This window comes from Oryctolagus cuniculus, chromosome 13 (genome assembly GCF_964237555.1).
Source record: "Oryctolagus cuniculus chromosome 13, mOryCun1.1, whole genome shotgun sequence".
Classification (NCBI taxonomy): Eukaryota; Metazoa; Chordata; class Mammalia; order Lagomorpha; family Leporidae; genus Oryctolagus; species Oryctolagus cuniculus.
In genome coordinates this window covers 48,523,086-48,584,034 of record NC_091444.1, presented here as the reverse complement: position 1 = coordinate 48,584,034, position 60,949 = coordinate 48,523,086, and the positions used below count along the sequence as shown (strand labels likewise).

The following is a 60,949-nucleotide window of genomic DNA, read 5'->3' as shown; positions in this document are numbered from 1 at the left end:
GGAAGTACATGATGGAAATGACGTGGTTGTCAGACCCAATTGCTTGGTTTTTGAGTCCTCAAGGAAGAAATTCTACAAAAGCAGTGGCATTCCCGGTTTCAGTTTAAATAAAACAATGAAATCCATCATTATTCAAGTCAATAGCGATAATTCACATGAATATGAATGCACTTTGATCTTATCCTTCGCTTCATTGAAAGACACAGTTGTAATGAAAAAGGGAGATAATCTCTTTAACTTGGTCCAAAGCAAGTTGGAGCTTTTCTTTCTTGAAAGACCATAGAAAGGAACTTTTCACTAAAGCCTTGCTTTCCTATTTTTAAGGTGATGTGAAGGTGGGGGGTTGTTGGGCAAGCTACAGGTTCTTATATTGCCTCTAGGGACCAAGTAGTGCTAACTTTCTTCTTAGATGAACTGTCTCATTTAATGAACCTGACATTTTGGGAAGCTAAAGGTGAGCCTCTTTTATAACATACCAAAGACTCCTTTTAGGAGGCATTGTTAACTTGGGTTTATCATCACTTATGAGTAAGCCATATTAACTCTTTTCAGTGTGCTTCAAAATGATTTTAAATTCAATCTTTCAAGGTACATTGTATTAGGAGTCCTAAAATAACCAATACTATCTCTAAGGCACTCCTGCAGAACATAAAGACAGCTAATGCTATATCTGTGCTGTGTGAAAGTATCAATGCTCTTTAAATTTTTACTTACTTATAGTTACCTAACCCAATTTCTCTTGGTGAGAAATTAGCAAAATTACAAGTTCTGATGTACAATTTGTCATTCTCCTTAGAATCCTAAAAATGTGTCTAATTTTTGAAAATAGTCTGCCATATTTGAAATACAATTAGGTCAAAATGCACAAATGGGGATATCTGATTAATAGTACTAGCTTGGAAAATATGTAGCTTTTCATTGAGCTCATTAAAGATATCTAAGCATTGTGCTAGTTATTAGTAAGATTTTTTTTTCTAAGATTGTTAAGACTTCTGGAGTCCTCTGGAAATCTGACAAGCATTTGTTAAGTTAAAAGGACTCTGGAGCATACAAAAATAAATAAAAACAGGTGCCTGTCCTCAAGGAGCTTCCACTTAGAAATGTCAGCACATCTATTATATACATAAAATTGCAATCCATGGAGAACAAGCAGCTAACTGAATGACTGTTTAAACCTGGGACCTTTATTGTGAGCAAAAAGAATTAGCAGTGCTCGTACTTCTATTGCCCGTGTTACCCTAGTAGCTAATAAAAGCCTTAGCTGAATATTTTGAAGATTTTTCTTCAATAGACCTGTATAGAATATTGACAAGTATACTGTTTTTTTTTTTTTAAAGTTAAATTAGTGTCCTAGAGCTACCGAAAAGGTAGAAAGATCCCTAATGCTAATCATTTTCTTTATGCATCAGACGATTCAGTCTACATTTGCCAAGGGCAGGTCCGGTTCTTCAGATGAAGTTTGGGGGCGGGGGCAGCAGGGAGAAGGTGCTCCACCCAGTCATGAATAGCAAGCGCCTGGGTATGATTGAGCCAACGCAAGAGGTCACATTATAGATTCCATACAAATATTTATGGCAGACAAAGAAGAGGGAAGCTTGTAGGGTATATATGTGCCTATGGCTCCAACCCAGAGAAAGCCACCGGTACCAAGAGCAGCCGCTAAGCTAAGCTCTTTGTGTCGGTGTTATAGGAAGGCAGTGGGCGTCTTGACTTCTTTCCTCGGCACCATCCTTATTTCTGATGTCAAGAAAAGCTTCCTGATTGACCCCTGAAAACTAATTTTCCTGCAAGTCGGAGACGAGGGCACCTGGGAGGGGACTGGGTAAAGCGCTGCTATCTCGGGGGCTCAGGTGCCTGCTCCGCACGCGCTGGCCACAATGTGGGTTCGCAGCCGCCCCTATTGTCTGCCGTGGGGGCAGGGCCAAGTCAGGGCGCTGACTTCTCAGCTCCGCGGCGGGTACCAAAGGATGCGGACCGAGGATGGGGATGCGAGATGTCACCGAAGGCAACCCCCAGGGTTTCAGGCTCGACCCTGAGGAGTGCGCGGAGGCAGCGGTACCAGCGGCAGCGGCTGCGGCCCTGGCTGCAAATCGCCGTCGTGTGGTTGCTACTGGCAACCGAGCCTCTGCCGAGCGCGCAGCCCCGCAGCCCCTGGAACGAAGGTGGCGAGGGGAAGCGGCTGCGGCGCCCGAGCTGCGCTGCCTCTGCCGCCCGCAGAGCTCCTGCTCCCGCTCGCGCCTTGCAGGTCCTTCGGGCTCTGACAGCAGCTTCTCGGCGAGAAAGGCCAAAGGGCTCCCGGGTTTGGGGGGGGCGTCGCTGTCTCGGAAGCGTCAAATTAGTGGCGCCCTCAGTGAATGCAACATGGCAGCTCGGCTCGAAGACCAGAATCTCTTTCAGTCCTCCCGGGCAACTGGGGCTGCGGACTCCTCAGAGCGCCGGGCCGGCCGGTTTCCAGACCGGGAGTCGGCGGGACCCGCGCCCCCGCCTCCGCGCCCCACAGAGCGCAGGGAGCCGCGCGCGCGGACTTGCCTCGCCCCCACCTCCGCCCCCGCCCTTTGTTCTCCACTCGCTAGGCACCTCACGCTTCGGGGCTTCTAATGGAAACCCTCGAAGACTCAGCCACCTGGAGTGGGGACACAGAGCCCAGGCATTGCACAGAAGGGCCTGCTTTTCTCGGCTCCTGGGGGTGGGGGGTCCGGGCCGTGGGGGAAGCGCGAGGGCGGGATCCGACCCCGACATTCCCTGAGGAGCGGCTGTCGTCGGGTCACCGCCTTCTTGCCAGGCTCTCGGTTTTCCGTCCTCACATCCGCGAGGTGTGAGGCGGGAGACCAGGGGAGGGAGACGGCGGGGCCGAAAGACAATGCTCGTCAAGGAAATTAGATTCTCCGCATTGAGGAGAGGAAAACTCGGGGCTCCGCATCGCCCCTGTCTCGGGCGGAAAACGCCCCCGTAGGTCCGCGCGGGGCTCCATCACGCTTCCCACCGGCCCGAGGCCGCGGGCGTCTCGAGGAGGCATCTCCCAGCCCTCCCCAGGTCGCGGGGCCTTGGCGGCGGCGCTGCTCGAGGGGCGGGACGAGCCCCGCCGGGAGGAGGGGGTCGGTGCCCTGGAGGAGGAGGCTGAGGGGAGATTTGCGTTTTGTAAAACCGCGGTTAAAACATGGCTATGCCACGTAGACAAGCCAGTTGTGACGTGCAGCAAGCACAACGTGGTACTGAAATACCGAAATCCGCCACCAAATGGCGGCTCCTGCAGCCTGCTGCTCTGATAAAGAGGACGCGCCGGCGTCGCCCATTTTGGGCTGCTTTCGCTTCTCCGCCGTTCAGCCACCCTCTCTCGGTTTTGGACGCACGTGCGGCTTGCGGGTCGGAGAAGCGTGTATGCCCCGGGGAGCCGGCCGTGGGCTCTGCAGGAAGCCCGTGCGTTCTTGGCAGCTTTTAGAGACGACGTCGCAACCTGGCCCCGCCAGCCCGGGATGTTTAGGTGTCGTCTTTGGGTCCCAGGTTGCAGTCTGGTGCGCAGCTCTTGAGGTTCCTGCTGCTCAGCCACCCTACCCCACCTCCTCAACAGTCACCCCATCAAGGATCCCTCCCAAAGGACTGGAGCGACCTCGTCCCTTTAAACAAGGGCAGCGGGAGGAGTCTCTCCCCCTCGACCCTTCCCGTCACGAAGTCACCTTCAGAAATCTTAGGGATGGCAGCGTTGTATTTCATAAATTTTGTCTAAAATTCATCCAATAAAAACCCAAACTCCAAGGGCATCTCATTACCGAAGGAGGAAGGGAGTTGGATTTGATACAGGAGGAGGACAAGGAGGCGATCACTGAGCACGGCCCCGCGGGAGCTCGAGTCTGTGGGCCCTGTCCACGGAGTCGACCCCTCGCCGGGCGTGCGTGGGTCGCTTTGCTGCCAGTGCCGAGCCCGGGGCCTCGGGGTCCGGCGGTTGCCGCGGCCCCGCCAGCGTTCAAGGGCTCCACTGGAAGGGGACCGTCGTCGCTGCTCGCCACAGCGTCCAACTTTGGGGAACGACGTGCTCCCTTCGCCGCTCAAACGCTGCAGGGCCTGACAATCTCGCGTTCAAAATTGGCGGGATCCGAGTACGCAGAGCTAAGGGCGGCGCGAGGCGAGAGGCGCACGCGCAAGATGGCCTCCCGGTGCCCGGTAACCTGGGCTCGAGCGCTAGTCAGGGCCGACCCGCGGCGCAAAGCCGAGCCGAGGTCGCGACGGTGCCTCCCTCCACGCCTGCGGGAACTGCCAGTTGAAAATGAGAGGAAGGAGGACCATTTCCTTCTCAACACGCCCTTTCGGTCAAGGCCCCCTGACCCAGGAGGCAGCGCTGCGGCGACAGGCGAGGGTTTTCGTCCTGAGCCCTTTCCACGCGGCACGAGAACCTTAGGAACCCTTTTTTTGTGGAAAGCGGTGGCGCGTCCCACCCCTGTCACCCACGCCCTGGCGTTGTGGTCCGCGCCGGGCAGTGCGCTCCTCCCTTTGGCTTTCTTGGGACGTTCTCCACTCGGGAGGGCGTTTGGCTCTAGTACCGGCTTCTCTTCCTGTCCTCTTTGTCCACCTCTACGACGTTCTCCTTTTATCTATGCCAATTTTCGACGCATTTTCCAGGTACCCTGGCCCGCCACCTTCTCAGTCTCTCTTCCCTACTTGGCTTCCAGCTCATTTAGGAGGGAGGTCGAGCACTCCGGGTCGGCACCGACCTCGGAATCACGTTCCTTAGAAAGTTTGGGTTTCATGATGACCCGTCAGAACAAGGAGGAATATTTCCGCTGAAATGTAGGTGACTCCGGGGAGACAATTCCTGCTGTTTTTGGAAGTTACTCCTGTCAGACTGCGAGTAATTTAACACATTCATCAGGAGCTCTTATTGAGCGCTTAGTATTAGAGGGCTCCGGATGAGCTTTCCTGTTGAACTTCAGAAAACTGACAGGGATCCTAAATATGTAGCCTTAGTAGTGACAAATGACTTCTGATGTCGTCGACTTGATGAAGACAGAGTTGATGAACTTCTTCATGTGAGTCTTCTAGAAATTGCACACTAAGAAAAAGAAACTGGTGCAAATAAAGGAAATCCGTTTCAAGAACCAAAAGAAGAAAAAAAAAACGTTTTTTTTTTTAAAGTTAACTGCGGAAACAGGAAACACTTGACTGTGTAAACATTTTCAGAGACTTTCATAATCAAAACTGGGCGATCTCGAGATTTGCAGGGAGATCGGCTGTCTTAAGGTCTTCGTCGGGTGTTTCCCAAGTCGGATTTACTGGGAGGCAGGAATGTGTGAATCCTTCTCCTTGTTTTGGAAAACCCTGTCTTTGGATTCTGTGATCTTAGTTCAAGATTTGGGGCGGGGGTGAGGGGAGGCAGGGGAAGTGACTAGAAATAATCACCTGCTGCCGTGTTCGTGCATACCCTCGAGTGAAATGACGTATCTAACACAAGACCTTTATGTTAGAGCTGGGTTCTGTAATCTTTGCACCACATCAGATGTTTACAGGGTATATGTGGTTTTTGAAAAGGTATTAATTAGTATGCTGGTAGAAGATGCACAGCTCTAAAATGATAAAAGTTGGAATTTTCAATGTAATTTATCAAGACCTTGTTTTGGGTAAAATACCAGGAAGACTGTATGGAGAAATGGCCATGTATTTTAAGAATACAGTGGAGCCTCCATTTCATGTAGGTATTTAAGTACTAAATCAGGACTTCTATTACTCCTAGTGCAATGGAAAGGCAATGAGGCATTTATCAAACCTGTAAAATACAGATTAAAAAATCAACATTTCAGCCCAGGATTCTGAGACTGGGTTCCATGTGCAGATTGCTTCAAAAATTAAAATCCCATACCCTCCCTAAGATTATCATCTGTGAGTTTAAAAGAGCAAACATCTTCATTTCAAATGGGTCTTTAGGTTCCTTTTAAAGTTTGACTTTGATGGGCCTGTACAATGAACATTAATGAAAGACTTCACAAATGAATTGCAAATTCAAATGCTAGAGAAAGAGGAAAAGATGACGTTCCTAACCAGCTTACTATACCTGTTGCATTTTACCTCGAGATCCCAACTTTTGCACATTTACAGATATCGGGATATGGAAGTGAAGCAGTATGGTTGGCAAGTCAACTGAAGGGCAACTTTTTTTTTTCAACACGGTGCAATTAACGGCCGGCAATTTTAAAAGCAAAAAGTACTTGTAAAGTGGTATGCATGTGTAAAGCAAGATAGATCACTATTTACACAACACTAGTCAGCCTCTTTTTGCATGTAAGCTAAAAACCTGTGAAATCAATTCAGGAACTTTCTGTGGAATATTTTGTTAGCACTACCTTTAATATTACAGGATCTTACAATGTTTTCAAAGGCAAAAGTAGAAACCAAAGCTGACTTTTCCTGTGCCCTACTTTGACTGCTCTTAAAAAATTAAGAGCTTTGACATGGGTTTTCTAGAAGGTTACAATGTTTATTAAAGTGCTAATTCAGCAAGGTTTTAAATCTTCATCATTAAAACTGATGAGCTTTGGTTAGGAATGGTAAAACATTATAGTCTTTCCTATTTTATTCAGAGATACAATTTTAGATGAAATATCTTTGTATGCTTAACCAATCTTCAATTTGAGTAGGGGTAAAAATCCTCTTAAAAAATAAATGGAAATGTTTTCCAAGTATGGTGAAATAGTGTTAAGCCATAGACAACAATATCTGGTATTTTGGTGAGTAATTTCAAAACTAAGACCATCATGAGGGTGTATGTATGTCAAGTCTTTTGAATTGTGTTGATCTTATAACTTGGTTTTGTGTCAAAAGTCAAATGACATTCATTAACATTTAAAACTTTTTAGCCTTTGAAAAGCCTTTTATGCACATGATCATTAAAGGTAAAAAAAAATCACTTGAAACTTCTGTTAACTATTCTTTATCCTTGATAACATCATTAAAAACATAAGAAAAGCCTAGAAAAATAAGTTAAATTCACCCAAACTGGCAAACATTGGTAACTTTTACTTCAAAGATTGTAGAGTAAATAAACAGATACATCTTTCAATGAGCTTTCAAGCAATATACAACAAAGCATGTACTTTTTAGCAACATCACTTTAAGACAGCAATGTATTCTCTTTAGCTTTGACCTGTTGTAATCCACTACAGGGTTTCCAAAACTTCTGCACATTGTGCTTTTCATATCAAATTTTTTTATTAAAGATCTTAGCTATTTTCTAAATGAATATCCGTTTTATTGGATTTTTTTCCAATTACAAATGAAATTTCATTTTACATCTATAATTAGAAACAACACTTACAATGGAACTGTACAAATTTAGATCAAAATAAAAATATATGTATTTGTGGCTTCATAAAACATCATTACTGTATCTTTAAAGAAAGCAGAAGTAACAGCAATATATGTAAAAGTAATGATTTAATGACTATAAGCAAGACAAAGCAATAAATTGTGCTTCTTTTGCAGACTGGGGACAATGAAATGTTTAGCTACAATTTTCCCATACAAACATGAAACAATATTCATATAGAATAAACACCCTCACAAATAACTGATGAGTGGAACACACACCAAGTTCGACCAAAGCAAAACACAAACTGAAATTTGTTGGGGTTATCCATATTTTAAATTCAACATGCTTGATCTTTTTAAAAATACCTGGTAGAAGCTAATAAACTGCTTCTATTTCCAGACATTACAGAGAAGATATATTCCACTGTTAACTGCTAAAGCAACTCTTAAATTTGAAATTACTGCTGTATCACTTATTAAAATAATTTTAGATAAAATGTCTTCTTTTGGTAATTTGCTGGTTTATTTAAAAATTTGTTCTGGAAATTAGTGATAAGTATGCGTTTTAAAAACATTAATCCCATCATAACCAATGGAAAATGAGGACACTATTTCCGTATGCCTTAAAAGTTTTTTCTGTACTGCAACAGTTTTAAAAGTAAGCATGTATTATTGGAGAAGTCAGCATTATGACTTGCAGCTGCTTGCAATGCAGAATTTAGACTCTGATATCCACATTAAAAACATTCTATGTTGGTAAAGACGACTCAACATAGGGTATGGGTATCTGCAAAGGTCGAACCAGTTGGGAGAATTTTAACAACCACTTCTGAATGCATGAAACACAATATTTTCTTTATAGTATTTATAAATATATCATACAATACTGTCTCCTGTTATGTCATATACCAATATGGCATTGTACAACAAGCATAATGCCATTTGATTCTTACAAAAGCGAATCATTTAAACAAGTCAGTAAAATAAACGGTAGTACCCGCTTTTAGGCATACAGAGTGTAAAACTGAAGTTTACTTTTCTTTGATCGGTTTTGCGTAGCAACAGAGAAGTAAAAATCAAACAGGAATCAAAATGGCTAAATATGCAAGAAATCGTTATTCACAGTGACATGGCTACATAGAATGCATTATTCTATGCGTATTCTTTCCATTTGTTGAATTTCAAGGTAAAAAGCACTTGTTTTCTACAGATTCACAAAACAGCATAATAACAAGAACAATCAAGGAGAATGTAATGTAGGCGTTAGTTGAGATTAACAAACTATGGCCCAATGCTTACATCCACTGCAGGGTATTTCCAAGTCCAAACAATGGTTACAGAAACCATTTCACATCTTTCCTAACACATAGAAAAAAAACTTGCCTGCCTTCCCAGAAACCAATTTTTTATAATAACAATCTTTCTTTTCAATTAACGTCCATATGAACAGCACATCTAGTCCATCTTTTATAGCCAAATTTAATGTTACTACAAAAGAAAGCAACTTGGACGATATAGTCACATGTATTAGCATCTATAAAGCTGTAATGGCATGAAGAGATCTATATAAATCAGGGTTTAAAATTTTTTTCCTTAACAGTCTCAGGTATCAACCAGATGAAGTTGCTGACGACCCATTTACTGATGATTTTCGAGGTCTATTGGCAAAAGAAGATTGGTGGTTACCGCTGGGGCTGTTGCTGGTTCCATTCATAGTACTAGAAATGTGAGGAAACTGTGGATGAGGAGACTGCACTGGAGTAGTGGGGCTAGGCAAACAAGAAGAGGTGGAGGGAATACCTCCTGCTGGGCTGTTGGCCTTGTCACTCCCAGAGTCACTTTCCAGTTCTCCAGCATTTGTCAGTCCATCTCTCTGATGACTGATCTTCATCCTCTTACAAGTAGGTCGAACTCTGTATTTCAAAGGAAGTGGACCATTCTACAAAGTTAAAAGGAAAAAAAAAAAATCACTCTTAACTCTTTAATGCAGTTTACCACCATGATCTGAGAACAGACGTGCTACTCACCCTTCTCCAGGTATAAATGTAGGCAATATCCATTAGTGTATAGTAATCCTTCAAGGGCTCCTCTTCATACATGACATCAATCTATTGAAAAACATTTCAACATTAAGTAAGAAAGGAACAAAGGTTAACCTACATTTCTGTTCCATCTAAACATCTAACTGCTTTAAAAAAAAAAAACATTCTCGCTGAATATTTGGATGAAGAATTCCTCTGTAAACTTCAAATGAGGAAAAATATTTCTAGAAATGATTAAGGGATTTATTTTCACGGCATAAAAGAGAAGTAATATAAACATTTTTCTATTGCTGTTTTGGGTTCAGATTCCAAAAAGAAAAAAAAACCTAAATATCTACATAAAATGAGGACCACAGAGTAGATACCTGGAAAGTGTTAGGTATGTCCATTTTACTTCTGAGAAACTTTCTTAAGTGCATCACAGTCATTGCTGCTGGGCATCGTAAATATCTTTTATCATTCACCTGAGAACACAAGTCATAAACGTAATTTTTTTTTCAATTCCTAACTTCCAAATAAAAGTTTCCATTTAATTGCTTGAATATGATAAAAACTATGAATACAAACTGGATATGACTAAACTCTCAATTATACAGAATTCACTATTATTACAAATAACAAATGAGCAGATTCCTAATAAGTAAATTTTATACTAAAACATTAAACACGGACTATTTAAAATATTTTGAGAATAATACACAAAATAAACTCTTAATAAATATTGCATGTAGATCCCAGACTATTTCAAAGGCAGCATAACCCCTCATCAAATCTAGAAGCCAATGTTTCTTCTACATGTTTTTATAACATGGCACATACCTCCTCCTTAGATTTCTCTTTGTCTTTGCTTACTTTCCGATCCAATCTAAGAAACAAAATATATTAGTGAAACAATGTATCTAATGTTTATTAGTATAAAATACATCTCCTAAAGCATTTACCTGTTCTGGTCAAAGAATTCAATGGATAAACTTATTATTTCATCATCAGTTATAATTCTCTTATCTTCATCTGCAACTTCTCCTCTATCTTCATTAGAGCCATTGGCAGCTATAAAGACATTTTGAGATTCAATTTAAAAAAATAAACATTTAACAAAAATATTTTATATACAGCAGAATGGAAGTGGCAGTTTAGAGTAAACTCAATTTTCCTAAATTTTAATTAGTGGACAGTTCTTTCCCCAACTAAAATGTCTTTTCCCCAAAAAATATTTACCATCAGCTGAAGGATGAGCTGCATAAAAATCCCTTCTTCTCTTCATTTCATCTGAAGGGGAGGGAAAAAATGTAAACATTTGGTATAGAAGGTAAAATAATGAATAGTCTTATTAATTGCATTTTTAAATCAAGTTACTCACTTTTGAAAAGCCCTGGAACTAATTTGTATACGATATCTTGAAGAGTTTTATCTGACCTGAAAAACAATAAATTACAAAAGTACATTACCAGTCAATATAGCAAAAACTAAAAATGTCTGAAAGTTTCTATAGAGTATTTGGTTGCTTTTGGCACTACTAATGTTTTACTTGATTGTGATGTGGTCCATAACACTGACAAAACAAAAATTATGAAATTAAAAGTTTTAATGCAGTAGTACTCTTTTAAATCAGCAGAAAAGTGACTTTACATAATAACTAATAGCTTTTTCACATTCACTTGAGTCAAGAGACTTGGTACCATTCAAGTTTCTAAGTTAGCTAATATGAATAGAGTACAAAGACAGAATGGAAACCATTTAAAAATATTTAACCTTATCTGTCAAGAAGTCAATAAAGCAATGCAAAAATGGAGAACTGATTCAGTTTTAAAAGAACAGTTGAGGCAAAAAAATTCTTAGAATACTAGAATAACACTAAATTTTGTCTGAATTTGGTCACCATTAAGATGGCAGGAAATTAAAGGGCTACCCTCAACAAAGTAGATACACTCAAGAGTAAATATTTTTTGTGAAGAAAAAACAAGATTGCCTTCAGTTAATTATGAACTCCAGTAACAATTGCAAAAAAGGAATTTAAACATTTTCTTACCTTATATTCAGCAGTGGCCTGGTTTTGTGAACTTGAACATCACAAATAGGGCAATACTTGCTGGTCTCCAGGTAACGCACAATACATGTTTTACAGACTAGGGTAGAAACATGTAAAATTTTTATAAGTTTGGAATTTAGAGGTGTAAGCATTAAAATTAGCATCAGAAACTGAGAACTAGAAGATGATAAATGCCAAAAGGCATTTCCAACTAAATAAATAACTAATAACTAATAATAACTAATAACAAATAAATAACTAAATAAATCCTGAGAACATTCACACGCTACACACTTGTAGTAAAACAGGTAATAACAAAAAAGTCACTGAGTGCAAGAGAAGAAAATTACTCCACCACTTTGTACCAACACGAAGACCACAGGGATTGTCAAGGGGCTAAAACTCGGGACTTACAGGAATGTAGACATTCTATTATGGTGGTGGCATCAATGAAGTATCCTCCACAAAGCACACACATTAGGTGGGGATTTAGCTCAGTGATCTTGATTCTGGTTGTTCGATGCATTTCTGCTCGATGCAAGATCCTGCAAGAGACAGAAACATGTCTGTAATTCACAGAGAGAAAACCCAGATGATCTCCAACTCCTAGCAACTGAGCACAGAGGGCCCGAGGAGTTCATAAACTAGTTTAACACTGTACAGCTGGACTGTCCCAACGCTTACTGCACAAAGAATTTACCCATCAGACCTGAACCAATTCTAGTGAAACAGTGAAAAGGAACCAAGTGAAGCTGCTTGTGGTCTCTCAGGTCCTTCCCGGCGTGAGGGGGAGAGGCTGGGGGTGGGGGCCAGGGCTGAGCGTGCTGGGGTCTGTTTCTTCCATCCGCCCTCTAGCAGCCCGAAGCTGCTCCACACACCACAGCCCTCGCCGATATTTACCAACCACTGGGGCTTGTTCCAGGTCTCCGAATTTATAGCACAACTTCCTCACAGCGTCCAAACGAAAATCCCGAGGTTCTGGTTATTTTAGACGGTTCGAGCAATTTGAACCTGGCTTGCTTTTATGCGGTACAAAGGGAAAACAAATTCAGCTCTATCTGCATCCCTGGCATTTCCGGAGCTGGGTGCCGGGGCCGCCGGAGAAGCACCTCGAGTCGGCCTCGGGCTGGGGCCTGAGCGCGGCGGACGCCCGGGGGCCGGGATGCGAGGGGCGGATCCGGCGGCGCCGGGGGCTCAGTCTCGTTCCGGATTCGGAACTCGCCTCAGTAGGGGTTTCCATAGCAACTTACACTTACACTTGGCATCCGGCCACGGCTGCAACTCCGCGTGGAGCCCGGCCCGAGCCCCGAGCCTCTGCGGGCGTGCGGGGCGGCCCGGCGGCGGCAGCGGCAGCAGCAGCAGCGGCGGGCGCGGGGGAGGGGCCGGCGCGGCGCGGGGGCGGGGCCGGCGCGGGGGCGGGGTGGGGTCCGGGCGCTGCCGGCGCGGGGGTGGGGCGGCCCACGAGGGCCGGGCGTCACGGACGCGGGTCCCAGCGTGGGTGCCCTCGAGCCTGGCGCGGCGACTGCTAGAGGAAGAGGCAAACCACACTCCCGGCCATTTCGGTCGCTATTGGGGGCCTCTTCCCACGTCGCCTCCTTGCGAAGAGCTTCTTTCATATCGTGACTCTGTCAGTCTCTCCTGATAGCAATCATTAGGTCAAAATTTTCACGAAGGGCTCTTTTGAGAATCACCAACTGTGCACTTCACACGAAACTATCAGGGCTCAAAGTGCAGAGATGTTTATTGAACCGAACCTCTTTTAGAGCTTCTTTCTCTAATATGTTCTGTGGACTGGATGTGTGCTACAAAGTTTTGGAAAACTGAAATCTATTTTACAAGAGGAAGAGGCGGGCACAGAGCCCTGTGTTTTATTTGAAAAAACCGTGCTGAAGGTAAGAAAAGCTAATTGGTAGGACAGTGACAGTATGTATGGAACCGTCTGACCAGCCCATTCCCAACGCTGCATCAACACCTTGTCAACTCAAAGAAAGCACAGGAGAGAGAAACAAGTGTCATTTGCCGAGCCTAACTTCCATCCAAACCCCACATGATGAAATGATACCCCCCCTTCCCCGAGATACCACATAGCATAGAAACGTCACGGTGGGTAACTGTCAGCAGAGAGGTAACTGCCTCAGAGAACAGTCAGGGAAGTCCATTCCTGTGCATAGTATTCTTGAAAAATACATTTCTTAGACCCCTACTTTCCCCACTTCACTCACTCCAGAACCTGAAGAAAGACTAAACTTCAAGACTTGAGTGAGACACATTCTCAAAGTTGCTTTGAATGGAAATCTAAGAACTTGTGAGACCTGCAGTAAGATGTATCCTGAGGCTTCAATTCTTAGGGAATTGTAATGCAAAGAGAAAAATACCAAACAACATACCATAACAGCTAAAATTTAAAGAGCTGAGTACTAAAGAAAAAATAAAAAAACCACCTCTCTTTGAAAGTGATCACAGTGCCAACCTAGCGGACTCAACAGAAAACGTCCTCTGTGGCTCCTCAGTCACCTTTCTGATTACTTGTTTGGAAGGATGCTGTCACCACACTGTTCACATCAATCTAAGTGGGGTGGAAGAGGAGTGGTAGGCAGAGCAACGCCCCTGAAGAGTAGCAATATTTAAATCCAACAGTCCTGGTGAGTAAAGACTAGCCTATTTGGTGCTTAAAGAAAACTCTCCTTGTGAAACCACAGAATCTTTCCTAGAAAGACAACCAGGTGACAATTCTATTTGCCTGTGAAAGCATATTACTACTAGTATCATTGATCATTAAGTTCATGAAGGGACTCCAATAAAAATAGTTGCCCTCACTTCTCTACCTTACAGAAAACCAATGCCATACAAACACCAATGTTAACATGGAGAATAAATCTCAGTGGAGGATTATCAACTGGTTGGCTTTAAACATTGAAGCCACATGTTCTTGACAAAAATACTTTCAAATTCATCTTAAATCTTATCACATAATTCATCTACCTCAGTTCAGAAGAATTTGGCAATAATCCTATTACCATCTATTATAATGATAACAAATATCATTGCTACTTTATTAAAAATCAGGTCTTTTTAATCCTATTTGAAACTATTGGCAACCTAATGAAGACTTCCAAAACTCCACATGCTTGATAAGGTTTGAGAAGCACTATCTGGCATCTTAGATCTGAAAATCTTCTAGGTTCTAACACAGAAATTGCCGTTAAGCAACTAAAAATGCAGCAAACACACAATGATAAAAATTTGCCACTATAACGTACTCACTTGGGGCTGTCAGATTTCAGTTGGAGGCCTAAAGCTAGCAATGTCAAAATGAAGAAAAACAGAAGCAAGTTCTTATGTTAACAATCATCTTGACTACTGCAATCTAAGAAATGCAAATGAACTCCAAAACCCCACCTGGGCTCACAGCCCAATACAGGTATGGATAAAGTTGGGGTTACCCTGGCTCTAATGCAGAATTTGGCGCCTACTGGGACACTTCACATACATCCAGGAACTTAGTGGTAGAATACTAGTGGGTTTATTAAACACAATAAAATCCTCAATTTTCTTACAAAGTTTATGAATGTGTGTGTGTGTGTGTGTACACAAGCATACACTGCGACTTTTATATGGCTTTAAATATACTGTTAATAGGCATATAATTTTCACAGGTAGGTTATTTCAAACATCTCTGACTACACTTTGGGGCAGATGTATAAGAATGAACTCAAGTATTTAAAAAAAAACTTGCAATTTTGATCAAAAAATCAACTTCTGAGAGATTTCCAATCAGTCTACTTAAAACTCAAATGTTAATATGTAGTCTCATAACTTGGTATACACTGTCCACAATTTTATATCCATAAGTATCAAGTCTTTAGTATGGCTTATAATGTTCTTCCACATTATAAGTTAAGGTTCTTACAAAATATAGGCTGAGCTACTCATTACATTCTGCATACCACCAACCTACACTTGCATTTGGATAAATATGCCCGGAATTTTGCCTACTTTAAGGGACGGGGTTAATACATGCTTCGCTTTCAAATATTGAACCGTGACCACTAAGCCCACTAAATCCTTTTATTGCAATTGGGAATGATTAAAGCCTCTCTACTTGTTTACTTCCAATTATTAACTGTAAATCTCTGGGGGAAAGATCGTGCTTTATCGCTGTCAAGCCCAAACGGCTGCGTAAACACAGGCAATCAACTTTTTAGACCTCTTCCAAAGCATCCCTTTACCAAAGCATCCCTTTACCACATGACCGATGCTGACGTGCAGCAAAACCTGTAAAACGTCGTGGACTCGAGTCATGATTCTGAGTGCATCCCACAGCAGAGGTTAAGAGGAAAGCTGTGGTATCCGAGAGGAGAAAAAGGGAGGAGTGGGCGTGCAAAAGAGAGAAAGGGGGGGGAAAAGGACTCCAGCAAGACTCGGGTCCAGTCACCATCGTCACTCCAAAAAAGCTCCAAATTTGAAATGCCCACTTCCCAAAAAGTACGCCCCAAGCGATATTTACAGCACTCACCCAAGACTCCCAGCAAATACCACCTTGAAAACTTTACCCTTTTAAACACAAACGCAGGAGACCTTGGAAACTGGGAACCGCCATCTTACCAGCCATCCAGTTTCACACAAGTGTCCCTCCAACTTAAGTTAATAACATTTCTGCCGGGGCTCCCTCCTGCCTAACACCCACCGTGGCGGGATCGCTGCCCCCCACGTACCCCGTCCCTATAAAATGGGGGCGTTCCCTGGCCGCTTAAACCCCTGAAAAGCCCTTTCTTCGGGAGAGCAGGGGCGCCACTTGACCCAGGCAGCTCCCGATTTCAGGAACCCGTCCCCGTTTCATCCAAATCTACCTCTCAACAAAGGGCGCCGTGGCCAGAGGAGCCGCGGGGACTGCAAGTACAAGTGCTCTCCTCGGGGGCCATGTGCGTCTCGAGGGTGCCGAGGGGCGCTCGGCAGAGAAAGGAACTAAAACGTGGGGGCGCGCGGCGCGTCCGGCGGAGCGGGCGGCGGCGGCTGGAGCGGCGCCGAGCCCGGCTGGCGGCGGCGCGGGCTGCGGGTCGGTCCCGGCGCCGCGGGAGCCGCGGAGCCGCGGGCGCGCGGACGCGGGCGCGGGGCGGCGGCGCGGGCGGGCGGGCGCGGGGTCGGCGCCCACGCTGTCAGCGCCCTCGGCCCGGCGGGCGGGCGCGGGCGAGCGCGGGCGGGCGGCGCGGGCCGGCGGGGGGGCCGCTCCCCTTTCCACCCGCCGCCCGCCGGAGCCCCGCGCGGGCCCCGCGTCCCCCGACCCCCGTCCCGGAGGCGCCTAGCCTCCTACGTACCCGGAAAAAGCAGCCGGCGAGAGGCGGTCGAAGCGGGCGGAAAAGACAATGAAAGTTAAAAGTCGTTCAGCAGAAAATGAATGCGAGCCAAGCGGCCATCTTGAAGCGAGCTGCAGACGCCGCTGTCAATGGGCAACGAGCGCGGCCGAGAGCAGCCGCGGCCGCCGCGCTCGGCTCATGCCGCCTCCCGAGCCCGGCCTCCTCCTCCTCCTCCTGCTCGGCCTCCTCCTCCTGCTCGGCCTCCTCCTCCTCCTCGGCCTCCAACGCCTCCTCCTCCTCCGGGGCCTCCTCCTCCTCCTCCTCCTCCTCCACCTCCTCCTCCTCCTCGGCCGCCGCCGCCGCCGCCGCCTCCCGCTCGGCACTCGGGGGAGGGAGCGCGCGGAGGGGCGCGATCGGTTTTATTCTGCGGGGCCAGGAGGTGTTTCTAATCCGGATCGGGGCGCCCTCGCCAACATCCCCATTGTCTCACCCCGATCTCTGCCTTTAATACTACGATTATTATTTCATCATAGTTGCCGTGGGGGGAGGAGGGCGGGCGGGGGGCGCCGTGTGTGAGCGTGCGGAGAGGCGGGGGGGGGGATGGGAGGAAGGATGAGGAGGGGGAGGGGAGGGTGGAAAAAAAAATGCACCGCTGAAGGCAGAGTGGAAACTGACACCGGCTCCAAAATGGCTCGGAGTCCGCCCGCCCCCTCCCCCTGCCGCCCCCCCACCGGGTCACGTGCTCCCCTCATTCCTTAAGGGCGGCCTGGGAATTAGTGTCGGTGTAGTCGGGCCCGTGGCCGCCCCCTCCCCTCCGCGCCGCGCGCCCTCCTCCTCCTCCCCCTCCCCCCGCTCTGAGCCGCGGTGGCGGCGGCGGCGTTGGCGCGGCCGCCGAGCGATTCTCCACAGCGCCACTCGCGCCACCCTGCTCTCGGCGCGGGCATCGCGCCGGCCCCGCACGCAGCGCAGCCCACCCCACCCCCCGTTATTTCTTTCTTTCTGTCGCCCGCCTCAGCCGGCGGGCTCACAGGTCCGCTGGCCACCAGCCACCCGCTCGGCTCAACGGGCTGCGGCCCAGACGCCCGCGCCCGCCGCGGAACCTGCGCCGGAGTTGGACTCGCGGAAACAACGGCGCCCGCCCGGGTGCTGTCCTCGCCCGCCGGCGGCCAAGGCGGGGCGCGCGCGGGCAGCGGTCCGCTCGGGGCCGGCAGCCCGCAGTCGGCTGCGGGCGATCCCTTTAGCGCAGGTAACGGGCCGGCTCCCGCTCCCGGACCATTGGGGTCTCCAGCACACCCCGGAGATGCCACCCTCTCCCACTGCGTTTGACTTTAATCCAGAGAAACGGAGATCGTTAACAGCTGACGCTCCTCGCATCAAGTTAACGCTCATCGTAGTACACAAAGTAATAATTAACACACAAACTTCAAATCCAAACAAAATATCACCATTTTGTGGGAACAACACCTTGTTTATTCAGGATGTGATGCTGTCTGCTTCCTTTCATAGGACTTCAAAAAGATCTAAAGAGGATAAAGGTACAGTTCATCCTGAAGATGATTCAAATACGTGGGCAGAATTTCCCTCATAACCCTTTCACACATATAAAAAAAACTGTCAGAACCGATGAGTGACAGATTCGAAGGGAAGCGTTCTCCGCCGAGCGCGAGCGAGCACGGCCAGCTCCCACAGCCCGCGGTGACGTTCCTGGTTTTCCTCTGCACTTGGGCGGATCGTTCACTTCCCAAGTTATAACTGAGTTGCTCGTTCCAGGCTTTTCGAAGCATCTTTAAGTTTCCCCACCAAATCCTACAAAAAGTATATCATGTCAACGTCTTTTTAGGGTGAAACACGGAACGAAGTACCCAAGTTCAGAAAGATGCAATTAAAAAAAATCAGAGAACACTTTCTAAACGTTTAAAATTTACTAAGATTTTAACCTTTTTGCAAACCAGGACCCATCAAAGGAAAAGTTTCCTCTACAGCATCTCATGTTCAAATCGGCTATTTGTCCTCAGCTTGAAACATAATTTCTTATCGAATCCTCAACAGGCAAAGGGTATGTAAACTAATCAAGATATCTAACAAAAGTTATATTATCTCAAGTTTTAAAGTTTGACTAATGGTTATAACAAAATGACCTGCAGAGGTGCCTTTGAAAAATTCAATTTCATCTAAACTGTCAGTGACAATGTTCATTTTTCTAACTGTGAGAAGTAAATCCGTTGTCCTAGCTCTTAACCAAGGCAGTTTTGAATTTTCCCAGTCTTATATTGCTAACAGAAACAGTTTTAGAATTTTATGTTGCTTCCTTCTTCATGAAAAGCCATTTCAAACCGGTTTAAAATTCCAACTTTGAAAGTTTAATTTACTTTCTGAAAGCAAAGAAGACATTTTCAAAGCCATGCTGTTAATTTTGCTTTATCTTATCAGATCAAACTCATGAACAGAAGCAATTTACGGTAAACACTATACTGCAAGATGTTTATCAGAGGGAACAGCAAGTGCACACCAATTCTAAGTAACAAATTCAAAAGTGAACCTGTGTTACAATATTGCTTTTGAAACCCGCCTTTCCTTTAAAATCCCCAATCTATCTTCATTATCTGCTGATAGCTGTTCTGATTATTATCTTTTTGAACTTTCCATTCATATAATTCCCAGCTAAATGTCTATAAAAAGATAGTCATATTCACAGATCCTAATACTGTACCTGTAACTGTTCCATGTTGCAACTAAAACTAATCTCTGGGTAGGACCCGGAATCAGTGTTCTAGAGAAGAAAGAGAAAGGCTGTTTACTTAAATCAAGAAAATGTTAAATTTTACTACCATACACTTCACTTTTTGGTAGGGTTTATCTATAAATACCTCTACATTTAAAGTCACCAAATATGCAGGTCTGTACATCTTATGAAGTTGATTGGTCTAAAAGAAAAAAAGAACATGTTCATATTAACCTTTATTTCTTTAACATTCCCTAAACCCTCTTAGAGAACCATTTGTTCAACTTTACCTTTATCTGATATTCCAAGCGCCAAGAAACATCAGTTATATGAGGGAGAGATCTACTTATGCTGAAAGATACAGTGACAATTATGCACATAATATCTACAGAAAATGTTTAGTATTTATTACAAATGGTATCTATCTTTTGCCCCCTTCTCATTTTAATCCATTTTGAATTTAAAATATTGTGAAATGTCATTTTCAATAGTAAAAGAGCATCTTAAAATTATCTCAATAAACTTCATCTTTAAAAACATTAGCTTAACTTCAATTGTTTCACTTGCCCTCTGGCCCCTTTTCTTTGAGTCAGGATCCCAGGTTTTCCTGCCCTGTTTTGTTTGAGCCTAGCACTCTCCATTCATACCTGCAAGTGAAAAGTGCCTCAGCTGGACACCTTACACAGAACCTACCTTCCCAGTAGGATTTCTAGGGAATTCTTATTATTCTGGGGAGGGAGAAAAAAAAGAAAGAGAATACGTCTTTGCAAACAGAGCAGAAGAAAAACAGTAATCGTTAATTTAAAAGTATAAAGTAAGTAACCTGATATTCCGTGCAAAACAGGTCTATTCGCTCTCTGTCAAATTTACAGTCTTCTAGGTAAGAGCTGTGTAGCAGAAGGGAAGCCAAAGTTCAGTTTCCATTTTCAGAACTGAGATTGGAATAATAAAGGTACTATTTGAAAATAAATGGATATTTAAATAAATTCTGTACCTCAGAGTTGATTTGTCAACTCGGTGCTTTCCCGCCTCCAGTATGTAAGTTGCAGCTGCTGCATGACAATGTTTTAGAACCACTGGGTCAATATGTTTCAAATCTGGGTGATCTAAAACAAATTGCCAGTGAGGACAGTGATAATTAAGAAAAATTCTTTATTGTAGGTTCCATAAAGAGGATATTTTAATTCGGGTAAAAACCTCTTTTTAGCAAGATAACAAAGAGAATTCAAATAAAAGGAGTGCCAATTCTAAGTAAATGAGATTAGCAACAAAATCAACTTCAAAACAGTAAACATCAATAATTCTGTTATCTGGTTTCAATTATTTTTCCTTAATATTTTTATTATTTCCAAAAGACATTATCACTCCAAAGAAAAAAATAACAGTGGTCCTTCTAACACTGGATAGAATAAATTAAAAGGAACAAGGAAATAGGTATGTTACACAGTATAAATTTCAGAATGAATATTTTTGCTTTAGAAATTATCAATTTTAGGGTATCTGGCTCTGTGGACACACCAAGAAGTGGAAGAGAGGGCATGAGTTCAGAATACAAAATGCAAATTTCAAAATCCTATCAATATTTTCAGGCTTTGATAGCCACGTGATTTTTGAGATGAACCCAGGTGGCGGTTACTATTTTCGTTTAAAGAACTTCCACTTTCAGATGTTTCTGTGCAAGTGTCTAATTCATGTACTACAGAAAAAGGCAAAATCTTGAATTTTAGGGATACTGATATTTAACAAAATTATCTAAAAGCTATCTGTCTTAAAATGCTTTCACTCCGCACTGACATTCACTGACCAGGTCGCTTGAGAGGCTCGCCTCCAGGTAAGGGGTGCGGGACAAAGCACTACGCACCCCACTTTCATGTCTTAGGAGTAGAACCGGGGTACAACACACTGAACTAGAGGGCTGCAGCGATCCTAGCAGCCAGAGGTATTCTCTAGGTTGGAAGTTGTCAACACTATTCGAGCCAGTAATTACTTCGGAAACAGTCCCTTTTAAACGTTTGCCAGCCTAGCCCAAGAAGCCTGAATTGCTGGGAGCGCCCCTGATGAAGTCCAAGTGTCAAAACAGCCGCCAGCTCACACCAGGCTGAAAACCTTAGATGTTTAGGCCACAAACAAGGCTGGAACACGGGCTTTACAAAGGAACAAAGAGACCGGGTGGGAAATCAGGCGAGGAACGTGTGGCTGGCTCTGTGCAGGTGCCAAGTGTGGCCAGAACAATGCTCAGAGTCCGCTCTGGGTCCCAGCAGAGCCACGTCCCCACACTCCGTCCGGAGCGAAGGGCAAAGCCCGGAGACTTCCTCTTCCCGGGGCTCTCCCCCGCTCGCTCGGTCTAGCTCCTCTTCTTGGAGCGCCCCTCCACCCAGGCCGGTCCAGCTCAAAGCCGAGCGGCTTACCTAACACGGCCTCGTCCGCCTGGGCGTCCAGCAGGCTCTGGAACGCCGCCCGGAGGAGAAGCGTGAAGGCGTTGGAGTCGAAGGAGCCGGGATCCGCCAGCATCTGGAAGCCTTTCTGCACATACTCCGAGAGCTCCATTGTGAGCGCGCCGTGACCTTCGACACGCGCACCACGTGACACCCGCCGCGCGCTCAGCTGATGCGGCCGCGCGCGCACGCGGGCCGGGGTGGCGGCGCGGGCTGCGGGGCCTCCCCGGTGACCTCCCGGGCGGCTTCCCGGCCCGCGCCGCCGCCCCGCGCCCCCCGCCGCCGCCGCCCGCCGCCGCTTCCGCCTAGCAGTTCCCTCCGCGGGAGCGGCGGCGGCTCGGCGAGAGGGGCGGCCATGGGCGCATTGTGGACGCGCCGCGCGCTGTCTCCTCCCCTCGGCGCTCGCCGGCTCCGTTCCCGGAGAGACCCCGGGGAAGTGGTGGGAGGTGTCGGGATCCAGGACCCAGTCCCCACCAACCCGCAAACCGAGCCTCCCCGCTGCTCCCTCAGCGCGAAATCCTGCGGGAAACTCCGATTTAAGGCAACTGGGGTGTGTGTGGGGGTGTGTGGGGGGGTGTTAACTAGGTTAACTGCGCAGCACTGCCCTTTCGCCCGAGACTGGAAATCTAGTCATACAATTCTGGTTTATTCTTACCTTTTCTTAGCCGTTTCTGGAATACGGCAGTAGTCCTTACTACGTGGTGTGTGTTTGCACACGCACGCATGCACACAGTGAGCGCGTGAACGCACTCCAGCTCAGCTGTTGGGAGACACTTGACAAGAATGCTTAAAAATCATCTTCTTGATGGATATATTTCATAGGATGCTTAAAAATCATCTATGCCGCTACAAATACTTTTCAAAAGCAAACGGAGATAAAAATTTTGTGCATTGCAGCCGTGGGTCCGGTTTTAATGACTTAATAGAATCTTGATAAATACATTAGATGGCTATCAGTACAGTTGGGAATGGCAGGATCTTTATTAGAAGTGAATTACTGTTTCCAATAGCCATCACTTCAAAGATTCAATAAAGTTTAACTTCCCCTCTTCTACTACGAAGTTGGTTTGGAGAACCAGAAAGATTCTTCAAAACGAAGAAGAAAGAACCCGCGAAGCAAAGTAGATGAGGCATTTTCCAGCAAAAGAACTTGAAAAGTAAAATGTGCGCGTTGTTGAGGGACGGAGGGAAAGGCTATGGACGAGAAAGTTGTTTGGCTCTACAGGAGCGGTGGTTGACTACGTGAGCTCAAGGTGAAGCTTTCTCTGGCGTAATTGACTTATATATATTTGCAAACACGCGTTTTTAACGCATATAGTCAACGTCCAACCTTGCCCCAGCACGCGGAGAGCACCTCGTGTCCTAGTGGGGTGATTAACATCAGGAACAGCTGCAGGAACTTTGCTCCGTCCTGCTCTGGAAGCTTTGAAAGGCGCGTGCACGAGCTCTTCCCGCAGAAGGAACACACACAGCAGCGAGGGGCTCCTGAATCTCCCTGGGGTCTTTTTGAAATAAACACCTATTCATCACGTTCATATTTTCTTCTCATCTCTCATTCTCATTCCCTTGTTTCTCTTCAGTGACAAGTCAGTTGAAAATACCAAGATACCTGATTTACCTAGGGACTGTTTTACAGGAAGAGTTGTGCAAATGTTAAACAATATTAACACCAAAACTCATTATTCTTATTACATATACATATATATTTTATGAACTAGGATAACACTACTAATACTCTAATAGCATTTGAGTTGATTATTCTAATCCTAAAGAATTTACTGTAAAAAAAAGAATGCATTTGTCCATGAGCATAGATTTTTAAATGTTATTTTAAAAGAGGCAAGTGAACACAAGTGGTTGAGTTTGTGTGCATAAAAGTTAGGAAATTCACAAAGATTGTTTCCATAATAGCTGTCACGTTACTCTGGCCCATATGTAAGTACTTTCTCTTGGAGGATGTTTGTCCTCTTCTGCCTAAATATATTCATGTGTTAGGCCCAAGTTATGGGTACATTTCCAGCTCTCACAAAAATTTTAACCACAATGTTTTCTGCTGCTAAAAAAACTAAAATTTCCTACTACAGGTACATTTATTTCAACTCCCTTTGAAGGAAGCACAGGATTAAATATTTGTTTAAATGTAGAACATGTGTGTCTTTGACAAGCTATTGAAATACATAGAAGTATAATCATTAAAAGGCATGACTACCCAGATGTAGATTCCCTTGGTTTCAGCAATAAAACCAATGCTTTTTATATTGTTAGAAAAACTATGAACGTATTCTGAAAAATAGTATTTAAAATTTTTTCTTTGATCAATGAAATAACCATTGGAACTTTCATTAAAAATTTTAATAATTCCACTGAAAGCCAGTAGAGTAAATTTGGCCTCAAAGAGACTTTCAACAGTATAATTATGTGCAGCTGAAATAACTAAATAAATATCAGACATCTTCATGTTCATTATGTATCATAAACTGTAAATATTAAGGCAGAATGCTGATAAATTTGTTTTTCTTTTAGAGAATCTAGAAATTATTTGAAAAACTCAAAAGGATAATTTTTAACAATGTTTTAGAGTTTCTAAATAAATTGTATTTTTTGAACTGGCTAGTTAACTCTTTCTAGAAACCAACTGTGATTACCATTAAAATGGGCTGGGACTTTTACAGAATCTATGTGGTCAGCTTTTCCCAAAGGCCTCATTCCTACATTTGTTAGTTTTATGAATTAAAATCTTTTTTTTATAATGTATAAGTGCTTTCACTTGTGTGGGAAGAAAGCCCAAGGAAGGTATGCCTTTAAGATTAAAGAGTTCCTTGAATATCCATGTGGAGAAAAAAATGAGATATCCATAAGTTTTAACTGGCATGTATACTATGCCAGTCTAAGATAAGGGATGTATTTTATTTCATCCATGAAATAAACTTAAGACAGCTTCGTTTTAAAGAAAAGAAAGTTTAAACATTTTTAAGACTACCTATACTTTAAGAAACCATCCTCTCTACTCCCCCACCCATATTGATTCTTTGATGGTTACTCATCAGTACTTACTGGTGAAAATAGAGCTTTACTACTTTCAAGCTGTTTTAACGATAGTTGGGCAGTTGAGGGAAATGTTTATGAAATGACCTTTGAGAATATGGCCTTTGAGAATATGAGTCAAAAACCATTTCAGTAGTTTATAAAACCTATATGTTCATGCATTTATTTTATTGGATATCTTAGTAAGGCATAAATTAGGTCTTGTAATTTCAATGGTCAAGTTTTTGCACATTCATGATCACAGAGTTCATGGTCTCAAATTGTGTTTCATGTCACCTACATTGTCAGACCCCCAAATTCAAGGGGACAGCAGGGCTTTTATTTTAAAAATTAAACATTGAGTCGAATTCCTGATAATTCCTAAATGGTCATTGTTACAATAACTAATTTAGGCAAATCAAGTCTTCCTCCCCTCACATAGTATGGACTCGTTTGTATATGTGGATTTTAAAATAAAACTCAAATTCATTTCAATGGAGTTAGTGACTTAGTATGTAAGGGAAAGTGAAAGCTAATTACATTAAAGAACCCACAAGATTGAAAGCCAATGATACGGTGCTGTCTAAAAATTCACACTTACACTTTTGCACAACTATTTTGGATTTTTTCCCCTAGAACTTTTATTCAAAACATTTAGATTAAATGGCAAATGGTATAGTTTATATGTAATATTTTCATCATTTAGTATCATTTTAAAAAATTTCATATATTAGGGAAAAATATCAAACATCAAAATACAACAGTAAATTAAATGTTTTGAAAGATCTAATTATCATGCTATCTTAAGTTTCTTAAGAAGATAAATAGCAAAGCATTTCCTAAACTAAGGGCTCTAAAATTAACGTTTGCAAATAAGAAATTCTATAGTCAGCATGTGGGTGAGGAGTATACTCCTGAATTACTGGAGTGAAATTTAGGAACCACCAACAGTGCTGCCATGATTTTGTTAGCTAACTAGCCACAATATGAGAACTGTAAAACTAAGTAGAATTCCTAAGAATAAATTTATAATTTTAATATCAAATCTTTGCATTTAACCAATCTCTAGTTTTAGGGAGATTTTGTACATATCAGAAAAGTCATGTTTTCCCTTTATGCTTCACTGTAACATGCTGAAATTTTTCTTTAGGAAGTTTGAGCCTCTATTTTTAAGCAAAGCAGTTAATGTTAAGTGGATATATCTGTTTCATACAGGCTAAAACTGTGATGACTTCATCTAGAAAGAAATGAGGAAATGTAAATAAACAAATACAATTTGGCAAAGGTGCAGGCAAATTTTAATTTAAAGTTGCAGGAATTAAGAAATAAGAAAGCAGTAATACTCCATTTAACTTTTAATGGAAAAAAAACAGGTTGAATTATGTGAAATATTTCTCTACATGGACAAATAAACACCATTCATCTTTACATTCAGTAAATGATTCAAATGATTCCAATTTACTTATATTTTGTATAGATTATAAAAAGCAAGATTACTCCTTAAATCATATAACTTATATCTACTTCATCAGAGAACTGATGTGAAAATTAGGAGCTGATCAATCATCTAATAAATTCTGTCAAATAGACAATTTAGTTAGTAAACACAGATAATACTTCAACAGCAAGTTGATTTATTTTTTTCTACACCGAAATTGTGAAGCTCACCTCTTCAGTTTCCTGTATCACTGATCTGGTGTCAGCCAGAGTGACCCATGGCTTAGCTGTAAGAGGGTAAAAGGGAAGCATAGGTTTGTTGAAACCAGAGCACTTTGTTGAGTACTCATGTATTTAATTCTTCCATATGTACACAGACTGTCCTGGTGTATTTTTAAATTGAGAGATGGAGGAAGGAAGAGAAAGAGACAGAAGGAAGAAGGGAAGGGAGAGAGTGAGGGAAGAAGGCATGCTGGCTAGTTTCTCCCTGCACAGGGAGACTGCAAGATTCTTGACTGTGTACCCACCCTGACACAATCTAGTGCAGCACTGGGCTCAACTGAGCCTCCCAGGAATGCTCGAAACAGACCAGAAGCTCATCTGTGCTGTCCAGAATCTAATCAGCTTCAAGATGCCTACATTAGGCTGCTGCAGCACCGAATGTCTAGCAGAGTCCCTTCCTTTGTTGGTTCTGGATTTGGCATCTATTCTAAAACTATTTCCTCATACCTTAGAAATAGGCGCTTTGGCCAGATCCATGAATACCAAACAAAAAAATCAAACAGATGGGCCTATGCTATATTTTCTACATTCAACAATTTTTAAAAATGTATACTTTGAAAGCATTATTTTTTGCATGTGAAGGTTTGAGATTTAAGAAACTTACATATGTTTCTTTTGTTTAAAGGAATATAATTTTACAAAGAAAGCTGGAGACAGAAAGAAATGAAAGGAGTATTTTATAGATTAAAATTCAGATAACAGAAATCTGTACTTGCTTATAAGTCAAAAGATTTGACCATTCACCTATTAAGTAAAACATTTCAGAATGGAAGTTAAGTGCATAAAAAGGGATTATCTGAATTAGATACACTACAAACACTAAAAAAGATTGTACTGCGTGTACTTTTAACTGATTTAAAGTAAACATTTAGGAGTGTGCATTTAGCCTAGTGGTTAAGATAAGATGCCTGTGTCTTACACTGGAGTATCTGGGTTTGATACCTAGCTCTGGCCCCTGATGATGGCTTCCTGCTATTGCGAACCGGGGGAGCCCACTGTGATGGCTCAAGGAATTGGGTTCCTGCCACCCATGTGGGAGACCTGGATTGCATTCCCAGCTTTTGGCTTACAGGTATCTGGGATGAGAACCAGTAGACGGAAGCTGTCTCTGCCTCACCAAAATACATTTAAAATGTTTTAAATGAAACATTTAACCAAAATTAACATTTTAGGGGCCAGCATTGTGGCACAGTGAGTAAAGCTGCCAGTAACACCAGCATCCCATACAGGTACAGGTCTGAGACTGGGCTGCTCCATTTCCGATTCCAGCTCCCTGCTAATGGTCTGGGAAGGTAGCAGAAGATGGTCCAAGTACTCGGACCCTTGCCACCCACATGGGAGACCCAAAGAAGCTCCTGGCTCCTGGCTTCGGCCTGGCCCAGCCTCGGGCTCTGTGGCCACTTGGGGAGGGAACCAACAAATAGAAGATCTCTCTGTCTCTCTCTGTAAAAATCTTCAAAAAAAACAGTATTTTAAAAGAGTTTACCTGCAAAGAAAGGCCTAGATAAACATGTTTTAGTATTTTGAAATATGTATAATATTTAAAATAATACTGGGTATGAGCTTAATATTTTAATTATGCTGTTATGAATATGTTGGTTTTAAAATTATTTTATATTGTAATTTATTTGAAAGTCAGAGAGATAAACAGAGATAGAGATTTTCCAACACTCAGCTCACTCTTCAAGCACTTTAATAGCCAGGGCTGGGTCAGGCCAAAGCCAAGATGCCAGAAGTCAATCTGGGTCTCCCATGTGAGTGGCAGGGACCCAAGTACTTGAGCCATCACCTGCTGCCTTGGATCAGAAGTGGAGGAGCCCAACACTCCCATATGGGATGTGGACATCCTAAAGTGGTATTGTGACCAGTGAGCCAATAGCCACCCTGAATATTATTTTCAACAGGATACATATTTTACCTCCCCTGTTAAAATAAAATGTAGACTGGAACTAATTTTGTGGGTAATTCAGTCTAACAATATGTGTTTTAAAATCTTAGTAGAGTTATTGTGTTCAACACTCAAATTTCTTACATAGAAAATATTTTAAATCATTTATACATAGGATTTCTATGTCATAGTAAATCTTCAGAAAGTAAGTTTATAGGCTTCTGAGAAAAGCAAGCACCTGAAAAATAGATAAAACCTTTACACTATTTTGCTTCCCTTAGAATCAGTTTTTTTCCTCTTTCAGCTTTTGTTTGTTTTATTAAAGTTCAAATATGAATACTGTTGTTTCTAACTTGTTCAATGTTGTTTTCAAGCTGGATTTCTTTGTGTAAGCCTTTAAATCTATTTTATGGAAAGAGTTCAGGAGGCGAGTTTTGTAAAATCTTTTTAATGTAATAAAATACCAAGAAAATAATGACTAACGGGGCAAAAGAGAGAATTGTATTTACATAGTCAATTTAGGCCAAGTACTGTAATTAGAAACTTGGACCTGAGTTACTAGTGTCTGGGTAATTGCTCAATTTTCCTTTCTTTTTATTTTTTTAACATTAAAAGAAATAGACCTGGATCATTTAGAGCAACAGAATTCTAAATCAAAATTAACCAGAAAATTGGCAACTTGTATGTGACTTACAGTGTGTTATAGATTACAGACTAAGAAATAAGAAATTTGGTAAAGAATAAGAACATAATGGGAAATGTGTGTGTGAATGAAGCCTAGAAAATTCTGAATTTTCAAATCCTTTTCTTAAAATTTGAAAGTGACAAAATTTTAAATGAGGCTCAATTATGATATATAGGTGAGTAGTTGACAGTTGTAAAAAACTTATTTTGTTAAGATAATAATTTAAATATTTGTTAATTTAAATGAATAGTTTTATGAGACCAACAGTGTCTATAAAGACATACATATTTTGTTTTATAAATTTCTGTAGATGATATACATTCTTTTTTAAATTTCTGTTTATTTAATTTGAAAGGGAGACAGAGATCTCCGATATACTTGTTCACTCCCTGAATGTTGGCAATGCCCATGGCTGTGCCAGGCCAAAGCTAGAAGCCAGGAACTCAATCCAGATCTCCCATATGGGTGGCAAGGGCTTAACTACTTAAGCCATCACCTGCTGCCTCCTGCAGACTACAGTCACAGGAAGAAGGAGTCAGGAGCAGAGCCAGAACTCAAACCCAGGCTCTGATGTAGGATGCAAGCAGTTCAAGCCATGTCTTAACTACTAGACCAAGCACTTGCCCCACATTTTAAAATTATAACAGAAAAAATAAGAATTCTACCTTATATGTGCTTTTAATGTGATTTTGAAGACTTCACTGAAATTTTTTAAGGAGGTGGACATAAATAAAAACCTAAAATTCAAATGTTTGTGAGCTATCTTAGCAATGATTACAGTGGTTTTAAATTAATTCTTTTATGTTAATTTAAATTTCATTTTGCTTTTATTTGGTTTCTAAAAGTTGCTATGATCAATATTTGTTTGTAGCGACTATGGCATTCCATGATGACTAATGTTCAAGTGAGTCATAATGATAGTCTGTTATATTAAAATCAAGAGTGACCAGAGGAAAGTAGTCATCTTACAAGCAGCATCCTGCCATGTAACAGGAGAGAAGCATTGTCAGAAAGTAACACACTTAGGTATCTGCTTAACCTTTTTCTCTTAGCTTCTCTTTATTTTACTGAAGTCTTAGAAACGAGTATAAAGAATTGGTAAACCTTTACATAAAAATGTCATCAGAATTCAGGCATAGTTTTATGCAAAAATTTAAATGATCATTCCAGCTAAAAATAATAGATAATAGGCAAATAGCTGATACTACTTTGTGTATTATAATGACATTGCACCATTTTTGAATGAAAATAATTGTTAATCTCTCTTTTAAGATATCTGAATAATTATATGAATTATTATTTTGGAAATAGAAGAGTTTAAGTAGCAAATTTAGGAGTTTATCATTAGTTTGAAGTGGAACATAATTTTTTCTAACAACCTACCCAAATATAACAAAATCTATTTAAAAGGAATATGAAAAAAAATCTTTTTTGGGGGAGGTAGCATCTATCCAGAGATATACCACATTTTTTAAAAGGGATATTTTCATAACTTTGCTTGAAAAGTTTATTTTTATCTTAATAACTATAAGGATCATGACAGAATTAGGTAAATAAGTTACTGTAGCCTCTTAAAGCATACTAAAGTTTCTGGGATTTGTAATATAGGTTACTTAAAAAGTAACATTTGTTACGTCTTTACTTTTTTACTTTGCTGTTCTTATAAAGAGTTCTTCTATTAGACAAGTGCCTGGTATGTAAGACTACTTGTTGAGGAAGTGAAGATAGCATAGCACAGGGAGTAGAGGAAACCAGGCTCACTCAAGCCCCTCTCCCACCTGCTCTCAGTCTATGACCTTGGATGGGAGGTTTATTTTTCTCTAAGCTTCATTTTTCTCAAGTGTACAGTGGAAATAAATATGGCTCTTGAAGAGCTTTCAGGGCCCAGGCACATGTTCCATGCATGCAGTTATAACCAAATAATGCAATTTTTCAGTTGTTAATTTTGTTTTTACTGGTGCAGTGCTTTTTTTTTTTCCTTTTCATTTAAATTTGCAGCTGCTGTGCGTCTGATGTAACCATTTGAGGACCCCAAGCACAAAAGCTCCTATTTTAAAAATTAAAATAAAAACCTTCTGGGCTGCCTGACACTTGTTTACTTTCAGAGACTACAGTGACTCTTAGAGAGCTCTTGAAATAACAACAATCACATGATCCTTTCAAAGACCTTGAGGATAGTGATCTTCTCACCCCTCACTTCTTGACATCCCGGGAATCGGTTATGGTCAGCCCACCTGCAAACACCTCCTTCTTAAGCAAGCTCGTGGGCTGTCCATTCCCTCTCTTCCCACTGGTTCATACGCTAGGGTTTCTTCAGTTATTTCTGTTGTTAGCGACTGTTTACAAAGTCTTTAGGAGCAAAATCAAGGTGCCTTCACATCCTCTCTGGAACATCCCTTGTTTGCTTTCAGGGTATTTATGTCTCAGACTCTAGTCAGAGTAATCCGTAAGTTTTGACTCCTCTTGAAATGTCTTCTACAAAGAGTGACTCCATAAAACACTGGGAAGGACCATCAAATTTTAAAACCATGGACCACAGGACACCAGACAATTTGGAATGCAGAGGTTTAAACTCTATGACTCCAAAAGATGGAACACTTCAATGAATCTCGTGAACTTACATAGTCCAGCAGCCACACCACACCGCATCATCCCAACAAATCTCCCTGCTCCCTTTGCAGTGATCATGCTTGTCCAACCCCCATCCCAGGAAAGCACTAATCTACTTTGCCTCACTGTGGTTTTGCCTTTTTGGAACATCATACGAGTGGAATCATGCAATATGTGATCTTTTGTGTCTGTTTTCTTTTATATAGGATAACATTATTGAGATTGGCTGTGCATATCATCAGTCCATTCCTTCTTTGTGACCTTGGTCAGAAAATGATTTTTTAGATACAATGTCAAAAGCATGATTCATAAAAATATAGGCTTAACCAAAATTAAAATTTCTGTTCTTTGAAAGATGCTCAAAAGGTGAAAATACAAAAATACAATCCAGGGGAATATTTCCGACATTTTCTTTTTTTAAAAAAAATTATTTATTTGAAAGTCAGAGTTAATAGAGAGAGGAGAGGCAGAGAGAGAGAGAGAGAGAGGTCTTCCATCCGATGGTTCACTCCCCAGTTGGCCACAATGGCTAGAGCTGCACCAATCTGAAGCCAGGAGCCAGGAGCTTCCTCAGGGTTTTCCCACATGGGTGCAGGGGCCCAAGGACTTGGGCCATCCTCCACTGCCTTCCCAGGCCATAGCAGAGAGCTGGATCAGAAGTAGAGCAGCTAGGACTTGAACTGGTGCCCATATGGGATGCCAGCACTGCAGGCAGTAGCTTTACCTACTACGCCACAGTACTGCTGCCCCTATTTTCTGACTAAGGTCACAAAAATTTTTATGTTTTCTAGAAGTTTTATAGTTTTAGATTTTACATTTAGGTTTATGATCCATTCTGAATCAATTTTTATATATATTAAGTTTTTTGTTTTTGTTTGCATATGTATATTCAATTATTTTACTCTATTGTTTGAAAAAATTATCTTATCTACACTGAATTACCTTTGTACTTCTATCCAAATTCAACTGACCATATTTGTATGGTCTATCTGGATCTTCTGCCTAATCAATCCATGAACCTATCCTTTTGCCAATATCTTATGGTCTTGATTATTGGATATTTGTAGTAAGTCTTAAAATCTGGTAGTGTGAGTCTTCCAATTTTTTTTTCACAAGTATTTTGGCAATTACATTTTGTCTGAGTTTTCCATATAAATTTTAGAATCATTTTGTTGATTTAAAAAAATTTACTGGGATTTTGATTGGAACTGCATTTAATATACAGATCAATTTAGAGAAAAATAACAATTTCGAGTCTTCCAATCAATGAACATGATCTATCTATAATTTTTAGAAGCTTTTATTTGATAAATATAAATTTCATAGGTATAACTTTTGGAATATAGCAGTTCTTCCCCCAATACCCACCCTTCTATCCCAAAACCATCCTACCTCCCACTCCCTTTCCCATCCCATTCTTCATTAAGATTCATTTTTAATTATCTTTATATACAGAAGATCAACTCTATACTCAGTAAAGATTAAAAAACATTAAAGACAGAGGTCCTACATGGGGAGCAAGTGCACAGTGACTCCCATTGTTGATTTAACAACTGACACTCTTATTTATGATGTCAGTGATCACTGGAGGTTCTTGTCATGAGCTGCCAAGGCTATGGAAGCCTTTTGAGTCCACAAACTCCGTCATTATTTAGACAAGGCCATAAGCAAAGTGGAAGTTCTCTCCTCCCTTCAGAGAAAGGTACCTCCTTTGATGGCCCCTTGTTTCCACTGGGACCTTACAGCAATCTTTCATGTAGGCCATTTTTTCCCACAGTGCCTTGGTGATCTATCTATAATTTATTTATATTTCTTTTGATTTCTTTCATCCCTGTTTTATAGTTGAGCATGCAAACCTTATACACATTTTGCTGGATTTACTTACATACCTAAATAGCTCATGTCTTGTGGTGCTACTTGAAATGATACTTTAAAATTGTTTCATTTTTAAATTTCTTCATTGTAAATATATAAAAATACAGTTGATTTTGTGTATTGACCTTGTATCATATGATCTTGCTAAAACTTATTATTTCTGATAGCTTATTTTATAGGACCAGGGTTTTTTGTGCAATTATCTTTCTCTTCTTCTTCTTTTTTAAAGATTTATTTATTTATTTGAAATTTAGAGTTACAGAGAAGCAGAGGCAGAGAGAAGTCTTCCATTTGCTGGTTCACTCCCCAGATGGCCGCAGTGGCAGGAGCTGCACCAATCTAAAGCGTGGAGCCAGGAGCCAAGAGCTTCTTCCAGGTCTACTGTGCGGGCGCAGAGGCCCAAGCACTTGGGCCATCTTCTACTGCTTTCTGTAAATACAGGCTGTGTTCTTCCTTTCCAGTCTGTATATCTTGTATTCAGTTTTCCTGCCTCCTTGCACTGGCTAGGTCCTGAATAGGAATGGTAAAAGTGTACATCCTTGCCTTGTTCCTCTCTTCACCGAAAGCATCTGGTGTTTCATCATTAAATATGACATTATTGATAGGTTTTCCATAGATGGCTTTTCTTAGGGACTTTCTTATATTCTTTATTATATGAAAAATGTCTTTTAAAGCTTTTATTTAATGTATACAAATTTTATAAAAACATCTTTTGAAAATTATGAATAAATGCTGAAGTTTGTCAAAACTTTTTTGTATTTATTGAGATATTCATGGGTTTTTCTTCTTTAGTCTCTGTTGATATGGTGAAACACACTGGTTGATTTTTAAATTTTGAAACAATACTACATGTCCCATACAAAGCCCAGTTGGTCTTGAGTGATGTCATTTGCTAATATTTTGTTGAGGATTTTTTTATGTGTGTGTTCAGGAAATGGATTGATCTATAGTTTTCTTCTCATGTCTTTTCCAACTTTTGGTGTCAGGATAATCCTGACCTCTTTCCTCTTTTATTTTCTGGAAGCTTTTGTGTAGAATTGTTATTTTTTACTAAAGGGTCATTTATTTATTTGAAAGGCAGAGTTACAGAGAGAAAAAGGCAGAGACACAGAGAGAGATCTTCCATCCACTGGTTCACTCCCCAAATGGTCACAATGGCCACTGGGCCAAGCTGAAGCCAGGAGCCAGGGGCTTCATCCGGGTCTCTCACATGGGTGCAAGGGTCCAAGCCCTTAGGCCATCTTCCGCTGCCCTTTCCCAGGCAGGGAGGTTGATGGGAAGTGGAGCAGTCGGGACAGGAACAGGCGCCCAAGTGGGATGCTGGCATTGCAGGCGACAGCTTTACCCACTGTGCCACAGTGCTAGCCCCTAGAATTGGTATTTTTAAAAATTTATTCATTTATTATTCTAGAGACTGTGAAAGAGAGAGAGTGGGAGAGTGCACTCCCACTTACTGTTTCATGCCCCAAATATCTGGAACATCAGGGGATGTGGAGGAAGGGCTGAAACTGGGAGCCAGGCACTGAATGCATGTCTCCCTCTTGGGTGGCAGGAACACAATTACTTGAGCCATCCCTGCTGCCTCCTAAGGATTTGCTTTGTCAGGAAGCTGGAGTCAGGAGCCAGAACTGGGTGTTGAACCCAGATATTCTGATGTGGGATGTAGGCATCTTGACCATTAGGGCTAAACACCCACCCCAGAACTGGTCCTGTATTTCTCTTAACTGTTTAATAGAGTTCACCAGGGAAGTCCGGGTTTGCATTTTCTTTGTTTCAAAGTCTTTAGGTATGAATTGATTTTTGAAGTGGATATAGTTCACTTGAGGTTATCTATTGTTTCTTGAGAGAACTGCCACTTGTCTTTTCATTCCTTTAATGTCTTTCAAAGAGCAAAAGATTTTTGAAGTCGTACTAGTACTTACTACAATAGAAAATGGCAAACAGTGATAAGTTTAAGCACCACGGCACAGGGAAACAGTAGTTTGAGACGCATACTATTTAGACAGAAGCCAGAACGAGGCTGGAGGTGAGGAGATATCTAGCAGATAGGAGTCAGGGCACAGGTGGTGGTAATAAAAATGAGGACCATGCGTACTGGGAAGTCTCTTCAATGGGCAGCGTTTACTAACTGTCTGGAAGTAGATGAAGATGGAGCAAGGCATCAAGAATGAACCTATGATTCTGGAGGCATGGAAAGGATGGCAGCACTGCAGACAGACAACGGTGGCTTCACGGAAGAGGTAGCCACCCTGGGGACCGAGGTCGTGCTACGTCTTCAGATGTATTGAATGTGAAGTGAGTTGCTATGGGAACCGCTAGCCAAAGTCGTATTAGAAATGATGGCAGTAGTGTTCTCATGTTCTGGCACTGCAGGTTAAGCTGCTGTTTGCATCACCAGCATCCAATATCAGAATGAAGGTTAAGTCCAGGCTGAGAACAGCTTTGGTTCCAGCTTCCTGCTCATGTGCCTATGATGGGAGAGGATGACGGTCTGAGTACTTGGGCCTCAGCAACTCACACAAGAGACTGGGATGAAGTTCCAGGCTCCTGCTTTGGCCTGGTCCAGCAATGGCTGTTGCAGCATTTGGGTATGAACCAGCAGATGGAAGATTGATTTTTTTGCTTTCTGTCTTTTTCCCTCTCTTTGATGATCTGCCTTTCAAATAAATATTAGAAATTAGAAATGCCAGAAGAGATTCCTGCATTAGTGAAGCTGCCCCAGAAGAAAGGAGAGTCAGATAGATTTGGTATATAAAATATATGATAGGGGCTGGTGCTGTGGTGCAGTAGGTTAATCCTCTGCCTGCAGCGCCAGTATTCCTTCCACATGGGTGCCGGTGTTAGTCCCAGCTGCTCCTCTTCCAATCCAGCTCTCGGCTGTGGCCTGGGAAATTGGTGGAGGATGGCCCAAATGCTTGGGCCCCTGTACCCATATGGGAGACGAGGAAGAGGCGCCTGGCTCCTGGCTTCAACTAGGTGCAGCTCCAGCCGTTGTGGCCAAGTGGGGAGTGAACCAATGGATGAGAAACCTTTCCCTCTGTCTCTCTCTCACTGTCTGTAACTCTGCCTCTCAAATAAGCAAATAAAATCTTTTTAACAAAAATATATGATGACTAGTTAAATTAGAATGTCAATGAAAGATGAATGATTTTTAGATAAAAATACTCTAAATTTTATTTTGGACACATTTACATTAAACATCAATCCATTGTTTTCTAAGAGTCAAATTTAACTGGGCATCCTGTATTTTCATTGCTAATTTCTGCAACCCTAGGAGCTAAAACTTTGCCTGACATTGGCTCCCAGGGTCTTCAAGGAACAGAGAGCCCCTAAGAGAGGATCAGAGTTTTTGGAGGGACTGAAGAATTCCAGTCAGTATAGGTTAAGGGTCAGGCTGTTGATGACTGAAGAGAACTCGAATTATCCAAATCTACACATGTCTATTTTTGATTTGGGTGTCATAAATACAAATGTTAACTGCATTTGGGTTTTTCACTGAATAATATTAAAAATAATTTACAGCCAAAGGAAATGACACATTAAATGTGATTTTAAAATATATTTCAAGAAAATATAATTTATTTTAAAAATGGCAAAGCTGAGACCGGTGATGAGGTATAGTGGGTTAAGCCTCTGTCTGCAGTGCTGGTATCCCACATGGGAGCTGGTTCGAGTCCCAGCTGCTCCACTTCAAACACAGCTCCCTGTTGGTGTCTGGAAGGGCAGCAGAGCTTGGGCCCCTGCACCCACATAGGAGGCCCAGATGAAGCTCTTGGTTCCTGGTTCAGCCTGGCCCAGCCCTGGCCTTTGTGATCGTTTGGAGAATGAACCAGCAGATGGAAAATTCTCTCTCTCTCTCTCTCTCTCTCTCTCTCTGTCTTTCTCTACAGAGAAATCTGTAACTCTGCCTTTCAAATACATAAATCTCAAAAAAAAAAAAAGCTCAAAACATAATAATCATAATAATAATAATAATTCCCTTTTGATAAAGGGAATAATTTGAAAAACAGAGGGAAATACCATGAAACAGGCATTCAAGACGTAAGTGAATTTGTTCCATGGGATGTATAATATCGCTAGGAATAATGAGTGATTCCTTAAGATAAGCAGCCTCACTACAACCCTCTCGGGCAAGTGCTGTCACTCCATTTTCAGTGAGGAGACAGTGAGGGCTGCAGACTCTCACTGGAGGAAACTGAGGCAGCTTAGCTAGGCTGCAGTTTTGTTTCCCAGAATTCCCTCACTGTATTGCTCCTGTCTAGATACAAGAGACCTGTGCAAGATTGGGAATGTGCAAGTGCAGCAGCAGCCACTTCTCTCGAAGCACGCGGCTGCTTGTCTCCTGGCCCAGCATGTTGGCATGAGGCGGCCGCTGGATTCACTGCCCCCTTAGCGCCCGTCTCCTCCTTCGGGGCTCTCAATCCTAGACTCAGATGCAGTGAGAAACCATACAGCAGGTGGTGGACTCGCTGCTCACCACTTCCTGCCCAGCTTTCCTCTGCAGCAGCCTGCCCTGCTCATCTTCAAGGGCTTCGAACCCCAGACAGGCTCCCTTCCGTGTTCCCAGGTTAATGATTTGTCTGATCCTCCACCTACCTACCTATCCCCTCTTATATAGACCCGTCCTATCATCTCCCATGGTTGAGTAGTCTTGTCTCCTAGGAATCCTGTACTCCATGTGACTCCTAATAATGTACTTCCTGTGGGGAGCAACTGGGACCAACTTGGACTAGACTAAGTTACTGGAATTAAGACTTATTCTATGCATCTGCTCTCCCACAATATGGCGCTGGGAAAGGAGGAAACAGCTTTTACACAGCTGCCTCCAGTTCAACCAATAAGCAGCAGGACCTGCTCCTGATTTGGAGGAGAGCAGCGTACTCGGCATGTGGGTAGCAGAGTTGGGATTGGTGGAAGAGGACTATAAAGGAGGAGAGAGACAACATGCACCAGGAACATCTATCTGAAGGAACACCTGTGTAGCCCCCGAGAGAGTCAGCCGGCGGTGTGCCGCTCCCCCGCGGAAGTGGGGAAAGTGGCTAGGGGGAACCGCCCTTCCACGGAGGTGGAAGGGTCGGTAGCCAACCCGGGAAGAACCAGCAGCAAACCCGGGGAGGGCCGAGCAGACAAAAGAACAGCACAGGGTCCTGTGTCGTTCCTCCACGAAGACGGGGAGCGACACTTCCCTCGTTCTATTGCTTAAGAAATACTGCAAACAAAGTTGACAAATTAAACCCTGCGACTGTCTGGCTTCAGGGTACATATCAGTGTTTTTATAGTAAAAAAAAAAAAAAACAATTTAGATTTATGCTGTTCTGGAGTGAGCTTTGGGCTACTCAGTGGTTAAGTCACTGCTTAGGATGCCTGTGTGTCCTCCCAGTGCCTAGGCTTTAGTCCTGCTTCCAGCTGGAGCTCTGCCTCTCAAATAAGAGATAAATAAATTTACTTATTGTATTGTTCCATTTGGAGGGCTTTCAGTATCAAGCTTGGCTCATTGTTATAAAGAACATAATTATTGGCCAGCGCCGCGGCTCACTAGGCTAATCCTCTGCCTTGCGGCGCCAGCACACTGGGTTCTAGTCCCGGTTGGGGTGCCGGATTCTGTCCCGGTTGCCCCTCTTCCAGGCCAGCTCTCTGCTGTGGCCAGGGAGTGCAGTGGAGGATGGCCCAAGTACTTGGGCCCTGCACCCCATGGGAGACCAGGATAAGTACCTGGCTCCTGCCATCGGATCAGCGTGGTGCGCCGGCTGCAGCACACCGGCCGCGGTGGCCATTGGAGGGTGAACCAATGGCAAAGGAAGACCTTTCTCTCTGTCTCTCTCACTGTCCACTCTGCCTGTCCAAAAAAAAAAAAAAAAAAAAAAAAAAAAAAAAAACCATAATTATATGGTTATTTTGCTGAAATTAGCAGGTTTCTTTTATAAATAATTTCTTAGTTGTTATCTTGCTGAAATTGGTAGATTTCATACTAGTTTGAACCTCTTTTACTGTTTCCTAATATAGGCAAGTTTGGATTTCAGTTATTGGATAGATGTCACCTTCCATACTAAATGATAACATTCTTCAATGACAAAAAAAGTACTTTCTAATTCATTCTTTAATATCTTCTGCTATAATATTTTGCAAATATTAGGTGCTCAATACATTCAATAACTGCTGTTCCTTTTAATATGAGAAGCCCAATTCCTCAAAAATTTGAATATTATGAACTTACACTTGGGGACACCAAGCCTATGTCATAAAATATGGAAAAGATGTTGCAGTCAAGAGACACAAAAAGTGCAACAAATTTTTTTCAAAGAGTTACCTATTTATTTGAAAGGCAGAGTTACAGAAAGAGAAAGAGGGAGAGACAGTGCTAAATCTTCCATCCACTGGTTCACTCTCCAAATGGCCTTAATAGCCAGAGCTGGGCTGATCCGAAGCCAGGAGACAGGAGCTTCTTCCGAATTTTCCATGTGGGTGCAGGGGCCCAAGCACTTGGGCCATCTTCCACTGCTTTCCCAGGCCATCAACAGGAGCTGGATTGGAAGTGGAGCAGTCAGGACTGGAATTGGCACCTATATGGGATGCTAGCACCGCAGGTGAAGGCTTAACCCACTACTACACAGCACCGGCCACAGGGCAACACTTTTAAATGGGAGTTGGTCTACTTTTTAAAGGGTTGGTATGTTTTTGTTAGAAGCTAAGGCTAAACTTTGGAATGAAAGAATCTTGTGTGACTTTGACCTAAGCTTTATTGTAGAGATTTTTCTCACATATTTCTGAAAAGTTACCTGTCCTATTATAGATAGAATAGTGCATCCATCAGTTTTCTTAGTCATTAGAAGCATATTCCAGCTGATCTATTCAGAAAAAGATTGTTAAAAAAAGATTTATATTTTTTTGGAAAGAGTTACTGAGACAGAAGGAGAGACACAGAGAAGACAGTTCCATCTGCTGGTTCACTCCCCAAATGGCCACAACGGTCAGCGAAATCCAGGAGCCAGGAGCTTCCTCTGGGTCTCCCACATGTGTGCAGTCGCCCAAGCATTTGGGCCATCTTCTACTGCTTTCCAGGTGCATTAGCAGGGAGCTGGCTCAGAAGTGGAGCAGCTGGGACTCGAACCAGTGCCAACATGGGATGCTGGCATCACAGGCAGCAACTTAACTTGCTATGCCACGATTTCAGCCCTAACAGAAAAAGACTTTTAAAAGGATAACAGATTGCTCTCAGAAACCACTGGAAGATTAGAGAATGAGGCTTGCAGGCAGTGAGACCAGCTCTCCAGGAAAAAAGTTTTTTCTTAACTTTTGTGCTACTTACAAGTAATGGCATAGACATGACTCACGTTTAAGTTTAATCTGCGTTATTAACATGTGCCTATCATTTAGGCTCTGGGCAATTGATAAAATAATAAATGAAGCCCTAATTTTTTTGCCAATTGTCATGGTATAAATATTCCCTCCATGGCTAGTCTCAAACTCCTAGTGTGATGCACTGAGCATGGAATTGAGAAGAGATATACCATAAAGACGCAGATCTAAGTAGCTTCATACCCATGGTTAATAGTGAAATAATTAGAAAATGGTGAGTTTTGAGTATTTAATACCTTTTAAATAGTTGTGTTTATACAATATAATTTCTAGTCTTATATTTAGCAAAATCTCATAAGCTTCCAGAAAATTTAGCAAGCAGCTTTTACAAGCTCATACAGCTGGCTTAGTACACCACTGCGTTGGGGCTACCTAGCCAGGAAACAGGATTCCAAATCACCCGCAGCTCTGCTTCAGCAAAGACAGCAGCACTCCACAGCTGGGCATGGATTCTGTCACTAGCCATTGCTGCAGGCACAGGAGAGCACCAGAAGAGCCTGTGCCCTTGCTGGTTCAGGAAACATCCACAGTGGGCAGCTGTTGCCAGACCACTGGGACCTTTGTGTCTTGTTGCTGCCTTCTAGGACTTAGAATGAGTAGATGTATCTGATGGACAGCCCTCACTTAGGGGCATGGAATCTGAAAAACACCAGCAGTTCACATTTTTCAGTTCAGTGGGTGGCAGGCTCTGCCTGATGATGAGGCAGCTCCTTCAAATATAGAAGAGTTCAGGTAGTGGATGCCCAAGAGAGTCACAAGCATCAGCTCAGTTCTGTGTCTCACACCTTGATCACCTAATGTTGGTATACAACCTACTTTCCACACTTAACCTTCCAAAAATGGAAGGGAGAGAGAGAGAAAAGGAGGGGGAGGAAGGAGAAGGATGGAGGGAGATTTGGAAGGATACAATAAAGAGGACCCTTGGAAGGAAAGAAACTGTACTGATGATTTTTTTTTTTCTGACAGGCAGAATGGACAGTGAGAGAGAGACAGAGAGAAAGGTCTTCCTTTGCCGTTGGTTCACCCTCCAATGGCTGCCGCGGCCAGTGCGCTGCGGCCAGCACACCGCGCTGATCTGATGGCAGGAGCCAGGTACTTATCCTGGTCTCCCATGGGGTGCAGGGCCCAAGGACTTGGGCCATCCTCCACTGCACTCCCTGGCCACAGCAGAGAGCTGGCCTGGAAGAGGGGCAACCGGGACAGAATCCAGAGCCCCGACCGGGACTAGAACTCGGTGTGCTGGCGCCACAAGGCAGAGGATTAGCCTAGTGAGCCTCGGTGCCTGCCCTGTACTGATGATTGATGGCTAAGCCCCCGCGCACTGGGAAAGGCATTCACCCCCTTCCCCGAAGTCGGTCTGGCAGCCCCATTGCTGACTGGAGCCAGTTCCAAGCCAGGGTCTGAGCATGGCATGGGTGCCCCTCCCAGTTCCATCCCCATCCCATCTTGTATTCTATCGTCTATGGACCAAGTTACAAAATTAAACACTAGATCAAGTTAGTCTGTATTAAATAACAGGGAAAAGAAAATTGACAGGAAAATGGAAATGAGTAACAATGTACAGTTCTTACCCAACTTGGAAACGAAGAAAATATCCTCATTTATATAATGAATCACAAGGCCAGGGTAGATGTTAAAGTGTCCTCCTCTACTACACTTTTCAGTCTCTTAGCCATCACCAAGCATTTCAGCTGGTTGAGATTCTTAGCCCAAAGGAATCATCATTCCTGAAAGATTTGAGTCCTTGATAATCTTGTGTAAATAGATTTTCTATAATCTTTACGATTGCCAAGGCAGCATTAGGAGCCGACACAATATATCCTTAGGAATTAGTACCTACTGTTTCCTTACTGCTTATTTGTTTTCATTTTGATCTATTTAAAAGGCAGAGAGTGACAGAGACAGAGTTAAAAATATCTCCTAATATCTCCTATCTGCTGGATCCCTAAATGCCTACAACAGTCAGGACTGGGCCAGGCTGAGGCCAGGAATCAGGAACTCCATCCAGCTGGTCTACATGGGTGGCAGAGACCCAAATAATTTGAGCCATCACCTACTGCCCCTCAGGGTATTCATTAGCAGGAAGCTGGAGTCAGGAGCTAAACCAGTTTTCAAACCCCAGGCACTCTAATATAAGGTATGATCCCCCCAAGACGGCATCATTTCTGCTGTGCCAATGCCTATCCCCTACCCTTTGTTAAGTAGTAACTTTATTTTTACCTTAGTCATCAGCAGTGTTCATCACAGAAAACAATGTGGTAAGTTTCTCAAACTGTTACCATGTGGCATGAATTAGCCTGGTGACTTTCAGCACCTAATCCAGTGAACTCAGTGGCTTACCTCTAGTGAAAACATTCCTCCCTGACGCCCTAGCACCTCTATGCTAGAGCCCAGTGTCTTGGAATAGTAAGAGAATATTTTGCAGGTTTCCGCTTCTTGGTTCTAACATCTATCTAGTCCTGCCATGGGAACATTGGTTGTTGGCTGGGAATATTTGCTATATCCCACAAGACAGCACATCATTTTCTTGTTCTATAAGGCTGGCTACTTCTGAGTGATGTATATGTGATAAGTGATTCCTGTCTTGCTTTTCCTATAAAGCAAATTAAATGCTTGATAACATGTTGTCTTTTTCAAAACCTGGATTGCGCTTGCTGACTACACAGGTGAGTTAAGTAGCGAGGTGAAAAGACTCCTGCATTTTTAAGGTTTGTCATAATATCCCTTGTCTCCGTGGTCCCTCAGGGATGGGATATTGCTCTTGGCGTCTTGCAGGTCTAGAGAGAATGTTCCATGGTTTCTGCTCTTGGACCTTCTCGCCATAATGGCTCTTGCTGTTGCTATAACAAGGAGGTGGTATGGGGATTCAGTTTCTAAGTTTATTCCTGTATGCCCTCTCAGTCAAAGAGGAACTAAATACAGTACGGGCTCAGTGCCTCCTCAAATGTACATGAGGCAAACTCAGATCTGAACTTTGCTTCTCATTTTTATTTATTCAATAAATACTTTTTGTCAGTCATATTCAAGGGATTATTGTAGCTGCTTGGAATATAGCCCAAAACAGAATAGACAAAATCTCTGCACTTGTGAACTTATGTTCTGAAAAGAAAGAGACAAAAACAGGTAACTAACTAAGTAAGTAAATAAATAGGCATCTTAGAAAACAACAAATTCTATGCAGCAAAAAATAAATCTGTAGGGGGATAGGGAATTCGACACGGGGAGGAGTTTGTCCTTTTAAATAGGGTGGTCAGGGACAGCCTCACTGAACTGTTAATATTTAAGCTAAATTAAAGGAAGTAAGCACTGGTTCTATTCTGTCCTGTGAAACACACTTTCATTCAGGAATTGGAGTTAGTTCAGAGCCAGTTCCTGGTAATCTCGCAAACACTAAGTACTTGCCTTTACCAGGTATACTTACCTTAATCGATGCACACAGGTGCCTTTGGGAAAGCTGAGGAGTAAGAGTCACATGGTACCTGCGTGTGATGTTGTGACAGGTTTCTCCTTCAGGGTTCCCCAGCCACTGGGTCACCAAGCTGACTCCATTGCAGGTGTGGAGTGAGTAGCTCTGAATTTCCGCCATGAAGACTCAAAGCAAATTTCCATTCATCACATTTAAGTCTTGGTTATTCAGTTAAGAAGGCTCTTAAAGGACTGACATCTATTTTAGTTCTAGGGATCAAATGCTCAAGTGGTTTCTGATAATGATCTTTGGGATTCATTTTATTGGCTATTCCTACTTTGCTGCCACACACAGCTTGCTCTAGTGACACTATACCTTCCACTACCCTGGGACCTTGGTATTCTCGTTGTGAGTTGGTTGGGGGAATGAAGCCAGGAGACTATTTAATTCAACACATACTCAGTCTACATAGAAAATAATTTTCATTCATTTGATTTTCAGTGTTGGCATTCCCCTGTCCAAGGAGTATCTTCTGTCTCCAAGTGGGCACAGATAAGAAAGTCGTCTATGAATGTTCAATCCACTCCAACATTCTTATCTTCTGATTATTTGGATTTCTGTTCTTGAGACTAGATCGAAGAATTTCTGGGATCTTTATTTAGTCAGATTTCTTTCAAACCTTTGGGCAATCCTATTAGAACCATTACCAGGGCCGGCACTGTGGCGTAGTGGTTAAAGCTGCTGCCTGCAGTGCTGGCATCCCATATGGGCTCCAGTTTGAGTCCTGGCTGCTCCACTTCCAATCCAGCTCTCTGCTATGGCCTGGGAAAGCAGTGGAAGATGGTCCAAGTCTCTGGGCCCCTGCACCCACGTGGGAGACCAGGAAGAAGTTCCAAGTTCCCGGCTTGGGATTGACCCAGCTCCAGCCGTTGTGGCCATCTAGGGAGTGAACCAGGGGATGGAAGACCTCTCTCTCTGTCTCTGCCTCTGCCTCTCTGCAACTCTGCCTTTCAAATCAATCAATCAACCAATTTTTTTTAAAAAAAGGGACTATTCCCAGCTGCTTACGAGAGCGCCCCATTAAATTCTACCTAATCTAAAATTATGTCCCAATTTCTTTAGTCTGACTTAGAATCCATTTTCAAAGCTTATCAGTATAAATTATCATAATGCTACAATTCTTTTGATGTATGGTTGATATCTCTCTTGTTTGGCTTTGTTATTACAGCCTCTCTCTCCCAAGGCACGGTAGCATATTCACATATATTATATATGTGTGTATATATAACATTTTGCATATTATACATAGATAATATAACTATATATTATATATGCACATAACTATATAAATATATGTAACTAAGTTCACATAACAACAGGTAGACAGACACAATGAGAGATGGAGGAGGTAAACCATGAAGAAAATGATTCTCATCAGGGAAGGTCTTTACAGAATCTTCAAGCAAGGCAAGAAGAGTCCTATCAGCTTCAGTTGGCAAAGGAGGAGACTCAGGGTAGGCTGGAGTTTCAGAATACTCTGAGTTACTATTGTCCCCCTTGTAGCCATGCTCACTCTAATCCTCAGGGTCCTATGCTTTCCCGCTGAGTGTCTTAACCTGAGCATAAGGAATCTGTTGAGGCTTGCATTTCAAATGCTATTGCAATCAGACAACATATAGAATTTAAGCTGAAGTTATGTTTTCAGTCATCACAGCACTGGCTGTCAGTCCTGCTGTGTAATAAGTAAGATAGCCTTTAAGAATAATCATAGGAAATCCCTGGGTTTTAGTCTTCAACATAAACTAAGAATTTGGACTTTTGAGTTTGGCCCATTCTCTTTCTGTAAGCTGTCTAATGCCAATAGAAGCCCCTAGCCTAAGCCATAGTCTTTGAATGCCTCATGCCTTTTGCTGTTTCTTTTTTTTAAAAAATAAGATTTTATTTTCATTTATTTGAGAGATAATTTATTTTATTACAGAGAGAGGGAGAGACACCCATCTGCTGGTGCACTCCCCAAATGGCCATAATGGCCAGAGCTGGGCCGATATGAAGCCAGGAGCTAGGAGCTTTTTCCAAGTCTCCCACATGGATACAGGGGCCCAAGCACTTGGGACATCTTCGATTGCTCTCCCAGGCCACAGAAGAGAAGCAGATCAGAAAAGGAGCAGCCAGGATATGACCTGGCACCCATATGGGATGCTGCTGCCACATGCAGAGGCTTAGCCTACTATGCCACAGCACTGGTCCCCCATTGTTTCTTGAGAATAGGCCATGGGTCTTTGCATCTTTGTCCACAAATGATAATATAGTTAACAATGCTATATAATACCGAAGTCCCATCTAGACCCCAGCTATTTTATTCTACCAGCTTCTATGGAGTGCTGTGGCAACACTAACAAATTCAAATATGTTTACCTTTTTATAAGACTTCATTCAGGCCGGTGCCGTGGCTCAATAGGCTAATCCTCTGCCTAGCGGCACCAGCACACCGAGTTCTAGTCCTTGTCAGGGCACCGGATTCTGTCCCAGTTGCCCCTCTTCCAGGCCAGCTCTCTGCTGTGGCCAGGGAGTGCAGTGGAGGATGGCCCAGGTGCTTGGGCCCTGCACCCCATGGGAGACCAGGAGAAGTACCTGGCTCCTGCCATCTGATCAGCGTGGTGTGCCCGCCGCGGCGGCCATTGGAGGGTGAACCAATGGCAAAGGAAGACCTTTCTCTCTGTCTCTCTCTCTCTCTCTCTCTCACTGTCCACTCTGCCTGTTAAAGAAAAAAAAAAAGACTTCATTCAGATCATATCCCTTCTGTTATGACAATGGATGTGAAGACATATTGCAACAATTAAATCACAGGGATGAATCATCTTATGTCATTTGTGTTTTTGAGCTGTAGTGATTAAGAGCACTGGCTTTGGAATTAGGAAGACTTGGGTTCAAATTCTAGATTTATCACTTGTTATATGTCTTGGGAAAATTACTCAGCTTCCTCATCTGTAAAAATGAGGATAATATTTACTCTATTGTTGAGTAAAGTTATCATGAGACTTAAATAAATTTGTGTGAAAGGTGGAGTGGCACATGTGAGGAACTAAGTAACCTCTGAGTTTCTATTTCCTAAGTGAAACCTCATGAGGATTTAGAAAGCACTAGGTTTTTAAAGAAAATTTTAATTTATTTTTATCTGTTTGAAAGGAAGAGAGAAAGAGAGAGAGAGAGAGAGAGAGAGAGAAACAGATTCCCATCAGCTGGTTCACTCCCCAAATGTCCACAAAAGTTAGGGCTTGGCCAGGTCAAAGCCAGGAGGTAGAAACTCAATCTGAGTCTCTCATATGGGTGGCAGGGACTCAAGTATTTGAGCCACCATCTGCTGCCTCCCAGAGTGGAGTGCTCATCAGCAGGAAGCTGGCATCAGGAGTGGAGCCAGGACTCAAGTCCAGGCTTTCTGATATGGATTGGGGGTTTCCCAAGAAGTGTCTTAGCATCCCCCCAGTGCCAGGTCTCATCAGGAAGACATTTACAAGTGATCATGAAGTGCCTCAGTAGGTGTCTGATCTCACACACTATAAAACTCTAATAATCAAAATGCAACACACAGGCTGCACCATTCTGTGGAAGTTCTCAGTGTCAAATTCAGAGACTCACTTGATTGCTCCTTGGATCCTAGAGCATACATGCTGTGTAATTTACTATTGCATCCTTACGTGTACTATACTTCGTAGAGAGTGTGGCTAAAACCAGGCGCTGAAGAAATACTTATTGACTAAATAGTGTTTCTTCTGATATCGGCAGCAAAGTCTGGAGATGCCATTTATTTATCTATTTCAGCTTCCAAAGCCCTATGCAACAACACACTTCCAATCAAAATACCTGCATGGATTTTTTTTCCTTTGTAGAAACTGAGATGATAATTCTAAAATTAATATGCAAAGAGTGAAATGCAAAAAGTGGAGAATAAATGTGCAGTCTTGAAGGTTGGAAGATGTCTTAGTCAATTCTGTGCTATATCAAGAGACCTTTGGGTGGGTACTCTATAAAGAAAAGAGCTTTATTTGGCTATAATCCTAGAGGCTGTAAGTCTAAGATTGGGTGTCCTCATTGGTTCTCTCTGCTGACAGCCTGGTGGCAGAAGGTACCACAATGGCAGGTACAGGTGCAGAAGAGCTCACCTGGTGATACAGGAAGCAGAGGAACTCAGGGACCAGACTTGCGGTTTGCTTTTTTTTTTTAATTTGACATAAACACTGTACATATTTATGGGGTATCGTGTTATGTTTTGATACATTGTATAATATTCAAACCAGGGGACACATATCTATCTTCTCAAACATTGTCACTGCTTTGTGATAAAAACATTTGAAATTCTTTCTTCTAGCTTATCTGAAATATACTGTTCAATATCATTATCTATAGACACACTGCTGCACAGTAGAATACCAGACTTGTTTCTCCTACCTGACTATAGTTTAGAGCCCATTGATAAACCTTTCCTCATCCTTGCCCAGGGCTTGCTCCTGGGGGAATACACTGGGATCCCATGAGGACAACATTAATCCATTCTGAGGGCAACACCCCCAGATGACCTAACCACTTTCCATCGGGTCCAACTTCTTAATGGTCCCACTCCCTCCCAATGCTGCTACACTGGGAACAAAGCTTCATGGCACATGGGCCTTTGGGAGACAAATCATAGCCAAACCATAACAGAAAACTCACACTATTAGATACCAGGACTCATAAAGTGATAGCAGTCAGGGCAATGTGCTAGTCACACGTAGACAGACAACCTGTCATATAGAACAGAACGAAGAATCTAGAAACAGACCCATACATATGTGATTACCTAATTTAGAATAAAGTTGACACCGCTGGGCAACGAGGAAAGTATTAGAGCTGGGTCAATTGGATACCTATATGAAAAACAATGTATCTTAACCCTTACCTCATTCCTTACATAAAAATAAATTCCAGGTAGACTGCATATGAAAGGTAAAACTGTTCCTCTTTTTAGAGAAAAACACAAGAGAAGTCTTGACGATGTTGGAGGAGGCAAAGATGGCTATCCTCCACACAAGTGGGGCTAACCACAAAAGAAAAAGTGCTATAACTAGACTATGTTAAAATGGAACTTTATTCATCAACAGACACCTCTAAGAGAATAAGAATGCAAGATACACAACGGGAGAAGATATAACTACATATAGTTGACAAAGGACTCCTCAAGACTATGTAAAAACTTAAAAGACAGATGACAAATAGGAAAATAGACAAAAGACTTGAACAAACTTCCTCAAAAGATGATGTAAAAATGGCCAACAGACTTGTAAAAAGATGCTCAACTTCATTAATCAACATGGAAACAAATTAAAACCACATGTAGGGGTGGGCATTTGGTGGAATGGTTAAGATCTGCTTAAAACCCTCACCCCATATTGGAGTGTCTGGATTTGAGTCCTGGTCCACTTTCAGGTCCAAATTTCTAGGAATGTATATACTCTGGGAAACAGCAGGTTATGGCTCACATAGTTGGTCTCTGCCACCCACATGGGAGGCCTAGAAAAAGCTCCTGGCTCCTGGGTTTGGCTCAGCCCCCGCTGTTGTAGGCATTTGGAGAGTGAACCAAGGGATGGGAGTATTTCCATCCACCTGTCTTGGTCTCTCTCTCTCTCTGCCTATCAAATACATTTAAAAACAAAAACAAAGCCAAAGAATCTATTCTATTCTACCAAACATCCAAAGAATCAATGTCAATATCTTTCAACTCTTCCAAAATGAAGAGGAAGAGAAAATACTAACTCATTCTATGAAGCCAGTATTTAAAGCCAAAGACAACATAAGAAAAGTAAACTACAGATCAGTAGTCCTTATGAATACAGATGAAAAAAATCCTCAGCAAAACATTATCAACTTAAAAATCCAAGAGCATATTAAATGAACTATATACTATTACTAAATGAGATTGAAAACAAGAATGCAAGGGTGGCTTCAACATAGGAAAATCAACCAGAAGTAACATACCACATTAACAGGATGAAGGAAAACAAACACATGATCATTTTCATTGATGCCGAAGAGGTATTTGACAAAATCTAGCATCCTTGCATGATGAAAACCCTCAAAAAACTGGGAATAGAGGGGTATGAATTCAATGTGAGAAAGGGCGTTTGTGAAAACCCACAGCCACGTGCACACTCAATGGCAAGACTGAAAACTTTTTCTAGGATCAGTAACCAGAAAAGGATGCCTGTCTTTTTTTTTTTTTTTTTTTTTGACAGGCAGAGTGGACAGTGAGAGAGAGAGAGACAGAGAGAAAGGTCTTCCTTTGCTGTTGGTTCACCCTCCAATGGCCGCCGCGGCCAGCGCACTGCGGCCGGCGCACCGCGCTGATCCGATGGCAGGAGCCAGGAGCCAGGTGCTTTTCCTGGTCTCCCATGGGGTGCAGGGCCCAAGCACCTGGGCCATCCTCCACTGCACTCCCTGGCCACAGCAGAGAGCTGGCCTGGAAGAGGGGCAACTGGGACAGAATCCGGCGCCCCGACCGGGACTAGAACCCGGTGTGCCGGCGCTGCTAGGTGGAGGATTAGCCTAGTGAGCCGCGGCGCCGGCCAGGATGCTTGTCTTAACCACTACTATTCAATAGTGTACTGTAAGATCTAGCCAGAGGGGCCAGCATCATGGCTTAGCGAGTCAAGCTGCCGCCTATGTCACCACCATCCTATGTAGGAGCTGGCTAGAGCTCTCTGCAGAGCCCTTGGGATTTTCTATATAGAGAATCACATCCTCTGTGAATAGTTTTTCTTCTTCTTCCTCAACTTGGATGCCCTTTATTTCTTTTTCTTGCCTATTTGCTCTGGCTAGATTTAAGATTTATTTATTTGAAAGGCAGAGTTACACACACACAGAAAGAGAGAGAGAGAGAGAGAGAGAGAGAGAGAGAGAGAAGAGAGAGAGAAACTTCCATTCCCATATGGCCATAACAGCTGGGGCTGGGCCAGGCCAAAGCCAGGAGCCCAGAACTCCATCCAGGTCTCTCAATTGGGTGGCAGTGGCCCAAGCACTTGGGCCATCCTTCACTGCTTTGTCAGGTGCTCTGGCAGGAAACTGGATCTGCACTGGAGTAGCCAGGACTTGAAGTAGCACTCCAACATGGGATGTCAGCATTGCAAGCAGTGCCTTTACCTGCTGTGTCACAACACTGATCCCCAGGATGGCTACCTATTTTTAAATAAACAAACAAAAAATCCTGAAATTATCAGATGCTATTTTCTGCTCAGATGTAGAGAAACTGGAACTCTGGTACGGTGCTGGTGGAAATATAAAGATGAATTTGCCACTGGGAAATCTAGATCCCTGCTAATGTACCTGAGAAAGCAGCAGAAGATGGCCCAAGTCCTTGGGTCCCTGCACCCACATGGGAGACCTGGATGAAGCTCCTGGCTCCTGACTTCAGCTTGTCCCAACCCTGGCTGTTGCGGCCATTTGGGGAGTGAACCAGTAGATGAAAGATATCTCTCTGTGTGTGTCTCTGCTTTTCAAATAAATAAAATAAATCTTTAAAATAAAATCTCTCTCCTTTCTTGCCCTCCCTCAATCATGCTGCTTTTCAAATAAAATCAATCAATCTGGATGGATTCCAGGCTCATTGCTTTGGCCTGGCCCAGCCCCAGCCACTGGGGAATAAACTAGTGGATGGATGAGCTCTCTCGTTGGCTCCCCATCTCTCTCTGTAACTCTGTCTTTCAAATAAATAAATGTTAAAGAAAAAAAAAATTCGAGACACTCTTAAAGGTAACCTGTCTGGATTATCTTTCCTACTTCAGAAAGAATGTCAGGTGGTTCCCAGGCATTTCAGAGATTTAACAGTTTGTGTAAGATAGGGAATGCAATTGATCTGCTAGGACAAATTTCCTTAAGAAGTACAGGTGACATTAAAATGATAGAATTGACTGCATTTGAGGAGTCTCATAACAAATGAACTTATTCTATGAGTAGATCTGGTTCTATATTTCTTTAAAGGAGACTTTAATAATTATGAAATTTGGTGGAAAAGTTGCAACATATTTGGCTCAGAAAATGCCACTAAACTATTTATTCCAAGTGTCTAAGTTATGTTTTCACAAAAAAATAAATTTAAGAGTCTGTCAAAATCTGTCAGTTCTCTTGAATTCCAGTCTATTTCTACTAAACAAGACACGAATTGACAGGCTCTTAACCATAAGCTAGAGACAGACAGTCGTTTTGATCTTCTCAGTTGGAATCCCTGTTCTGAACACCTATGCTGGATGCACATTCATAGTCCCCTGGCTGTCATCCTGCGCCCATCTGTTGGCATGGCTTACTGCCCGCTCACAAGTTTGGACTCCCGCCCTAGTATGTAGATGCCAAGGAATAGCACTTGATACCAGCAGCCTGTACAACCATGTCAATGTATTCTCTGCCCAATATCAAGACTTGGTGACCACTGACATTAGGCACTGAATACCTCCCTTTATTGGACCAGGCTTTTCATCATTTGTTCTCAATAGATGAAACACAGAAAACAATAATGGAGGTTGGAGAGAAGAGGTGACAGAAGAGAGTTTCCTGGTTCTGAACATTTTAAATCCTAAGGGTTCATCTCATTGGCGTAGCTACCTTGGAAAGCACCCAACAGGAGGGAGCATTCCACAGCAGATGACTGAGCCACAAATGACTGTACTTGGGGCCACTGCTGTGGCATAGCAGGGAAAGCTCTGGTGCTGTGGCGTAGCAGATAAAGTTCCAGCCCTTGTGGCCATTTGGGGAGTGAACCAGCAGATGGATGACGTCTCTCCCTCTCACTGCCTCTGCCTCTCTTTAACTCTGCCTTTCATTTATTTGAATGGCCACAACAGTCAGAGCTGCACCAATCCAAAGCCAGGAACCAGGAGCTTCTGGATCTCCCACATGGGTGCAGGGGCCCAAGCACTTGGGCCATCTTCTAGTGCCTTCTCAGGCCATAGCAGAAAGCTGGATCAGAAGTGGAGCAGCCAGGACTTGACCCATTGCCCATATGGGATGCCGGCACTGCAGGCAGAGGCTTTATGCACTACACCACAGCACCAGCCCCTAAAAAAACGAACAAACCAACAAAAAGACTGCAGTTGGGGCTGGCACTATGACTTAGCGGGTAAAGCCACCACCTGAGGTGCCGGCATCCCCTGGTTGGGCGCTGGTTCAAGTCTCAGCTGCTCCACTTCCAACCCAGCTCTCTACTATGGCCTGGAAAAGCAGTAGAAGATGGCCCAAGTCCTTGGGTCCCTGCACCCACGTGGGAGACCTGGAAGAAGGTGCTGGCTCCTGGCTTCGGGTCAGCGCAGCTCTGGCCATCGCCACCATCTGGGGAGTGAACCAGTGGATGGAAGACCTCTCTCTCTGCCTCTCCTCACTCTCTCCGTAACTCTGTCTTTCAAACAAAATAAAATAAATCTTAAAAAAAAAAAAAAAGGAAGAAGATGGCCCAGGTCCTTGGGCCCCTGTACCCCATGGGAGACTCAGAAGAAGCTCCTTGCTCCTGGTTTCAGACTGGTGCAGGTACAGCTGATGCAGCCATTTGGGGAGTGAACCAGGGGATAGAAGACATCTCTCCTTCTCTCTCTCTCTGCTTCTGTGTCTTTGTAACTCTGCCTTTCAAATAAATAAATAAATCTTAAAAAAAAAAAAGACTGCACTTGCTTCTTTAAACTATACAAAAGTCCAAAAGTGTCAACTTCCTTTATTTTTACCACACAATTTTGTTTCTGATAACTCTTTATACCAACCTTAGCAAAACAAGAGAGTTTCTGGGTGCTTCTAGGTTTTAGAAAAACTGCTATTTATTTTGGTGTGGTCAAAACAGAAAAGATAAAAATCTATTATTTTTTAAATTATTCATTTTTTTAAAAGATTTATTTATTTACTCGAAAGTCAGTTATACAGAGAGAGGAGAGGCAGAGAGAGAAAGAGAGAGGTCTTCCATCTGGTGGTTCATTCCCCAGATGGCCGCAACGTCCAGCTCTGTGCCGATCCGAAGCTAGGAACCAGGAGCCTCTTCCAGGTCTCCCACATGGGTGCAGGGGCCCAAGGACTTGGGCCATCTTCTACTGCTTTCCCAGGCCATAGCAGAGAGCTGGATCGGAAGAAGAGCAGTCAGGACTAGAACCAGCACCCATATGGGATGCTGGCGCCTCAGGCCAGGGCTCTAACCCACTGCACCACAGCACCAGCCCCAAGTAAAAATCTCTTATATAGTGCCTGCTAAGTTCTTCTAAGGATGTTGTTGGTAGATCAGATACAAGCAGGATCATTTTTATTTTTTTAAAGATTCATTTTTATTGATTTGAAAGGCAGAGTTAAGGGCGGGGTGGGGGAAGTGACAGAGAGAGAGAGAGAGAGAGAGAGAGAGAGAGAGAGAGCGAGCTCTTCCATCAGCTGGTTCAGTCCCCAAATGGCAGCAATAGCCTGGGATAGGCCAGGATCCAGGAACTCCAGGTTTCCTATGTGGGTAGCTGTGGCCCAGGCCACCTTTTGTTGCTTTCCTGGGTGCATAGAGCAGTTGGGACTCAACCTAGTGCTCTGATTTGGGATGCTTAACCCACCATACCATAACACTGACCACAAAACAGGATTTTTTAAAAAAAGATTTATTTATTTATTTGAAAGTCAGAATTACACACAGACTGAAGGAGAGGGGGAGAGAGAGAGAGAGAGAGATCTTCCATCTGCTGGTTCACTCCCCAATTTGCTGCAATAGCCAGAGCTGCACTAAACTGAAGCCAGGAGCCAGGAGCTTCCTCTGGGTCTCCCACATGGAAGCAGGGGCACAAGGACTTGGGGCCATCTTATACTGCTTTCCCATACCACAGCAGAAAGCTGGATTGGAAGTGGAGCAGCCAGGACTCGAACCAGCACCCATATGGGATACCTGCATTGCATGCGGCAGCTTTAGCCACTACCCCACAGCGCTAGCCCCAAAACAAGATTATTTTTAGATAAAGTCCTTGAATAAGGGATGGGCATTTGGCTTAGCTCTTAAGACAACATTTGGTATGCTGGCATCCCGTGTGAGAATGCCTGGGCCTGAATCTGGACTCCACTCCTGATTCTAGCTTCCTGCTAATGCTTACCCTGGAGGCAGCAGATGATAGCTCAGGTGGTTGGGTTCTGTCACCGATGAAGGAGACTGTATTAAATTTCCACCTCCTGGCTTTGGTCTGGCTAGCCTGGCTATTGCAGGCATTTGGGGACTGAACAGCAGATAGGGGCTCGCTCTGTCTGTCTCTCTCAAAAATGTTCTCAGATATAAATTTCATGCTGTCTCCTGTATTTTATTATGTCTAAAAAATAGCAAGAGTGCGCAATGAAATGTTTAAGCATAAGGTTTTAAACTTCTACGTAGGGGCTGGCGCTGTGGTGTAGCAGGTTAAAGCCCCAGCCTGCAGCGTCAGCATCCCATATGGGGCCGGGTTCTAGTCCCGGCTGCTCCTCTTCCGATCCAGCTCTCTGCTATGGCCTGGGAAAGCAGTGGAAGATGGCCCACGTCCTTAGCCCCTGCACCCATGTGGGAGACCTGGAAGAATCTCCTAGCTCTTGGCTTCCGATCAGCTCAGCTCTGGCCATTGCAGTCATTTGGGGAGTGAACCAGTGGAATGGAAGATTCTCTCTCTCTTTGTCTCTCTCTTTCCTTCTCTCTCTGTGTAACTGAATTTCAAATAAATAAAATTAAAACCCTATGTAAGAAAATTTAAAGTCAAATATCTCTTACCCTTCAAATACAGGAAGAGAGGGATCCCACAAACAAAAGGAGACACAAGATCTTAGAAGGGCGGATGATTTACTCTTTGTCTTACAACAAAACCACTCAAGTCATGAAACTCAAGCATTAACCTTGCAGCCCTCCTGGGAGATAGATAAGGTATCACTCCATGAGAAGGACAAATGGTAAATAAGAGTATTGACAGAAATCATGGGACTTTCAGAGTAACTTTTGCACCTTAAACAGCATAAGGGTGGGCAAGATGTGAGGGTTAGTTTATTCTGCCAAATGATGGCAATTATCTTCCTTCCAATAAGTCTGGCAAGTCAGGAGAAAAGGATAACTGTATGTTTTTTACTTTAAGCAATTAGTAAATACATACTAAGTACACCTGCCAGGCATTAGACATTACACAGGATTTAGAAGCCACATATTGAATTCAGTATTTATCAATACAGGTTGTGGTAAAGACTTCCTGGAATCTTGTATCAGAAGAATCAGTGGGCATTTGCCACAGAGGTTACGACACTGCATGGAACACCCACATCTCTTATCAGAGTTCAACCTGGGTTCAACTCTGCTCGGCTTCTAGTCCAGCTTCCTGCTGTTGCACACCCTGGGAGACAGTAGGTGACAGCTCAGGTACCTATGTCTTCTGCCACCCATGTGGGAGACCCGGATTGAGTTCTGAGTTCCTGGCTTCAGGATGATTCAGTTCTGGGTGTTGTGGGCATTTAGAAAGTGAACCAGTGGATGGAATCTATCTATCATCCCTCTCTCTCTCTCTCTCTGACTTTAAAAAATGAAAATAAATAAACAAAAATGTTTTTAAGATACCAACTCCACTTAAAACACTATTATTTAAAAAAGAAGCAGAATCAGTTCTGGTCTTTGATATACCTATTGCTGAGCCTCGAAGTAATCACTTATTCTATTTGAATTTCCTTAACTATAAAATTAAGATACACTTCTCCTGTTTCTTTTTAACATGGTCACTATTGTAAATATATCCACTATGCAAAAGCACTTTGAAAATCATGTAGTGCTATAAAAAATAGAAGGCATTATTGTATGCATAGAGAAATCATTATTATTCATTTCTGGGGGCATTCTTTACCTTGTTATTTGTAAAAAAAATTTTTTTTGCTAACTTTCCAGTTAAATGTTGGGTATATACTGTCAAAGACCTTGAACACTAGATTATTTTGGACTTAATCATGGAGGCTGTAGAGTTACTCAGGTTTTCAGCTGGGGAGCGATCTGCTATAACTTGCATATTTGCTTGATAGAGCTCTTGCTGCCACCATCCTCACTGTCATTATCCAAGTTACTAGGTACCAAGTAGCATTCTGTGCTTTAAATACATTTGCTCATTTAACCCTCGCAGCAACCCCACATGTAACTACTAGTGTAATTATTATTTCTATTTTATGAAGACACTGGACACAGAAAAATTAAATGCTTTTTTCCCAGGATGCGTATCTGGTAAGCAGAGGGACTGAGATTTTTTTTTTTTTTTAATTTTTTGACAGGCAGAGTGGACAGTGAGAGAGAGAGACAGAGAGAAAGGTCTTCCTTTGCCGTTGGTTCACCCTCCAATGGCCGCCGCGGCCGGCGCGCTGCGGCCAGCGCACCACGCTGATCCGATGGCAGGAGCCAGGATCCAGGTGCTTTTCCTGGTCTCCCATGGGGTGCAGGGCCCAAGCACCTGGGCCATCCTCCACTGCACTCCCTGGCCACAGCAGAGAGCTGGCCTGGAAGAGGGGCAACTGGGACAGAATCCGGCGCCCCAACCGGGACTAGAACCCGGTGTGCCGGCGCTGCTAGGCGGAGGATTAGCCTACTGAGCCACGGCGCTGGCCCGAGGGACTGAGATTTGAACACAGGTTTCAGTCTAGGCTTTCTAATACACATTAAATAAAATTCAGCAAGTATTTATTGTCTACAATATGAAAGACCCTGTGTTAGATCAGGGTCAAAGGGAGGGAAAAGCCAGTGCGGGCATTTAGCTTTAAGAGGGAAAAATAAGGATGGAATTTAGCTTAGTAGCTAAGATGCCATATCAGAGTGTCTGGGTTCAAATACTGGCTGTGCTTCCCACTCTGGTATGAACCCTGGGAGGCAGCAAGAGGTGGCTCAAGTGAGTCCCTGACACACACACGGAGATCTGACTTGAGTTTCTAATCCCTGGCTTTGGCTGTGTGCCCAGGACCTATGCAGGTTGTCTCTCTCTTTCTCTCTCTCTCTCTCTCTCTCTCTCTCTCTCTCTCATAAATGAATGTTTTTAAGAGAGACAGAGAAGCCATGGTGCCTGCTCTTAAGAAGTCTGTCCTTCCTGAAAGCATCCTTGCTAATTATACTTCTGCCCTAGTTTGTCATAAATGATCTCTGCTCATTTATTCATTTGCCTTATATCTATTGAATATTTATTCTGCACTAGGTATTGCACCAGGTGACTAATAGCAACAAACTACTGAGGGGCAATAAACCAATAAATAAGTAAAATATACATCAGAAAGTGAGAAATGCTATAGAAAAAGGAATATGAGAGACAAGAGACTGCAGCTTGTTGGGGGTGAAGGTAGGAGTTACAATTTTAAATAAACTGGCCAGGTTAAAAAAAATCACTGAGACAGTGACTTTTAATCCAAGACCTGAAGATATCTATGAGGTTATCTGAAGAAAGAGGATTCTTGGTAGAAGACCAATGGTGGCAAGGATCATGAGGCATGCGTGTGCCTGGGGTGTTGGAGGAACGGAGGAAGCCAGTGTGGCTGGCACAGAGGAAGGGGAGAGCACGGAGCCTGTAAGGAAGGGCATTTGAAACAGCTGTAAGGACTTCGCTCTGTCCCAGATGATAATACACTGCAGGGCTTTGGGCAGTGACTGTAAAAGGATCCTCCTGGCTGCTATATTCAAAATAGACCTTAGGTGTGGGGGTTGGAGAAGAAGACTGAAGCAGGGAAACCAGTCGAGGGACTATTGCAAGAATCTGGGGGACATATGACAGCAGCAGGCACGGTGAAGGAGGTGGTGAGAGGGGTTCAAGTCGAGGTAGTTTGTGAAGACAGAACCAGTGGACCGCCTCAAACTGAACGTGGGGGTGTGAGAAAAGAGCCAAGGGTGCCACTGACGTTTTGGACCTGGGCGATTTGGAAGAACGGAACTGCCCTTTACTGAGAGAAGGAAACAGTGGGATTCATGGTTTTTAGAAGTCATTTGGGACACAGCAGGTTCGAGATGTCTGTGAACCATCCAATCCATGCTGTGTTGACAGGTGGGTTTGAGACTGGAGTTCAGGGGAGAGACCACAGCTAGAGGTAAATAGTCGGGAGTTTTTCAACACAGAGGTTCCAAAAGCCTAGATTTTACTTGAGAGCAACCAAGGAAAGACACAAATGGAAAGCCTGAGCCATGGGCTACATCAGCATTTCCAGTTGAAGAACAAAAGGAAGCTGCAAAGGAGACTGAGAACTGCTTGAGCCACGCCTTCCAGGGTGTATGTTACAGGAGCTGGAGGCAGGAGTGCAGTCAGGTGGGAATTCCTCCAGTATGGGATGCAGATAGCCCAACCAGCATTGTAACCTCCATGCCAAACACCTGCCCTTGCAACCCAATTATTACCGTGTCTGAGTGCAATTAAAGAGATAATCAGTTGCACAATGAATTGGCCTTTGGGGAAGTCTCTGTAGCCCATTCCTAAACACCAAGAGTTTTGTTTTTCAGTAATAAAAAGCTGTTGGCTGAGAGTATACAAATTACATTCTTAATTCAATTAATTATATACTCATATTGTGTTAAGTCAATATGCTTATGTAAATATTAAGTAAATATTGCCCTATGATCAGTTTTAGTGGGGAACTGACTGGTGTTTGAGGTCATAAAAGCTCTGGAAAGTAGGAATAATGTGAATCAGGGAAAACCTCTGTGAGTCCCATAGTAAGAGATGTCTGTTCTCTTTGCATTGAGGTTTTCTAGCCATCTGGGTATATGATCTTTCTGCAATAAAAACAAAAATACACTTTCCTAAAGATTCAGTTAACATATAAAATTATCTTGGAATTAGAAATGAGACAATTTGAGAAACTTTTTATTTTATAATATTTTAAAAAGCCTAGTAATCTATTTTAATCTTAATGCAGACTTCAAATTGCAGATTTTGCCGTTATATTGCACGTTAATGCACCCTCAAATTTTCAGAAAAATAAAACCAGATAAGCTGAGCTGATAGTGAGAAAGGCTGTGTGAAACTATAGTATAATGTAAAGAAAAGCATTTTCGGGGGCCAGCGAAGTGGCTCACTTGGCTAATCTTCCGCCTGCGGCGCTGGTATCCCATATGGACTTCTCTCTCCATCTCTCCTCTCTCTGTCTGTAACTCTCCCTCTCAAATAAATAACTCTTTAAAAACAAAACAAAAAAAAAAAAAAAACAAAAGAACAACCAGTAGCAGTGGGTGGAGTGTTTAATCTAGCAGTTAAGCCTCTGGTTAGGATGTTGTGTCCCACACCAGAGCACCTAGGCTCAATTCCCAGCTCTGGCTCCTGACTCCAGCTTCCTGCTAATGCAGACCCTAGGAGGCAGTGGTGATGGCTCGAGTAACTGGACACCTGCCACCCACATGTGAGACCTGGATTCAGTAGTGATACCTGAATTTTTGAGTTTCCTGTCACAGGCTGTAGTCCCCACCCAGCCCCAGCTATTGCAGGTATTTGGGGGGTGAACCAGTGGGTGGGAGATTCTTTCTCTCTCTCTTTCTCTCTCCTTCACACTCTCAATAAATAAATCTTTAAAATTAAAATAAATGATTAAAACAACATGTGTTTAGA

The 60,949-nt window shown here is 42.9% G+C and overlaps 3 protein-coding genes across 7 annotated transcripts; 1 reads left to right on the top strand and 2 right to left on the bottom strand.

The window, feature by feature from the left end:
- Window positions 1-6,982: 6,982 nt before the first annotated feature.
- On the bottom strand, window positions 6,983-16,818 carry BMI1 (BMI1 proto-oncogene, polycomb ring finger). 5 transcript variants are annotated; one of them, XM_070055512.1, is made up of 11 exons: window positions 12,621-12,722; window positions 11,779-11,909; window positions 11,365-11,461; window positions 10,696-10,751; window positions 10,554-10,604; window positions 10,277-10,385; window positions 10,155-10,200; window positions 9,701-9,799; window positions 9,321-9,401; window positions 9,094-9,232; window positions 6,983-9,011 (listed from the first exon to the last, which is right to left on the bottom strand). In XM_070055512.1, exons 2-11 carry the CDS (start codon window positions 11,888-11,890, stop codon window positions 9,004-9,006), a joined length of 798 nt encoding a protein of 265 aa, XP_069911613.1. In that variant the 5' UTR covers window positions 11,891-11,909; window positions 12,621-12,722; the 3' UTR covers window positions 6,983-9,003. The 5 variants fall into 5 exon arrangements, with proteins under 5 accessions (XP_069911613.1, XP_051677405.1, XP_008266500.1 ...); XM_051821445.2 differs by lacking the exon at window positions 12,621-12,722 and adding an exon at window positions 16,680-16,818 and having other exon boundaries at window positions 6,983-9,232; XM_008268278.4 differs by lacking the exon at window positions 12,621-12,722 and adding an exon at window positions 16,215-16,366 and having other exon boundaries at window positions 6,983-9,232.
- A 1,287-nt stretch (window positions 16,819-18,105) lies between these two features.
- Window positions 18,106-22,021, bottom strand: COMMD3 (COMM domain containing 3). The gene is made up of 8 exons (XM_008268283.4): window positions 21,789-22,021; window positions 20,375-20,486; window positions 20,204-20,267; window positions 20,074-20,108; window positions 19,671-19,731; window positions 19,526-19,582; window positions 19,369-19,428; window positions 18,106-18,464 (listed from the first exon to the last, which is right to left on the bottom strand). The coding sequence occupies exons 1-8, from the start codon at window positions 21,925-21,927 to the stop codon at window positions 18,405-18,407; spliced, it is 588 nt and encodes a 195-aa protein (XP_008266505.1). The 5' UTR covers window positions 21,928-22,021; the 3' UTR covers window positions 18,106-18,404.
- On the top strand, window positions 21,988-23,350 carry LOC127483561 (potassium/sodium hyperpolarization-activated cyclic nucleotide-gated channel 2). Its single transcript, XM_051821448.2, has 2 exons — window positions 21,988-22,365; window positions 22,481-23,350. The coding sequence occupies exons 1-2, from the start codon at window positions 21,988-21,990 to the stop codon at window positions 22,604-22,606; spliced, it is 504 nt and encodes a 167-aa protein (XP_051677408.1). The 3' UTR covers window positions 22,607-23,350.
- Window positions 23,351-60,949: the final 37,599 nt, after the last annotated feature.

Coding starts and splice junctions, on each gene's coding strand:
- BMI1 (XM_051821445.2), bottom strand. CDS start 11,890: ATGCATCGAACAACCAGAATCAAGATCACTGAGCTAAATCCCCACCTA. Junction 10,386..10,553: donor AGCTCATCCTTCAGCTGATG/GTAAATATTTTT, acceptor ATGTCTTTATAG/CTGCCAATGGCTCTAATGAA. Junction 10,201..10,276: donor GAATTCTTTGACCAGAACAG/GTAAATGCTTTA, acceptor TTTGTTTCTTAG/ATTGGATCGGAAAGTAAGCA.
- COMMD3 (XM_008268283.4), bottom strand. CDS start 21,927: ATGGAGCTCTCGGAGTATGTGCAGAAAGGCTTCCAGATGCTGGCGGAT. Junction 20,487..21,788: donor GGCGGACGAGGCCGTGTTAG/GTAAGCCGCTCG, acceptor AATTTGTTTTAG/ATCACCCAGATTTGAAACAT. Junction 19,732..20,073: donor CTAGAAATCCTACTGGGAAG/GTAGGTTCTGTG, acceptor TGTATCTTTCAG/CATAAGTAGATCTCTCCCTC.
- LOC127483561 (XM_051821448.2), top strand. CDS start 21,988: ATGCGGCCGCGCGCGCACGCGGGCCGGGGTGGCGGCGCGGGCTGCGGG. Junction 22,366..22,480: donor TCCGATTTAAGGCAACTGGG/GTGTGTGTGGGG, acceptor ACCTTTTCTTAG/CCGTTTCTGGAATACGGCAG.